Source organism: Mirounga leonina, unplaced genomic scaffold (assembly GCF_011800145.1).
Source record: "Mirounga leonina isolate KUSES-001 unplaced genomic scaffold, KU_Mleo_1.0 Mir_126, whole genome shotgun sequence".
Lineage (NCBI taxonomy): Eukaryota > Metazoa > Chordata > Mammalia > Carnivora > Phocidae > Mirounga > Mirounga leonina.
Window position 1 is genome coordinate 26204409 of NW_023270314.1, and position 72089 is coordinate 26276497.

Consider the following 72089-nt stretch of genomic DNA (forward strand, 5'->3'; position numbering starts at 1 on the left):
GGCTCTGGGGTCTTTTAAGAGTCTGGAGGTCCTATAATCGCAGGTGGGGGGCAAGGGACTGTCAGGAAAGTACCCTCTTATGTCATTCGGGAACCCTATTTTTTTAACCCAGACCCATGTAACCTGGGACCCATGTGACCCAAAGACGCAGCCCCGAGCAGCGGGCACTCCCGGTGCTGAGGCCCCATCCTCATGCTCGGCCTCGGGAGCAAACAACCGCATCCCACTCACTCTCTTCCCCGCACCGTTTTCTCCGTCTCCTCGACTCAGACATCTGTTCTCCACCCACTCCTTCATCACCACCCTCCCATCTCTCATCCTCCTCCCAGGTAACGTCGTCTGTCTGCAGCTCGCGCCCTGTCCCTGTGGCGGAGTCATGGGCCCTGGCGTCCATCCTCCCACACCTGCAGCTCTCCTGACACATGGCCCCCCTGCACCCAGGGGGCGGCTCCAGCCTGGGCACCCCCTCCCCCGGCTCCTGGGGCAGCGAGTTCCAGTCTGGGACACCTTCCGCTCTAAGTCCTATCACTGAGCCCAAATCGGCCTCCTTGGAAGAGAGGTTGTCCTGCTTGTGTCCTCTGAAGCTCGGTCAGAGAAGTCTCTGACGACAGCTTTTCTCTCAGACGTGTGACATTAGAGAGATGTTCCCTCCACCTGCGCACCCCGCCCCCTCCCGAGTCAGTGACTTTTGTTCCTTCAGGTCATCTCCCTGGTCTGCCCTTCGTCTGTCACGAGTGCCCTGGCCCTGGTCCGGAGCCTCCCCGCCTCGGGCCCAGAGCCCTTCCTCGCTGCCACAGGATGCAGTTCTCCACACCACAGCAAACATACATCTCCCTCCTGGTAGTGGCTCGGAGCCTATAGGAACTCCTCGCTCCTTATCCCGGGCATTTAAGGTCTTCTTTCCTGTGTGTCCAATTTTATGTGCAATTGCTTCCTTACACAAAACCTTTAACAGCAAGCAAACCAGCCAGATTCACCGTCTGCAGAACATTCCATCAGTACTCCTGCCTCTGGGACCCGGTCTACACCCTCTTCTTTCCCTCCTCCAATACTGTCTTGTCTTTGGAGGCCTCCCTGACTTCTGAGGCTCTGCGAGGGTGCCCTCCTACGTCCCACAGAATCCATGGTCCTCACCACTGTGCTTTACATATGCTGTCTGATTTTCTAGATGAGTCCAATCCTAGGTCCTCTGAGGACTCTTATTCCCACACAGCCTTCCTAGGACAATGACGAGATAAACCCAGCTGCCAGGGCTCCCCAGGCCTCTTCCCCGTTTTCTTTGACTGTCTCTCTCAAGGGCATGCTTTGGGCATCTCTGTTTTCCAGCAGCATCTGAAGAGGGCACGGTCCTCTCCTTGGGACCGGGTACACGGAAACCACAGCCCCCCTGCGCCAAATGTGGGGAGAGGGATGCAGTGAATTCCAACGAAACAATTTGACGGCCAACAGTTATTTACTCTGGTTCCCAACAGAGAGATCAGTTTAGGTTCTTCGCATCTTCACAATGCACCCTGAAGTGCTTCTTGTGAGGAAACTTTCCGGGGATTGCCCAGGAACGGTTACAGCTGCCCTTGGTCATTCATTTTAAAAAAAAAGCTTGTGTCCCTGGCCACAATTTAGGCACTCTTACTGGAACACTGAGTTCATTTTCTCAACTTCTGCTATTTATAAGCAATGTAACTGTTATGTTCTCTAATTTCCTATTTATCGAATGCTTTTATTTTTCAGTACGCCTTCTTACTTTTCTTTACTCGTGAACGTGTGTGTTTTAGATGCAGAGCCCATGGACAGGAGCCTTATGCACCTGGCAGAGTGCAAACTGAGGGCCAGGGCTCAAAATCAGTGCTAGAATCATATATCCCGAAGTTACTAGAAAACTTAACGATTTTGCCTGGAGAGTCGAGGCCTGGGCATTTTGTCTTTATCCACTGTGTCTATTAAGGAAATCAGGTGATTATAACTCATTCTGTGATTTCTGAGAGTGGGGAGAGGCACTGGGGACTATGGTAATAATAAAGACATGGCCATTACCCTTACGGGCTTAGGAACACCCTGGTCACTCTGCCTCTCCTCTCTGGACCTAGAGAGCATACACCCGAACAAGGACTGATAAATACCTTACACTGGGCAAGCACTCCAAAACCCCAAATGAAAGGCTCAGGTGGAAGCTGGGTTGGAGAACATGGCTTAGGCCAGGAAGCCCAAGTGAAGCCTCGTTCTTCCTAGAAGTTAATGCCAATAAAGACCCCAGACAAAGGTTACAGTGCTGGGACTCCTTTACGCTTGGCCCCAGGGCCCCATTCTACCACCTACTGCAGAGCCAAGGGTTGGAGGAGCAAGCGAAGGGAGGGCAGCTGCTGCGAGAGGGCATGGAGGGCACACGGGGCCTGCCTCCCCATGCTTGGAATTCATTTAGCCCTCCCCACTGGCCCTATAAAGTGGGTGGCGCTATCGCTGCCATTCTGCAGTGAAGAAACTGGGGCACAGACGAGACAGGTTGCCCAAGGTCACACAGCTGTCGAGGCAGAGCTGGGACTTGAACCCAGACAGGCTTGTTCCTGGTTTAGCTGTTATGAACACGGCTGCTTGCGAAGAGCCTCAGTCTCACCCCCTTAGCCTCCTGTCAGCAGCTCTGTGCCTCCCTCCGTCAGTGAGCCCTGGGCCAATGACACTGGGGAGTGTGCTTGGCTAAGGACATTTGGGGCAATGGCTGAAGAAGGGAGCAGTGCGCTAGCTTGCACTTTTTTCTTGCAAGTGTGTGCCTGTGTGTCCCTGTAATGAAACACAACCACAAGGTAAAAGGGGTGAATTTGTGGCCAGGTCTGTAACCTGGGGATCAACCTTTGGACATCACCAAGCTGTCCAGACACGTCAATCACTGTGTCTCTGGGGCCTTTGTCTCCTTCTCCGAGGGACTGACAAGTCACAGCTTCTGCTGAAGGAGCACCCCTTGACTGCCATACTTTTTAACTGCTTGCATTTCACGCTCTCCCTGTTGGCCCAGGCGCGGCTCCAGACCGAGAGGCCCCTGATCCAGAGGCCGGTCAGGGACCTACAGTGTGGCCCGCCAAGACACCAATTACATTCTCGATCTTGGGATTCTGGTTTTGGAAATGGTGAGGCAGTGAGGGTGAATGAATGTGGAGGTGGCTAAGGCTGTGACAGGTCAGGCTTTAACGCTGCAGAAGGGCTACTGCGTGGAAGGACATTTACACGGTCAAGGCTGAGGAGGAGCTGGCCGGGAGCGACTCAGACGCTGGAGAGCAGGGTCAGACCATGCGGATGCACCGTAGCAGGGAATGCTCAACCCTGCCTGAGTGTGAGAATCGTCCGGAGAGAAATTAACAACTATTAGTGCCCACACTTGTCGCCAGAGCCTCCATTTAATTGGTGTAGAGTAGGGACCAGGCACCAGTAGGTTCAAAATCTCAGATGAGTCTCCGGTCAAGGTGGGTGGAGAACCAATGACCTTCGGCGAGGTTCCCGCTGCTAGCAGGATCCTAATTCTGTACAAGTATTGGAGCTGGGCCCCAGCCCCGAGAATAAAGCCTCATTGGCCCAAGCTGAACGAGGTCATCCCATCCCTGTTTTCCCATCCTAGAGTCAGGGAGGTGGCTCAGTTCTGACCACTGATGTGACGGGGTCGGGGGGTGTCTCTGGGAATAATTTTCCCCTTTAAAAGAGAGAAGCTGGAGAAATGCCCTTCTCTCTTCCTGCATTTGGCTGATGTGATGCCTGGAGCTTCTGGAGCCATCTCGTGACGACTAGGAGGGGAAAACCCAGGGAGCTGCAGAGACTGTAACCAGAGTCCTGATGTGATGGCTGCTGAATTTACCCCCTCACCCAGGAACCCCTCCCTCCAGATTTCTCGTTCCTTACCTGTGTGCTCACTGCATGCCAGGTGCCATTCTAAGTACTTTCCATCTATTACTTAATGGGATCCTTCACAGCCCCGAGGCCAGTCCTCTGGACATGAGAGCGCTCAGTGCTCCCCGACATGAGAACCGGCCCGTGCCCTGCACCAGCGGCCTCCCCATCCACTACCCCGACTCAACGCAACTTAAGCATGTTTTTCTGAGACAAAGTGGCATATCGTGTATACTGTCAGGATATTTAAAAAATAGCCCAAAGATAGCAAAAGTCCTGAGAGCTAGTGAGTTCTAGGTCTACAGCCCAACTCGGCTTGGGCCCCTTGATAAAATATCCACACTGTGCTCCATGTTCAGGGTGCTTTTGGGTGATGCCTTTCTAGGAACTCCATGAGGCTTGCTGACTGCCTCTCCCCGTGCCCCTGCCTCTCCCCACCTCACCGGCCTCCCTACTCTTACTCCATTGCCTCCCTCTTCCCCTCTTCTCCAAGCTTCCAACAGATGGATTTGGGAAGAAGATAAATAGGGCACCCCTCTCCCCCCAAAACTCAAAACACTCCTGAGTGACAGCAATTTTTAAAATCTGGATTTTTTTTTTTAAAGGGAGGAATAACTTTTAAACAAATTTTATTTATCTTTAAGTAATCTCTACACCCAGCGTGGGGCTTGAACTCATGACCCCGAGATTAAGAGTCGCACGCTCTACCAACCAAGCCAGCCAGGTGCCCCTGAAATCCGGATTTCTAGGCAGCACAGAGTCCTTCAACATTAGCAGTTGCTCTCAACAGTCTGGTTGTTATCTCCAAAATGGGCTGTCTTTTCCCGCTGACCCGTCCGCCCACCCAAACAGACGTCTAGGCAGTCCCTTTCTTCGCCAAGGACTGTGCAGGATCTGCACCAGGGGGGTACACATGCCCCTGTCAAGGCACGCCCAGCAGGCAGCCCACCCTTTCTCCCAACTGTCTTCAGGACTCTCTTCTTCCACGTTCTGAAATTGGTCCGCATCGGCCCAGGCCCTTGGTTCAGGCTCAAAAAAATACCACAGGTGTGAAGAGTTTACACAGACTTTATTTTTCCCCCATTGAGCACAGGAAGGCCTGGGCAGAGGTGCCACAGTCGCCCGCCCTGGTTCACAGACGCAGACCGCAGGACTCGGGGGCAAGGGACAGGGTCCTATTCCTACCACAGATTGCTATGGGATTATCACAACACGTTTGTTCTTGGGTCTATTTACACCGTGGAGTGTGGAGAGGGTACATTTCTTACACTAAAAATATAGATTCTGGAATCTCTAAAACAAAAATATCTCTATCTCTACATGAGACCTACTAGAAAGAAGAGCATAGAAAACCAGGGGAAATGTACCAGCACCTCAAGCTGTCCCCTTCCGTGGGAAGGGTGTTCTGCTCTCCACCTGATGCCATTAGCTCCGGGCAGCCATATCTAACCAATCACACAGACAGACACGGATACACATGAGGAAGGCTTATCATCTTGGAGGAGTGAATATGGGAGACAGGAGTGGGGAGGATTTTGGCCTCTTTTGCAAAAGGAGTAATTGCACATTCAGTTTGGTACTTCTGTTTCCAACATCATTGCCTGTGTGAGAACCTGCCTGCTGGAGCCATTCACGATCCCGCTAAGAGAAGCCTAAGCTCTGCTGATGTCTGAGGGGCTTGGAAGAGTGCTGGGGTGGGGTGGGGGGTTTCTCTCTCTCAGGAAATATTAATGCCATCAGCTAGAAGAAGAAGTTCTGTGTTCTCCAATGCTGAAAGTGGGTTAGGTTTAAGACAAATGCTATCCCTTTTCTTTTCAGAAGGATCAGAAACCATTCCATTCCCTTTGAGCACAGAACCTCCTAAAGGAATTATGCCTATGGATGAATCATTCCACTTTCTGACTTTTCCTGTTGAAGAGATCCACATAACACTCCTTTCCTCTTTTCATGCTTCACGCAGTGATATGGTTTCTTCACACCTCTTTTGGTTATGAAAATTAGCCTCCTTTCCAGTAAAGAAGTGTTAACTGAGTCAACTGCCCATTCTCTACAATTAAGGTACGAGAACAAGGGCACCAAGGATCAAAAAGAATAGGTTTGGTAGAAAAACCACTCTGGTTTGCTTTTGGGGTGTCTTTTTCTGTTTACCCTGAAATATGGATGAGCTTGAGGGTTTGAGAATCCTTAGTCCCTCACACCAAGTAAGGAAAATAATCATAAAATTCCCTTTCCGAGGAGCCCCAGAACCGTCCAACCACCTCACCTCTCTCACCACCCCTGATTGGTGGTGGTTTTGAGGACCCCTGACCGAGAACGTCAGCCCTCCAAGGAGAACTTGAAAAACCAGGCAGAAAGGAGAAGAAAGGCTGCCAGAGAAAGTTGAGTCAGTAAAAGGGGCAGAACTTGGAGGATGCCTCATTTGGCCGGTCGGGGCCCACAGGAAGGATTTCTACGTCATGGAGGCCTGACAGCTGCAACCAAAAGAAAGTCAGGAAGGCTGAGAACATGCAGTGCAGGGTTCCTGAATGTCCTGCCAGGATGTGGCTTGGGAACCTGAGAAGTCCGAGGAAAATGCAGTGACAAACTAGAAAGACTGCTTAAAAGTCCTAGGAGGAGGTGCTAACACTCTTGCAGAAGAAGAAATTTAGAGAAGCTGATATAGTAGCAGAGAGAACAGAATGGATGGGACTTCTGATGCTAGTTAAAAGGAAAGTCAGGGGCCCTGGGGTCACACCTTCTCCTATGCTTCAGGAAAACATAGAGACTCAGAACATAGACAGTGAAGTTGATAGAGAAGAAGCAGGGAGAACAGCTGATTACTCCACTAAGAGGGAAGTCTAGAGAGCTGAGTAAGTAGAAAATTAAGTAAAACTGAGAATTGTCTTTTCTGGATGACCAGAAAGCACAGATTCCTAAAATCAGAGACCTCTTGAAGGTCACCATTGTCACAGCCTGAGATGTCAACCCCGCCTGAGACTTAGCATTTACCAGACTTTTATCAAACATTTATGACTAGTTTAAAAGCCAGTTACAACCCAGACAAAGAGAAAGAGCAGCTATTCACGCCACCTTTTGAAATAAATGGTTCACTACCTCTCTATCCCAAAGGCAAATTTATACGACTGAGGAGGTGGGGACAGGAGCTGTATGCGTAAAGACCAGATCTCCTGATGATCCCATCATCAGAAGTTGGAAATCATATATAGTCACAAAGAGCTAGCCTGCGTTTTATGCAACCAAACAGATTTGGCAAGTTCACAGCATATTGTTGGTCTTCCTTGTTCGCTCTAGACCAACCCTTCCCCTCAAAGTCATGAGCTAGGAAGTAACCCAACTACCCCACAACACCCGTTCTTACCACTAGAACCAAGATTTCACCTACCATCACTTTCTTAACCCCCTGGCCTCCCTCCCTTCCTACCTCAACACGACCAGCCCATCAGGGCACTGGCCTGCCAATACTCAAACCATTCCCGAAATCTCCCTTGTCATAAAAGAGGCGGACTGCCTCTCTGGCCCAAGCAAACTACCTGCCTTGCTTTCTACCCCTAAGTCAGTTTCTCCTTAACATTGAGTTTAAACACCTTTTCCTATAGACTAATCTGCCTATATTTGTCGTCAAGCTATTCTTATCAGAGAACTCTGAGAAACCCTAGATAGGAGAATGATCATATTTTTTTATGTCCCTCCAGCTTAGGTACACAAAGCTATTTAATAACAGCAAGGACATCTTATGGGCACACTTGCATTTGTCGATGAACATACATGCACACACACACAGACTCACCTCCACTCCAGTTCCCTACCCCAAACACTGCCCAGCCTGCCTCTGCCACCATGGCCACCATGGCCACCAGCCACAGACGTAAGCGAGGACGCATTCGGGTAGGACTGGGGTTGGGCGTTTGGTGGGAGTTGGGAAAAGAGAGACAATAAGAGTAGGGAATGGTTTCTACCACTGAGATGCAGCAGAAATGAGGCTGGCTATTGCTTGAGAAAGATGTAATGGCCTGAAAGGATTGGCAACAGTCTTCCAAAGTAACTAACGTTCCTAAGGCACAGGAACCTGGGAGGGTCTGGCTCCGGAAGGACTGGAGGTACACACATGGCCCTGTGACTGCCCTGCACACAGTTAACGAAGACAGGTTTTCTGCTCTCGAGAGGCCTAGCGTACACAAGGCATCGTGAGACATCGACCATTAGGAGAGAGGTTTTTTGAGTGATGCTGTCACCTAACTTGTTGTATGAAAGGCTTTCCCCCGCCACATTCCTTACAGCTGTGCTGAGGCTCGGGGAACAGGAGAAGCAGTCACCAACCTGCCCCCACAGGGGTGGCAGGAAAAGATAGGAGGGGCAGGAGGGAGGAGGAGAGTGGGAGTGCTCTCAGGGAACAAGGAAGATGAAGAAAGAGGCAAGCTCAAGGAAGTAGCCAGAGAGAGAAAGGGCAAGTCAGCAGGAGAGCTCTTCCTATTGACAGGTTGCCTTTTGATTTTTCTACATTAGGTAGGTAAATGGGTACAATCATTACATTTCTCCCAAAGTGATAAAAGGTGAAGCTTTGGCTTGCAGAGATTTTAATGCCCATATAGTTCAAAGATGCATGCCTGTTCCCGTCTGCACCATATAAAGGGAAGCCAAGGCTGTCCCTAAAACGGCCGTGTGAGCAGAAATCCGACAAACCAGGAACAATACCCACAATTCAAAGGGATATGATTTTGACGTTTGAAAGCAGCGTGGCGCCCGGCCCACAGGCAGTGGTATGGCCGCATGTAGCTGCCCGTTTACAGCCAGCATCCATTGAGTGGTTGGCGTCCATTCTGTACCAGTTGTTCAATAGTCTGAAAATCATCTGTGTATTAAAATAGGTGTGGTTCTGGGGGTGGGGAAATGTTCAAGAAATGCAGGATTCCTTCAATTTCAAAGGTCCTCAGAGTTAAGACTAGACTGCACAGATGTATTTTAAGAGTCGAAGGAATGCGAAATTCAACAAAGTTTTGTCACCAACTCTTCACCTATAAAAGGAGAGCATCCGTGGGAACATCCCACTGTACAAAGGTTTTCCGGGACGGAAAACTGATGTGATCCAATTCCCTGGGTACTGACACACTTACTTGTCACGTTCTGTTCACAAAAGAAGGGAAGACCTAGACACACTGGAGCCCAAACCCTTGATACTCATCACAAAGGAGAAGAGAAGAGAAAAACTATAAATACAGTTTTCAACCAAATAACAAAATTAATTTCACTACTTACAGTTCATTTCCCAGTGTGGCTTTTTACATCTGAGAGCCAAAACATTTGTCAACCAAAAGAAACTCATGATGATGGAGAAACCACATGGCTGAAGGTGGTTTTGGTCCATTGAGTTGATGATGGTTCACTACTAAGGCAGCTAAGGAGACATTATGTAAGCACTTGGATCTCTCCTGGAGTGGAATCGGAATGTATCCTCAAGAGACAGCAGCAAAACATGGATGTTTCCACAACACGGCCAATAAAAACACCTTATCTCCCTTTCTACTCACAAACAACTATTATCAAATCTTTCCCAGATGTCTAGAAAGTAGACACTATGACAAATCTTCGGGCTAGGAAGCCCTTCCTGGTGTCTAAACCAACTCCTTCCGGAGCTACTGAAGCTCATTCTCTTAGCCTGTCCTCAGTGAAACCAAGAGAAGCTGCTCATCCTCACTTACCATTACTGATTTTCCCCTGAGCTTTTTCCTGTGTGAGCTACACAACTCCAGTGTCCCTCGTGGCCCTGCCATCATCCAAGGTTCTCGCCAAGTTATGCGGGCTGCTATGCTAGCGAGCGATACAGACGCGCCTGGGGCAGAGGCATCTTCTGGCCGCGGTGGTGGGCCCTGTCAATGCCCAGGTCGCTGATCCTCCTAGTGGCAGACCCTCCCGACAGCCTCTGGGTCTGACCAGCCTCCCCCAGAGGAGGCATCAAACCAAGTCCTGCCTCACAGCCTGCAGATTCTACGGGACTGGAGAGCCTTCCCTTTTCTCTCTGCTCTCCTCCTACTCCCCCGCCCCATCCTTTAGGAAGAGGGAGCTCACTGAAGGAATCCTCAGTGGCAGAATGGATCCATATGGCTCTGCACGCCAGCAGAGAGTTTCAGAGAAAATGTCTGGAAGATGGGAAGCTGGGTCTTCACGGGTGGCAGTTCTGAAGAGAAAGAGAAAGGAAGAAGAGAAGTACCAACAAGAGGTGGTCTTCTGCTTCCACGTTCACATCTGGTGACTGGCTGCCGGTATGGGGATGGCTGGCTGCCCTCCAACGCACAGCACGGGTAACTGAATGCTTCGGCATGGCTTTGACATGACCGTGGACAGGGCCAGACTTGGTCTTGCTTTTTCTCTGAGAGACTCAACATCCTCTCTGTAACCAGAACTTCCCTGAGGCACCTCACGGCCCAAATCTTCCTTCCCAGCAAAGACTTTTAGTTGAAGAGACTGAATAAAAGTGTTACAATTAGACAAAAAGGGAACACATGATTCATTCCTGCTTTTAACACAATACTTTGAAGATGTCACCACAATTTGGATCTGGCTATATTTTAAGTTCATTTACAAGTAGACTAGTTCTCGACTAAAAATAACCATGTGCGTTATACATTTCGACAGCTGCCTGGATTTTCCTCTGAAGGAAACAAGATTCTTTATTTCACTCACATTCAGCACAGATTTATTTTAACCCATTCGATGAAGAAACAGCCTACCAATACCACCCACTGGTGACCGTGACTTTTCAAAGTACTTAGTACTTCAGCTTCTCCTCAGAACATTCTTGTAAGTGAGGCAGTTAGTCATTATTATTCCCATTTTACTGCTGAATAAACTGAGTCCCAGAAACAACGGCCTGCCAGGTTATACACGGAATGATGGCTAGACCAGTGCCCTAAATCCTAGCCTACTGCTTTTTTTTTTTTCCTTAACTAGAAAAGTTGCCTTTAATATAGACCTAAGATTTTGCCTTTAGTTAACTGACTTCTTAAATTAAAATGGTGTTGGGACTAAATTATTCAAGTGATTTGGGTGCATAGCCTACCTCAGTGAAGGCAAAGATGCCTCAAGTCCTTCCATTTTCTTCAGTAAGCTGATGAAAATTGATCTATCTATTGGCAAATGATATACAGAATTTTGTTTCCCAAATAAGAAAACTGTGATAATATTTCAAAATCTTTTCTTGGCAATAATTCTCATTATGGAATGAGTTAAATGTCTGTATCAATACTACCGACACTCTGCACATTTTAGCCACTTTCCAGTTTGTGCGGTTACAGTAACCAGGGAGATTTTGAAACGGGAACTTTTAATGGTTATTTTTTTCTTTCTTTTCTTTTCTTTTTTTTTGAGAGAGAGAGCACATGCACGAGTTGGGGGAGGGGCAGAGGGAGAGGAAGAGAGAGAATCTTAAACAGGCTCCATGCCCAGTGCAGAGCCCGACCTCAGGACCCTGAGATCATGACCTGAGCTGAAACCAAGAGTCGGACGCTTTCACCGACTGAGCCACCCAGGCGCCCCTGAAATGGAAACTTTTAGAAAGAGGATTAAGGTGACTAAATAAATGAAGTAAATTTACATCCCCAAATAATCCCATCCTGACTTTGGGGCTGTGTAAATGCAGTTCCAAACAGCACATCTGTTCAAAGAGTGAGAAAACATGTTTCCTTTTCTTAGGCTTCTAGCAATTCTCGTGGGGTTAGCAGCAGTCCCAGAAGTGGTATTTTTTAGATAACTCACTTTTGCAACTAAGATACATTTCCCTTTCGACATAATTGTTATTTTTAAAAGCCAGAAATAAATAAAAACCAACAATTATAGTTCTCTTTACCTCTTTTCCTTTGTAGTTCCAGAGTTCATACTGAGAGCTTTCCAGACTGTAGTTTTAGGCATTTCATCAGATATATTAATCTCAGAGGGGTCACATCTGAAATCAATGTTTAGGACAGTAAATGTAGGACATACAAACCTAAGACATATCTCAGTCTGTCACGATTGCCACGCCACCGGATGGGAGAGAGTAGGTCTGACGGAGCTCAGCTGACAGCTCTCAGCAGCACCAGGAGCCAGGTGGTTGGAACGTAGAGGGGCAGGGTAGCCCGCTCGGTGCTGCTGAGGACTGGGCAAGGGTACCAAGCGGAGGGCAGCTCTTCCCCCACAATCGTGCCCTCCTTCAAAGGGCCCCTCTGGGGGTGCCGAGGACAACTTGAGGAGCTACCACCTACTGAGTGTTCGCTGGTGCCAGGCTCACCATGTGCCCGGCAGTGTGCTAATAAGCATTCCTCATACGCTTTCTCACATACACGGCCAAAAGTTTTCCATTTGTAGTTTACAAGGGATTCTCACAATCTATGATCTTAACTATCAGATCAGAAATTATTCACATCCTCATTTTGAAAGCACGGGAACCAAAGCTCCCAGAGCTAAGTGATTAATCAAGGTCAGACGTCAGTAAGTGGAGAATCAAGGCCTTGAATCCAGTCCTTGGTCTCCCAGCACCCCGGAGGACTGGGAAATTTTCTACAAAGCGGACAGTCTCATTTTGAAAGGCCAGAAGAGGAGGCAGCATCCCAGTAGAGAGAGAACATTGCTCCTACTTTGCTGCCAGAGAATTCAGAGTCTATGGCTACTTCCTTCACGACTTGTAGAAAGCTTATTAAGGTCCAAAGGTTCCATTTCTTTGGGGTTAGTCACACACAAAAAGTCAAACTCATAAGAACAGACAGTAGAATGGTGGTTACCAGAGGCCGGGGAGTAGGGGAAAAGGGAAGATGTGGATCAAAGGGTACAAACTTGTAGTTATAAGATGATCACTGGCAGAAGTAAGGAATTTGGGGGACCCCAGCTTAGTTTCCCCTTGGCTCCTAGGACCCCAGATGCCATGAGTCAAACTGGAGGGGCTGCCTCCGCCCCTCACCAAAGGCTGGCCAAACATGTGAATTTCACGCCCCCCCAAGCTGAGAACTCTCTGGAAACAAAGGCCATATCCTATTCATCTCTGGAAAATGGCTAGAGGAAGGAGAGGAGCACTGACCTGAAGAATACAAAGACTAGGGTTTGACTCTTAAACTTTCTGCTTAGCAGCGTTGTGACCTTGGGCAAATTACCCCAAACCCTCCAAGCCTCAGTTTCCTCATTGTAAAAACATGGATAACGAGGCTTACATCAGAGAATTGTTGTGAAGATTAAAGGAGAATACGTAAGTCAAGCTTCTAGCACATTCCTAGCACAGAGAAGGCGCTCAGTACGTGGGCTCCCTTACCTCTGTTCTGGTGATTCCCAGCACCTGGTGTGATGCCTGGCACATAGCAGGTGCTCAGGAAACCATGAAAGGAAAAGGTACTTTCCCAGGTTGGAGCTGGGAGACTGAAATTTAGCTCTTTATACCAGCAGCTGCATGTGTGACCACCCCCCACCACAACGCCACATGTTTACAGAATAACCAAAACAGTGATTTGCCTGGTGTTTGGGGAGTTTTTTACCTGAAACTGTTGTTCTTTCCAGGACTACTTAGTAACTTCCTGCTCTCTAAGGGGAACTTGTCTCCCCCCATTTCTAACATTTTCTCAGCCTCCTGCAAGAGAAGACATTATTTTATCTTAGACCAAGTAAAACCATGAATCTACACCACCCATATTTCTCTTACCACAATTCCTACCTAATTTTGCTCACATTTATTTTGAAAGAGTATACTTCTGTTCTTTCATAGATTTAGCTCATTACCAAAAAAGACACAACCAGATCTTTGTACCTATGGAATAGTATTTTTTTAAAAGAAGAAAGAAAATGAATCTGAATAAACCTCTAGAGCCAACTACCAATTTACTAGAAATACAGGGGACAGAAGAACATGCTGTTAAATGACACCAAGGGACACAGTAAAATCTGAATGGCGGAAAATCCTACAGGTCACAAACCTAGTTTCTTCAACAAAAAGAAAAAAAAGATACAAAGGGCCCCCTAAAGAGATTTAAGAAACATATCAACCATTGTAATATATATAGGTCTTATTTGGATCCTGATTCAAATAGATTGTTAAAAAATTAATATAGCAATTGGGGAAATATGAATACTGACTGTTCTTTCTACCTTTGGGTATGTTTGAATATTCCATAACAAAATGTTTTTTAAAAAAATAATCCCATCGGGCGCCTGGGTGGCTCAGATGGTTAAGCGTCTGCCTTCGGCTCAGGTCATGATCCCAGGGTCCTGGGATCGAGTCCCACATCGGGCTCCCGGCTCAGCGGGGAGCCTGCTTCTCCCTCTGACCCTCTCCCCTCTCATGCTGTTTCTCTCTCGCTCACTCTCTAAAAAAAAAATAAATAAAATCTTTAAAAAAAAAAAGAATCCCATCAATTCAAAGAAAACCATTACAGAGGAAAAAATATGTACAAAGATGTTTAAAGTAGTATGATTAGTAATAAGTCCTAAAACAACTATAAATTTTAACAAAGGAAGTTTAAAGTAATTATGAGAAAAAATTATAGAATATTATGCAGTCATTAAAACAATAAATATGGTTGTTTATTATACAGACATATAGAAACATGAAAGTGTCTTATGAAATCAAGTTGAGGGGGGGAAATCAGAAAAAAATTACCTCCCCCCTAAATAAACAATTATTATAGTTACATGAAAACTATGTTAAGGACTTAGGGGCGCCTGGCTGGCTCAGTTGCTAAGCGTCTGCCTTCAGCTCAGGTCATGATCCCAGAGTCCTGGGATTTAGCCCCGCATCAGGCTCCCTGCTCCACGGGAAGCCTGCTTCTCCCTCTCCTGCTCCCCCTGCTTGTGTTCCCTCTCTGGCTGTCTCTCTGTGTCAAATAAATAAAATCTTTAAAAAAAGAAAAAAGAAAAATAATAAAAAGAAAAGAAAACTATGTTAAGAACTTAAAGAGAACATAAAGTAATGAACATAAATATTGGATGCTGATATGAAATTTTGGGGTGAAGTCTTCATTATTTTTCTTTCATTTAGTTTTCAAAATGACTTTATGAAGTAAAACATGTATTAACAAATACGTGTTTACTTTAGAAATTTTGGAAAATAAGGGGTATAATGTTTACTGCCCACCCCAAAATTAACATCCAAAGAGATGCTTTGATTCTCCTCCCAAAACTGCTTAATAAATAGCACAACCACTCATCCAATTGTTCACTCCAAAAATCTAAGACTTGTCCTTGATTCTTCTCTTTCACCTATGCTCATTATACATTAGCAAAACCTGTCAGCTCTCTCTTCAAAGGAAGTCCCAAATCCAACTGCTTCACCACCTCTCCCTTAGCCTCGGCCACCTTCACCTTTTGCCTGAGCCATTGCCACAGACTTCTAGCTAGTCTCCCGCTACCTCTCTTCCCTCCAGGCTCTTTGGCTTTCTCATGTTCTTTAACCACACCAAGCTCATTCCTGCTTCAAAACCTTTGCATCTGCTGTCCCCCTGGCCTGGAATGTTCCTACTCCCAGATATTCTCACGGCTTGCCCTCACTTTATTCAGATTTCAGATGAGATGTCTCCTTACAGTCATCCCTGATCACCCTAAATAAAGTAACTCCCTCACTCCTTATGTTCTTCTTCAAACATATCACTACCTAAAATTTTATATAAATCAGTAAATAAATGTATGTATGTATGTGTGTATGTATGTACGTACGTAAAGGCATACCTCAGAGATATTATGGGTTTGGTTCCAGACTACCACAATAAAGCAAGTCAAATGAATTTTTTGGCTTCCCAGTGCATATAAAAGTTATGTTTACACTATACTGTAGTCTATTTGGTGTCTAAAAACAATGTACATGCCTTAAGTAAAACATACTTTATTGCTAGAAAATGCTAACCATCACCTGAGCTTTCAATGAATCATAAACTCTAAACACAAATCACCATAACAAATATAATAATAATGAGAAAGCTTGAAATATTGCAAGAATTGCCAAAGGATGACACAAAGACACAAAGCAAGCAGATGCTGCTGGGAAAAGGGCGCTGACAGATTCACTTGACACAAGGGTGCCACAAACCTTCACTTTGTAAAGAACATAATATTTATGAAGTGCAATAAAGTGAAGCACAATAAAATGAGGTATGCCTCTGTGTGTCCACGCATGTGCACGCATGTGTATATATAATTTTTAAATTTTGTTTATAGAGTTTTGGGACACTTGAAAGCTTCACGTTTTATGTAGGGATTTCTATCAATCTTCTATTTAAAGTTTTCCTCCATTGCTTCTGTGATTATAATTGTTAAAATTCATTTAATAATAGAAAACAGACACATGTAATAGACTTGGGAGCCCAGAAATATGCCCAAGCATATATGGTCAACTGATATTCGAAAAGGGAGCCAAAAATACTCAGTAGAGAAAGGATATCCTCTTCAATAAATGTCGCTGGGAAAACTGGATATTCACGAGCAAAAGAATGAAAGTGGATCTCCATCTTACACCATTCACAAAAATCACCCCAAAATGTTATTAAAGACTTAAATGTAAAACCTGAAACACTAAAACTCCTAGAAGAAAATAGAGGGAAAAAGTCCTTTGACATTGTTCTTGGCAATGATTTTGTGGATATGACACCAAAAGCACAAGCAACAAAAGCAAAAATAAACAAGTGGACCAATATCAAACTAAAAAGCTTCTGTGCAACAAAAGAAATGAGCAACAAAATGAAAAGGGAAACCATGGAATGGGAGGAAACATCTGCAAACTACATCTCTGGTAAGGAGTTAATATCCAAAATATACAAGGGATCCATACAACTCAATGGCAATAATAATAATAGTAATAATAATAATAATCCAATTTAAAAATAGCCATTTTTCCAAAGAAGATATACAAATGGCTGGAAGGTACATGAAAGGGTGCTCAACATCACTAATAATAAGTGAAATTTAAATCGAAACCACAAAGAAATAACACCCCACACCTGTCAGAGTGGCTATTACCAAAAAGAGAAGAGGTAAGTACTGGCAAGGATGCGGAGAAAGGGGAACCCTCTTGCACTGTTGGTAGGAATGCAAACTGGTGCAGCCACTCTGGAAAACAGCATGGAGACTCCTCAAAAAGTTAAAAATAGAACTACTGTAAGATCCAGCATTTGCACTACTGGGTATATATCCAAAGGAAATGAAATTACTATCTCAAAGAGATCTCTATATCCCCATGTTCATTGCAGCATTAATTACAACAGCCAAACATGGAAATAACCTAAGTGTCTATCAGTGGATGAATGGACAAAGAAAAGGTAATATATATTGTGTATATATATGAATATCACTTGGCCATAAAAAAGAAGGAAATCCGAGGTGCCTGGGTGGCTCAGTTGGTTAAGCATCTGCCTTTGGCTCAGGTCATGATCTCAGGGTCCTGGGATCGAGCCCCGCATCGGGCTCTCTGCTCAGCAGGAAGGCTGCTTCTCCCTCTCCCACTCCCCCCTGCTTGTGTTCCCTCTCTCACTGTGTCTCTCTCTGTCAAATAAATAAATAAAATCTTAAAAAAAAAAAAAAAGAAGGAAATCCTGCCATTTGCAGCAACATGAATGAAACTTGAGGGCATTATGCTAAGTGAAATAAGTCAGACAGAGAAAGACGAATACTATGTGATCTCACTTATTTGTGGAACCTGAAAAAAAAACTGAAGTCACAGAAACAGAGAACAGATGCTGTTGCTGGGGGTGGGGGAAATGGGTGAAGGTGGTCAAAGGGTACAAACTTTCAGTTATAAGATGAATAAATTCTGGGGATGTAATGTACAGGATGGTGACTATAGTTAACAATGCTGTATCGTATATTTGAAAGTTGCTGAGAGAGTGATTTTAAAAGTTCTCACCACAAAAAAAAAAGTGACTATGTGAGGTGATGAATGTGTTAACAAACCCTATTGTGGTGATCATTTCACCATATATACATATAGCGAATCATTATGTTGTACACAGTGTTATATGTCAATTATATCTCAATAGAGCTGGGAAAGAAATAATACAAGATTTTAAAAATTCAAGATATTAGGGAAAAATATCATTTAAAATGCATTTCAAAGGACACTATTTCAGGCACTAACTGTATTTGGAAACACTTTCTGGCTCATTCATTTCTTGGTCTGATATTTTCATTTGTTACACATCCATTCTTGGCATGTATAGACCATTGATTGAGGATCCATTGTGTGGACAGCAGATGCCAAGCGCTGAGGAAAATGAGGAAGGACAGAAAGTCCTATGCAAGTTATCTGTGCATGGTGCCAACCACGACACCATCTGCAGTTAGGTACATAACAAATAATAGGTTTTGTATAGTTGTCAAATTAGGCCTTTTGGGAGAACATGAACCATGAGATCTGATAATAAAAGCAGAATCTATGTTCATATTCTAAGTATGAACCTGGTGAGTAGACTGTAGACAAACAAAGGGGAAAAAAACTGATTATTGGGACTACAAATAAAGGACAGATAAGGACAAGAATCCTTCATCCATTCTCGGCTAAGAACATCTTTGCAGTAGGAGCGCCTGGGTGGCTCAGTCGTTAAGCGTCTGCCTTCGGCTCAGGTCATGATCCCAGGGTCCTGGGATCGAGCCCCGCATCGGGCTCCTCGCTTGGCCGGAAGCCTGCTTCTCCCTCTCCCACCCCCCCTGCTTGTGTTCCCTCTCTCTCACTGTGTTTCTCTCTCTGTCAAATAAATAAATAAAATCTTTAAAAAAAAAAAAGAACATCTTTGGAGTAATCTTTCCAGCTCCTGAATATAACCCTTGGGATCCCAGACATGCTGCCTTCTCACGTGGCCCTTCCTATGTTCTGTAATTTGAGGTGGCCCCGAAGCGTACAGTTGGTGCAAGAACCATGACCTCTTCCTCCTTGGCCTTCTTTTTGGCATCATCCAACTTCTTCTTTTTACTTTCAGGCATGAGATCATCTAACCAGCTCAGCTCTCGTTTAGAGAAACAGAGATCCATGACTTTCCTGACAAAGACCAATGCCAAAACCTGAAGAAAAATAAAGAAAGGGAATTAAAGGAGTTCATGTCCTTCCTGGAGTTAAACACTATGGCATTTCAAGGAAAAGCAAACTCATAGTAATCATAATAGTTGCCTATTATGGAGTGTCCTCTTTGTACCAGATACAAAAGTGAGTGTTTTCTATGTAGTATTTTATTTAACTATCATCATAACAACCCTACAACTTAGAGAGCACCCAATTTAATGTCCTCATTGAAAAGAGACACCCCTCATCCTCAGAGGGCCCGAAGAGTTGCCTTTCCCTGTGGTGGGACCAGCAGGAAGGGCTGTAGGGCAGTCCTGGGGGAGAGAGGCTTTGCCAGAGCACAGCTATGGCGACCCCAGCCACACTCAGCCCAAGCATGCCTCACCATGGCAGGAAGGGACTCTGAAGGACCATCAGAATTCCTTCTGATCCTTCGCCTCGACATTTCCCCACAAAATCCTTGCTTCATGCCTGCATTGTGAATTGCTAGTGTTTTGTGTCTCTGCCCTCCGGACTGGCCTGACACTCCTTTTGTAAATGAGGAAACCGAGGCCCAGGGAGAGAAAGTAACTTGCCTAAAATCCGACAGCTAATTTCCTCAACTGTCCAAGGACAGGATGCCTCAACTGCTGCCCCACTTTTTTCCCATAAAAGGCCATTTTTGCCAAAGGGGGATTAATAATAACCCAGAATGACCGGCCTGGAGTGACTGGTGTTCACCAGCTACATCTGGTGGCTGGACAGGAATGAGGCAAATCAGGCTTCTTATGTTCAACCACGTTTCTCCTTCATGTCCACAACTACTCTCTCAATAAAGCCAAAATCAATAGTATCCCTTCCAAGGGGTTGTCAGGCATTTGCTGTTTCTTTAACCAAACAGTCAACCCCTGAATATAATACCCAAATGCAGAAACCTACATGAACTGACAAAAATTGAGAGATCCATCAGGAGGTACATGTGTAGGAGATGAGGGGAGAAGAGTCCCCCTCACCCCCATTTTCCTCACCCTTGAATATTCTCCCAGTAAGACAGAGTTCCAAAGTCCCGAAACAAGTACCAAACATTACCCCTATTGCCTTTTCTCTCTAGAGGCCCACGCTTTGGGTCATTTTCAAACAGCCCACAGAATGCTTCGCAGCCTCATGACCCCGGGTAAGCCAGAGAGGGGAAGGTAACAAGAGGAGAAGATGAGACCGTGAGGATGTCGGGTGGCAAGAATTTCATCCTCACCCTAGTGGCAGGAAACAGCTTGTCACCTGTGGTACCACACACAGTTCAGCTTCCCTAGTGTCTTTTCCAAAGCCTCTGCTTCAGCTCGAGAGGAGGTAAGGATGTCCCAATCACTTCTCAGTGCTGGGCCAACTTCTTCCTAAATTCCAGTGGCTTAAAACAGTGCATTTCCACCACTTCGGGCACATCTGATTGCAATGAATTCTAAACTGGAACTATGTTGCTCTGAAGTAATATGCAAATTATCAAATTATTGCAAACATGAAGAATCCTCTCCATGTCAGAGTCATGAGAGAGAGAGAAGAGAAGAGAAAGGGAGGGACGGAGGAAGACAGACTGATGGACTTGAAAGTAAAGATGGCAAGCTGCCCCACACATGCATCCACACCTCAAGGGCCCCAAATAATGCTGCTCCTGCAAAAGCCAACCAGAAAACTCGCCACCAATAAGGGATTCATATCCAGAATAGATGGAGAACTCCTAGAACTCAACAACAACAACAAAAACAAACAATCTGATTAAAAAATGGGCAAAGGACTTGAATAGACTTGTCTCCAAAGAAGATATACAAGTAGTCAATAAGCACATGAAAGGGCGCCTGGGTGGTTCAGTCGTTAAGCGTCTGCCTTCGGCTCAGGTCATGATCCCGGGGTCCTGGGATCGAGCCCCGCATCGGGCTCCCTGCTCAGGGAGAAGCCTGCTTCCCCCTCTCCCACTCCCCCTGCTTGTGTTCCCTCTCTCGCTGTGTCTCTGTCAAATAAATAAATAAAATCTTAAAAAAAAAATAAGGGGGCACCTGGGTGGCTCAGTCGTTAAGTGTCTGCCTTCGGCTCAGGTCATGATCCCGGGGTCCTGGGATCAAGCCCCGCATCGGGCTCTCTGCTCGGCCTGGAGCCTGCTTCTCCCTCTCCCACTCCCCCTGCTTGTGTTCCCTCTCTAGCTGTCTCTCTCTCTCTGTCAAATAAATAAAATAAAATCTTTAAAAAAAAAAATAAGCACATGAAAAGGGGCTCAACCTCACTAGTCATTAGGGAAATGCAAATCGAAACCACAATGAGATAGTACTTCACACACATTAGGATGGCTGATATCCAAAAATAACAAACAAAACTAAAACCCCCAAAGCAGAAAGTAAGTGTTGGCAAAGATGTGGACCAACTGGAACCCCATGTACTTATAAAATCGTGCTGCTGTTCCTCAAAAAATTAAAAATGGAATCACCATATGATCCAGGAATCCACTTTTAGGTATATACCACAAAGAAGTAAAAGTGGGAACACAAACAGATATTTGTACAATTCACGTTTATAGCAGCATTATTCACAATAGCCAAAAAGTGGGAGCAATCCAAGTGTCTGTCAATGAATGTACAGATAACCAAAAGGTGGTATGTATATATACATATATATATACAAATATACACACATACACACACACACACACAGAGGAATATTATTCAGCCTTTCACAGGGAAATTCTGACACATGTTACAACATGGAAGAACCCCTTGGAGACATTATGCTAATAAGTAAAATAAACCAGATACAAAAACACAAATATTTTATGGTTCCAGTCACATGGGGCACCTAAAGTAGTCAAGTTCATGGAGACCGAAAGTAGAATAGTGGTTGCTGGGGGGGAGGGGGGGGCGGCTGGGGAGTCATTGTTTAATGAGTTTCAGTTTTGCAAGATAAAATAGTTCTGGAAATGTATGCTGGCAATAGTTGTACCACAACGTAAATGTACTTAATGCCACTGAACTGTACCCTTACGAATGGTTAAGATGATACATCTTATGTTATGTATATTTCATCATGATTTTTAAAAATAAATAATAACGTTGTTAAACTCACCATCATTGGAAAGACAATGGCGGCTGGAGATGCCTTAATGACCCAGAGCAGGACAAGGCAGGTGAGCTGGATGAGGGTGAAGAGGTGCACTTTGCGCAGGGGCACGTGCCGAAGGTAGATAAAATCCGGCTGGTGCTTTGCAGGCATCCCAAAGAGCTTCAGACGGTCAAAGAACTGAAAGGAGAGAACTGGCATTTATTTTCAGGAGGTTTCTTTGAGTCAGAAGCCTTGTGAGGCCCATTCATGTCTCTTACATCACCCGCTTTGAAAGGTTACCTACCACTGGACAAAAATGGAAACTGAGGGCGCCTGGGTGGCTCAGTCGGTTCAGCATCTGCCTTCAGCCCAGGTCATGATCCCAGGGTCCTGGGATCGAGCCCACATCGGGCTCCTTGCTCAGTGGGGAGTCTGCTTCTCCCTCTGCCCCTCCCCCTGCTCATGCTCTCTCTTGCTATCTCTTTGTCTCTCAAATAAATAATAAAAAAAAACTCTTAAAAAAATGGAAACTGAGTCTCAAAGAGTATAGGTAATTTGGCTGAGGTTGGTATGTGACAGAGTCAAAATTTAAATCCATCTCTTTTTTTAAGATTTTATTTGTTTGAGAGAGAGAAAAACAGAGACAGAGAGAGCGAGCACGAGCAGAGGGGAGCAACAGGTAGAGGGAGAGGAGAAGCAGGCTCCCCGCTGAGCAGGGAGTCTGACATGGGGCTCGATCCCAGGACCCCAGGATCATGACCTGAGCCGAAAGCAGACACTTGACCAACTGAGCCACTGAGGTGCTCCTATTTTCTTTTTTTTTTTTTTAAGGTTTTTTTTTAAGTAATCTCTATACCCAGCACGGGGGTTGAATTCACAACTCTGAGACCAAGAGGCACATGCTCTATATACTGAGCCAGCCAGGTGTCCCTAAATCCATCTTTTCTAATTCTAGGTTCAAATTTCTTTCTTCTATCCCACACTGGCTCCTGAGAGATCTTTCTCAGGGAGTGTTGAAAATAAAATAAGCCAGTTCCATCTTTCTGCTTATCAAAACCAAATCTCTTACTTGTTCTTTGAGGGGTTTGAAGGTTTTCATTGATTATTTATAATAAAAAGATAAAAAAAAACCTTCATAACATTCTGGATATAGAACATATGATCATCCTGGGGCGCCTGGGTGGCTCAGTTGGTTAAGCGACTGCCTTCGGCTCAGGTCATGATCCTGGAGTCCCGGGATCGAGTCCCGCATCAGGCTCCCTGCTCAGCAGGGAGTCTGCTTCTCCCTCTCCCGCTCCCCCCTCTTGTGCTCTTTCTCTCTCTCTCTCTCTCAAATAAATAAATAAAATCTTTAAAAAAAAAAAAAAAGAACATATGATCATCCTTATATCATAAAAAGGAAAACAGGGGCGCCTGCGTGGCTCAGTCAGTTAGGCGTCTGCCTTCTGCTCAGGTCATGAACCCAGGGTCCTAGAATGGAGCCCCATGTCAGGATTCCTGCTCAGCAGGAAGTCTGCTTCTCCCTCTCCCTCTGCCGCTCCCCTACATTTGTGCTCTCTCTCTCTCTCTCTCACTCCCTCTCTCTCTCAGATAAAGAAATAAAATCTCTATAAATAAATAAATAAAATTAAAAATGAATAAAAAGGAAAACAGAGACCCAGAGGGATTCAGTAACCTGCCCAAGGTCACATTAAAACTCAGTGGGTAAGAATGACCGTTGGACATTCCATAAAAACAAAGAGGAACCAGCCACCAATAGAAGAAACTAAGTTATCGAATCATCTGGGGTGCCCACGTTATCTGTGGCCAGCTCCTGACTTTCTATGTTCAAATGACTCAGAGGAATGAGTTGACAGATGGGCAAAGGCAGAGCGTGACAGGAAGTAGTACCCGCTTACCTGGAGCGGCCCCCACTACTACCGGTCCCGTCTCCCTCGCTCACACTGCAGCCTTGGCCCGACAACTAGCGCGATCCGTGCGTGGAAGCCTAATATCTGTCTGTTACATAGCTAATGAATGACTGGCACCATGAATGACATCAAGCCAGGCCATCCTGAAAGTCTCTGTACCCTCATGCCAGCTTGACTGTCCAAATGACTTGCCCAATGCCCAAAGAAACGTCTCAAACAGCTTTAACCCGCAAACCTAGGAAAGGGGTTCTCAGGAACGGGTTTGTGTGTCCCTGGGAGAGCCCTCCCTCCCCAGTCAGGATGGATGAGCTCGCGGTGCAAAGCCGTTGCCCTAGCTGAACCATGCAATACCTGAATTCCTTGTAGTGAGGAAACTCCCATGTAGAGGAAAACTCCATAGAGTACTGGCATTGGGATAAACTGAAGACAAAAGGGCAAAAAGACCAGAAATTAAATTAGGTATCATAAACTTCTAAATCTCCAAGAAGGAAACAAAGTCCCCAAACCACTGATAAACATTGCATTAGTTTCTGCTACCTTTGCACGATTTAGAAGGAGAAGCAAAATCAGAAGCTGACAATGATGAAAAAAAAATCATTTTGTTCTGAAATGAAATGATTACACATAAGAGTAATCCGGCCCTGGTTAAATCGTAGGCCTCACATTTTACCCCTGCTCTTCCTCCTCCGTGGGCATGGGTGGACACACACACACACACATCCCCCTTTTACAGAACTGATACCTTTTAAAACTAATTACATAATCAATCATCTCAGGGATTTGGCGTGTTTTAACATGGACTAAGAAGTTTCCTTTCTGCTAACAAGAGCCTAAGGGAAAGGAATGGGGAGGTATCAGAGAGGGAATGATTTGGGTAGAAATACCAACATCATTAACTGCCCTTGAATATACATACACACCTATCACATCTCATTGGTAATCTTCAGGGCAACTCGATGAGGTAGGGAAATGAGGCCTGTGGAATGAAGGCAAGGGAAGTCTTATAGCTAAAGACTAAACTTGACTTGCTTTTATTCTGAAGCTAAAGAACAATCCCAAACATAATTCCTCTCAGAACTAGAAAATCCCCATTGGATTTTATGCTGTTTCAACTGCAGAGTGAGTAGACATCTCAGTTTGGTGCTAACCTTGCTTGTAGTACTGAATGACTTCCTGAAAGAAGACTTCTGAGCCAGTTCTAGGAAGGCCCAGTGATGCCCACTGGCCATGCCTTTGTGGTTACCTTCCTGGACGAGCAGCAACCTTTGGGTTCCTCCAAATGGCAGCTAGACCAGAGGTAGGAGTGGGGACCAGGCTGGGGACAGAGAGTAGAAGTGGGGGAGGGGGCATGAGGAGAGGTGGATTGGGTGGAAAGTAAGGGGCCAGGAAGATGGTTCCAAATCCTTTACCATTTCTCTCAACTGTCACCCTTAAATAGCACTCACAGTGCAAGCTGGGGTGGTTGAAGATTCACCAAAAGAAGGAGAAAGGAGGCAAGGGAGCCAAGTAATGGGGCTTGGCGATGCAGCCATAGAGCTTTCCTTTTCACCCCATTTTTCCCAGATGCAAAACTTACACCTACAAAACTAAATATTTTTTTCTCACATTCAAGGTATCTTCCATCTTTCCCAAAATCCTCTTTTAACCCCATGTCTCACACCAGTCACTGCCCATTTTCTGTTCCATTTCAGAAAAATCTCTTGGAAGAGCTGTCTGCCCACGATCTCTTTACTTCTCACCTATTTGCTCTTCACTTCCCTGTAATTCAACTTCAGCCCTATCATTCCACTGAATCTGTTCTTGTCGAGTCACGTTAGGCCCCCATGTTGCCAAATCCAATAGCTTGGTTTAGTCTTTATCTTTCTAGACAGATTCTAACCAATCCCTCTTTCTGGAAACATTCCCCTCACTTGGCTTCCCTGATACCACACCCTCCTGGTTTCCCTCCTACCTCTCTGGCAGCTCCTTCTGGGTCTCTGTTGCTATCTCCTCCTCTACCCAACTTCTAAATATTGGAGCTCCTTAGACTCTGCTCTTGCCTCTGGGCCTACTTCTCTTTTATATCTACCCTTCTCCCTGAGTGATCTTATCTACTCCCATGGCTGTACCACTAAGTGCTGTTGACTCCCACATTTATATTTTTAATCCAGAACCTTCCTCTAGCTTCTTCACACAGTTGCCTCCTGAATATCTCACCCAAAATCTGACCATAGCCCCACCACCTCTCACAAAATCACTTCCTCCTTCAAGCAGTCTTTTCCATCTTAAATGTCAGTACTCTCCACCCAGATGGTCAAATCAGAAACCTAGCAGGCATTTTGATTTTTCCATTTTCCACTCTCCATTCCACATCCAGTCAATCAGCAAGACTTTGGGTCTGCCTCCAAGATATACAGAAGTCATGCCTTTTCTCCATCCCTTCCCTACTCAAGTCACCAGCATCTCCCACTTATAATAGCCTCACTAGCAACACTGCTTCTATTTTTCCCAACCCTAAAAACTTATTCTCTAGACATTGGCAAGAGTGATCTTTTAAAAAATACTAAATGGAGGGGCACCTGGGTGGCTAGGTCAGTTGAGCGTCTGCCTTTGGCTCAGGTCATGTCATGGTCTCTAGGTCCTGGGATCAAGTCCCGCGTCAGGCTTCCTGCTTAGCAGGGAGTCTGCCTCTCTCTCTCTCTCAAATAATCCCTCTGCCCCTCCCCACTGCTTATTCTCTCTCTCTCTCAAATAATCTTTAAAAAAATAAGTAAAAATAAAAATATTAAATGCATCATGTCCCTTGCCTGAAAGTTAACCCTTCAAAGGTTAACTTTACCAGAGTCAACAAGGCCCTGCATGATCTGCCCCTACATGCTCTTCACTCTCATTTCACTATGCTCTTGCCTTGACTCAATACCCTTGAGCCACATGGCCCTCATACTTCTTAGAACACATATCACTCTTTCCCATCTCAGGGCCTGACTAGATTGCTATTCTCCCTTTCCCCATGCTGGCTCCCTCCATCCGTGGCATGGCTGCTCCATCTCATCTTAAACACCATCTCTGTAGAAGCCTTCTCTGACCACACTAACTAAAACAGCACTCCTTAATTCTCTAAGGCACCATAGAACACTATATATTTCCTTTTATCATTTTCATATTCTATAATTATCATGTTTGTTTCCTTTCTTTTTTTTTTACCCTTCCCTCCCCTCTCCTCTTTTTTCATTTTTTTTTTTTTTAAGTAGGCTCCATGCCCAGAGTGGAGCCCAACATGGGGCCTGAATCCAAGATCCCAAGCTGAAATCAAGAGTCAGAAGCTTAACCAACTAAGCCACCCAGGCGTCCCTCTTTTTTTTTTTAAGATTTTATTTTTGAGTAATCCCTACACCCAACATGGGGTTCGAAACCACAACCCCGAGATCAAGAGTCATATGCTCCACTGACTGAGCCAGCCAGGCGCCCCTCATGTTTGTTTTCTTAACTAACTTCCTTAACTACATCTTGTCTGTCTTGCTGTGCTTGAGTAAGCTCTTTCAGGGCAGGTATTTGTATGTGTATCTCTTTGGTGTATCACTGCATTCCCAGTACCTAACGGAATTCCTGACACAAATCAGGTATAAATATTTATCTAACGTGTGAATGAATGGTTACCTTTAATATGGCCGTCATGAAGACTGAGCAGCCCATCAGCACAAAGATCATAAGGCCTGTCACTCTCTGTTCTCGGATGCCCAAGAACTTGGGTTGTTCTCCAGGAGCAGAGCACTCGGATTCTAGTTTGAGGCTGTTCACGTGTGTGATGGACAGGACAGTTGCAGCCACAAACCAGGGCAGGCCCATGATGGAGCAGACACCCAGCATGATGGCCACCATCAGCAGGTCCAGGTGGTAACCACAACCTTTCTGTGGGGAAACAGAGTCTCCGTCACCACCCATGGGCTGGCTGTAGTGGGGCACAGAACAGTGAGCTAAGAGTCTCAGGCCCAAAGCAGGAAGGGGTATATGGGTAAGGAAGAAGGGGTCCAGGGATCCCAGATGAGTCTTCCAGCCCCTCCTGGTTTGGAGGGAACAGAGAAGGAAAACAAAAAAACACAAAACCTTAGCCTATCCTATACATGCCATATCCATTTTTTATTCAAGTGCCCCAGGATCTCACCCAGAGTCTCATACATTCAAAGATTCATCTTTTCTTGGCAGAGTAACCAGAGGCCAAGCCACATCTTGATCATCCTAGTGTCTAGATGGTAGACAATACAGGAGTTGGAGATAAATGGCTTCTTACAAACACTCCCAGATCCTTGACAAAATGGATTTGCCTACTCTATATAAGGAAAGAACAGAGATGAAGGCATGAAGCCTCTCACTAATAAATGTGCTGGAATCAACCCTATCTCCTTAGAATCCCTGCGCTCAAGGTTCAGTCTGGAAACCCCAGTAATGGACACCAATGGGAGAATATCTGACTCTCGGAAACAGTGGCCCAAGCCCTGAACTGAACCTCAGAAAGATAAGCCTGTGTAGGGACCACAAGGAATTTTGCCCACCCACCTTCCCCACAGGTTTGCAAGGACAGTAACGGAGTCCAAGCTCCCTTCACATCATTCCATCATGCTCTACTCTGGTTTCATCTCCAAACCAATCTTTGTCATTAATGGAGGGATTGGAAACCCCTGAAAACCCTTTATGAGCTCCTTCCATGACTGTTTTTATCCAGGTTCTATCGTTCCTGGTCTAAAGGGCTTACCCTAAAAACAAAACAAAACAAAACAAAACACAGTAACAGGCTGCCATTTGTCCTTCTAGGTCAGAACTTTTGTTACCTTGAGCTTGTGCTCCTTCCTGTTAATGATGACAGCTGTGATCTGCTGGTCCATGAATATTAAGATAGTGCAGAGAAGAGCCGGGATAACTGCAGCTATCACAGTCCACCAGGGATTGGGGCCAATGGGACTAATAATCCACCCTCGATCATCCCTTGTTGGCTACAGGGGAAAAAAACAAAGTTTTATTTTTGTATTTTAACTATAGTCATTAGGGCAAAATGGATCAAACTGAATCACAATATCCACATTAGTTTTATTCTTAAGTGAGAATCCTTTAAAAAAGAAAAAGTCACGGGCGCCTGGGTGGCTCGGTCGTTGAGCGTCTGCCTTCGGCTCAGGTCGTGATCCCAGGGTCCTGGGATCGAGTCCCACATCGGGCTCCCTGCTCGGCGGGAAGCCTGCTTCTCCCTCTCCCACTCCCCCTGCTTGTGTTCCTGCTCTCGCTATCTCTCTGTCAAATAAATAAATAAAATCTTTAAAAAAAAAAAAAGAAAGAAAAGAAAAAGTCACGTGAGGTGCCTGGGTGGCTCAGTCGGTTAAGCATCTGCCTTCAGTTCAGGTCATGGTCCCGGGGTCCTCAGATCGAGCCCCACTTTGGGCTCCCTACTCAGCAGGGAGTCTGCTTCTCCCTCTCCCTCTGCCTGACGCTCCCCCTGCTCGTGTTCTCTTTCTCACTGGCTTTCTCTCTCAAGTAAATAAAATCTTTTAAAAAAAAAGTCATGAAATAGAGCAACTCCTTAAGAAATCTATGACCTTGTTCCAAATTCCCTTTGAGTCAATTCTTGATTATCAACTTCCTGTGAAATATTCATTAATCCTTTACTTCTTCCCCTACTCTCCAAACCCACATACAGAGAAAGAAATTTATCTGAACGTTAGTCCAAGTAAAATAACAAAATCCGTTGTCAAAAAAGAATTTTAATACAATTATAACTGAGGCAAATATAAATAATTTTGACTATTCTCCTCCAGATTTTGGACTGCTCCCCTCCAGAAGCCATATAATGTATGTCTACAGCACAAAAAAAGGCAGAGTAGAGCCAGTTGCTTGGAATCTCATGGGCTTAGATTGTATTGGTCCAGGGATGAAGGCATGTGAAACAGGAGCCCAGGTACTAGAGACTTGAGAAAAGAGCTCAAGACTACTGAACTTGGGGGCTTGTTAGGTCTAGGACCCTCTCCAATACCCCTGTAAGACCACTACTGTTCATAAATCTTGTTTGAGTGTTAATGACATACCTAAACTCTCCTAGATCCTCAAACCCCTTCCAGGGTACTCTGGGGAAGAAACGCTCCCCTTGTTTGGCAAGTAGTAATGGAAGATAAAAGGCCAGGGATACAAAATGTCCCAGAATTAACCCAAACTCAATGAACAAAGCAAAGACTGTTATATCCAAAGTAGTTGGGTCCCTATTGGTCACAACTCTAGGATTCAAAGACTGATCAATAATGCCAACAAATCCCAAATTATGAATGGGTTAAGTTCTGAAAGTTTATAGAATCCATGTCTCCTTAGTAACAATGTTTTAAGTGATAGTTAAATTCTCAGGTCAACACAAGAATTTACTAAACTCTGACCTACATGGGGCGCCTGGGTGGCTCAGTTGATCAAGCGTCTGCCTTCAGCTCAGGTCACGGTCCCGGGGTCCTGAGATCAAGCTCCCTGCTTAGCAGGGAGTCTGTTTCTCCCTCTCCCCTCTGACCACCACCCCCTGCTCGTGCTCTCACTCCCTCGCACTCTCTCTCTCAAATGAATAAATTTTTTAAAATCTTAAAAAAAAAAACAAACCTCTGACTGACATTAACACACCAGTAATAGTACTGGCCTTTGGATTGGGTCTTAATCACCAGGGGCCATGTGACATAATAGGGAAGGAAAGAAGGAAGAAAATTTCTTCTCTGCTTCCTGAAAGCAAGGCCTGCCAATGAGCAACATTTTCCTTGACATTCTCCCATTTTCCCTTCTTATCTCTCTCCCACCTCCCAGAGGCCTTCTTCCCAGATGTCCCAGAAATTCAGTACCTTCTGACTATCTTAAGCCTACCCATCAGGGAACCTTTCCAAGGACTACTTAATGTTATCAAATTACTTATTTTTACACCAAATCCATTCCTCCTGGAGGGGTGACCTCAGCTAGGTATTAGAGAGAAAGCTGACTACACTCATTCAAAGGTGAGAATGACATATTCTCGGAGGAATTATATTTTTAAAGAGGGTGTTTTTTAATCCACAAATTTCTAACTGATGGCATTGCAGTGCATTTAACAAAATAAAATTAAAATTTTTCAGGCAATATGGAAAAAGATATTTTTAACCAGGCCTATTTCAGGGAGGGAGAGAAAAAGAAAGGGAAGACAAAGACGCACGGTACAGGGATGTTTATAAGCCAAGGACTGCCTTTATTCCCATCTTCCTTCTCCTCCCCAGACTCTCCTGCCTTCTCATTGTAGGATTCTTCTCAGGGCACTGAGGACACCCAGGCTTTCCCTCCCCTCTGCTCTTGTGGGGCCTGTGGAACCGAGCTCAGCTTCCTATCCTCTGTGTTACTCAGTGCCCCTCAAATGAAATAGATCTAGAGTCCCCCATATGATCATTTGTTTGACTTTTTTGTATACATTTTGGGCAAAAAAATTTTTTTATTTTTTTTATTAACATATAATGTATTATTTGTTTCAGGGGTACAGGTCTGTGATTCATCAGTCTTACACAATTCAAAGTGCTCACCATAGTACCTACCCTCCCTAATGTCCATCACCCAGCCACCCCATCCCTTCCTCTCCCCTCCACTCCAACAACCCTCAGTTCGTTTCCTGAGATTAAGAGTCTCTTATGGTTTGTCTCCCTCTCAGGTTTTGTCTTGTTTCATTTTTCCCTGCTTTCCCTTATGATCCTCTGTCTTGTTTCTCAAATTCCTCATATCAGTGAGATCATATGATACTTCTCTTTCTCTGACTTATTTCACTTAGCATAATACCCTCTAGTTCTACCACGTCGTTGCAAATGGCAAGATTTCATTTTTTTGATGGCTGCATAATATTCCATTGTATACATATACCACATCTTCTTTATCCATTCATCTGTTGATGGACATCTAGGCTCTTTCCATAGTTTGGCTATTGTGGACATTGCTGCTATAAACATTGGGGTGCATGTGCCCCTTCAGATCACTACATTTGTATCTTTGGGGTAAATATATTTTCAGCAATATATTACAGATTATAGAGAGTTACACAAAGAAACAATGAAATAGGGCTGAAGAGCTGTCCTGGTTACTCTGGCAGGAATGCTACACTGTGGGTGAGGCCCCCTGGCCCACTCACCTCTTCACACGGCAAGATCCTTGAGGACAGGGGCCAAGTCCTAATCCAGCTTCTTCATCCCTTCCAGTGCCCTCAGAGAGTTGATGCTCCATGAAAGAGCTGTTAACCATATTTGTTCCAGGGACCCCACATTTCTACCAAATGTGGTATGTATTTAAGTAAACATGTGCATTCCATTGTTTTAAATCATAACTTTTCATTCATTAAACCACTTTAGGGTTCTGTTCTCGGACTTTTCGGGCTTGAATTCAGCCAAGCCTGAAGAGTTTGCTCTTCTAAAAGGTAAGGAATGAGGAGCAAAGTTCAGACGGAGGGCACTGCAGAACACAGGATTCGGGTATGGTAAGGCCTTTGAGATTAACTTGGGAGCAGATTCTAGGAAACCATGTGAGAGCACCATGTGCCCTGAAAGTTGTTTACCTTGAACACACTGGGAACTTGAAGTTTTGGTGATGGGACTCCAATCAAAAAGTCAATGATCACCATTGTGAAGATAGTGAGGAAGACAGCAAAGTCACTCACCATGGAGCGTACCTGGCATGAGAAAGGATTGGAAAAGTGTTTTATTAGGTTAAATTCAGTAGAAAATAATTTAGTATTATAAAAGTTTTAAAAGTCCTTAGAAGCATGTTTTCATTTTATAATTGAATTAACGTAAGCATATTTCAACAACAGGAATATGTTAATATGTCCAAGTTAATACCCCAAAAGGGTGGATATGATGGGGGAGAAGGATCTATCCAACAAACTCTCATGTCACCACCCTGACTGTGAAGAGTTCTGTTCGGAGCACTCATGCCCAGGTGTAGGCAATAGTTCTGAGAACTTGGAATAAGATTTTCTGGGACCAGTCAAGGTCCATTTGTGCCAGCCAAGAACCTTGGCGGCAGCATCGACTCCTCTTCTCCCTCATGTCCAACACCTCATCTACCTGCACGTGAGTCCTGTTGGCTCCACCTTCAGAATCCATCCCGGATCTGAGTACCTGTCACCACCTATCCAGATCAAGTTCACCATCAGCTCTTGTCCCGGTAAGTACAGCAGACCCTTAACCTTACTCTGCCCTTGGGGAGCCTGGGTGGCTCAGTCAGTTAAGCGGCTGCCTTTGGCTCAGGTCACAACCCCGGAGTCCCAGGATTGAGCCCCGCATCAGGCTCCCCACTCAATGGGGAGTCTGCTTCTCATGCTCTCTCTCTCAAATAAATTTTAAAAAAATAAAAAAATAAAAACCTTGCTCTGCCCTTCTTGAAAGCTGCCAGACTGATCACTGAAAACAGAAGTTGGATAAGGTCACTACTCCATGAAAACCCTGAAATGGTGCCTCATTTCACTGAGATGAACACCCAAAAGGCCTTGGCCTCTGAGGCCCGCACAATGTAGTCATCACCTCCCTGAGCCCAGCTTCTAGGGCTTCTCCGCTTGCTCACTCTGCTCCAGTCACACAGACCACTGTCTTGTTTCTTACATGTTCCAGACTCACTCCCACCTCAGGGTCTCTGTGCTTGCTCAGAGACCTGGAATGCTTTTTCTCCAGGTAATGTCTCAGGTAGCTCCCTCACCCTCTTTATGTTCACGCATATATCACCTTCTCCTTGAGGTCATCTCCGATGACACCACCCTCCACTCCAGCACCTCCTCTACTCCTTTCCTGCTTCATTTTCTCTATAGCACTTCTCACCGTTTTGTGCCCCAGAGGGCTTTATAGTTTAGTGTAGCTTTTTTTTTTTTTTAAGATTTTATTTATTTATTCATGAGAGACAGAGAGAGAGAGAGGCAGAGGGAGAAGCAGGCTCCCAAGGAGCAGAGAGCCCGATGCGGGACTCGATCCCAGGACCCTGGGATCATGACTTGAGCCAAAGGCAGACGCTTAACCATCTGAGCCACCCAGGCGCCCTTAGTGTAGCTTTAATAAAATACAATGCCTCTAAAATGCCCAGTGCCTAACTTAATCTGAACTTCCAACAGAGATTGAACAAAATATATCTAAGCCAAAATATATCTTAACCTGACTTTGCTTTCCTTTGAAACCTGAGGTTTCCGGCTCCCTGAACCTGGTTTTATTAGTTTTCTTCTGAATGTTACACAAATTCTCTGCACCTGTACCTGCCCCCACCATCATGAGCCATTTTGGGCTCATCTGACCAGCCTGGGGTCCAGTGGCCCTCTCCCCTCTGAACTCCTATGGCCCTGACACCCAATTCTCTACTGCTCTACGCATATGGACCTGTATGTTTCATATGTTTCCCCTTCCTAGATGATGGCAGAAACCATATTCTAAACTTCCTTTGGGGCGCCTGGATGGCTCAGTCGGTTAAGTGTCTGCCTTTGGCTCAGGTCATGATCCCAGGGTCCTGGGATAGAGCCCCACATCAGGCTGCCTGCTCAGCAGGGAGTCTGCTTCTCCCTCTGCCCTTTCCCCCACTCCTGTGCTCGCTTTTTCTCTCAAATGAATAAATAAAATCTTTAAAAAAAAAAACAAACTTCTTTTAGGGGCGCCTGGGTGGCTCAGTTGTTAAGTGTCTGCCTTCAGCTCAGGTCATGATCCCAGGCTCCTGGGATCAAGCCCTGCGTTGGGCTCTCTGCTCAGCGGGAAGCCTGCTTCTCCCTCTCCCTCTGCTTGTGTTCCCTCTCTCACTGTGTCTCTCTCTATCAAACAAATAAATAAAATCTTTAAAAAAATAAAATAAAATAAAAATTAAAAAAAAAACTTCTTTCATATCCCTCCTAGCACTTAACCCAGGCCTGGGCAAATAGCTAGTAGAGAACCGCCACTTATTAACTATTTGTCCAGACCAGAAACAATGACCCAGAACTTATTTGATATATGTTTCCCTTAACTACCATGTAGTCTCACTGAAATCTAAGAATGTGTTTTAGTCATGCATGTGTGTACCGTAAATATCTAAGCAACTGAGCTCCCCACCCGTTCAGACTTCCTGCTCTGCAAATGCACCCTCAGTTACAGAAAAACCACCATTTCTCCTTATTTGAACTCCCTTTCAAAGTAAAAGTGGCCCCTTTTAGCCACTCTACACCCAGCCTCTAATTCTGCCCTGCTGAAACTGGTCACGATCAGACGGTGCCATCTGCATCAGGAAAGATCGCTGAGGCTTCAAACAGTCATGCAAACCAACTCAGGAGCATTTTGGCTGCTGCTGTCGAGGTGACTGGTGATTTCACAAGCTGCCACAAGAGCCATCCCTGGGAAGAGACTTTGGGGTCCCCTATGCATCCAAAGTGATCATACTAATTTACTATATCTAGGAGCAAGCTCTAGCTATTGTATGCTACATGTCCCAGCATTCTGGAAATGAAACTTAACAGCATTCTGGACATGAGAGTTAATAGCTTTTAGAGAACCACCTTAAACCACCTGACCTTTTTTTTTTTAAGTAATCTCTACCCCTAATGTGGCTAGAGTTGGTTAGCTATCTGACTCTTGATCTTAGCTCGGGTCTTGATCTCAGGGCTGTGAGTTCAAGCCCTCAGTTGGGCTCCACGCTGGGCGTGGAACCTAGTTAAAAAACAAAAAAAAGAGTCGCATGCTCTACTGAATGAGCCAGCAAGGCACCCATCACCTGGCACTTTTAAACAAAATTTTTAAGTATTAATGCCTCATCCCACACCACACATTGATGAAAGGTTGCCAGACACTGGAAGAAAAGAATGCCATAGTGTGGCTTACCGGGATATGTGGAGCTTGCCACCTGCCACTCCACCCAGCAGGCAGTGTGGAGGCTGAGAATCAACTCCGTTACATTAGAATTCTAACGCAAAAGTAACTTGTAAGCATGCTACCTACTCTGGTTGGGAAGTAGCGGCTTGTCTTAAATGTCTTTAAGGTGCTCGAGAGGATGAAGGTGGTGAAGAAGAGAATGCAGGACCAAAAGAGCACGTCAGGAGTATAGGGCCCATGATGGCCACACGCAGATCCCGTGAACTCTCCATGCATCTCCTGGCATTCCTGGAGGAGCAAGCATTCTGGGTGACAAGAGGCAGGCACAAGGGAATCGACAGCTCTGGCCTTCGAGGCCCACCGCTCACTGTCACCCGGCAGTGGCCGGGGGTGCGCGGGGAGCGCAGGCTGCCAGCCGCATCCGCCCGACCTCCACGCAGCATGGTGCTGCCGCTTACACGGGCCCCTTCCGAGCATGGCAATGACTTCTCATCCCTAGGCACTTTTGGAAATGAAGCCAGGATGGTCCCAAGCAAGCATGCAGTTCTGGGAGGGCCCCGGCAATGTATAGTGTCTATATGACAGAGCACTTCCCAGTCTGAATGTTCTCCAAGCCTCACCACATCTGCGTGTGCCCCCCGCCCTGCCTGGTGTCATGCCCACATATCCCTAGGGTAGGGTCACCGGGTAGGGGGTGTCTGGGAGAGAAGAGGAAAGCAATCTTCTTTTCCCTTTATATACAAGAGGACTTCTGAAGGGGTAGAAAGGGTCAGTAAGAATAGTTTAAATAAAAAAGAACTTTCTTTTTGAAAATGCCAGACCTTGCAGAAGGGTTACCGAGCTTCCCCCTGGCAGTCACAGTGCCATAGTGCAGCTCCCAGACTTACACTAACAGTCAGGTTGGCCCAGTGGACTTCTGTCGTCACGATATTGTGGTCCTTCCAGTACTGTAGGGTATGATTGTTGGGATTTTCTGGGAGAGTACACCTGCAGCTAAGGGGAAAAGGAAAAAGATTGCTGAAGAAAGCAGCCAAGTACTCCATTAAATACTTTTAGCCATGGGATGCCTGGGTGGCTCAGTTGGTTAAGTGTCTGCCTTCGGCCCAGGTCATGGTCCCAGGGTCCTGGGATCGAGTCCCACATCAGGGAGCCTGCTTCTCCCTCTACCTGCCACTCCCCCTGCTTGTGTGCATGCTCTCTCTCTGGCAAATAAATAAATAAAATCTTTAAATACTTTTAGCCATGACTGGGCTAAAGGCTCTGTCAGAGCCTGCCTTGTTGCTCCTTTGCCTGCTTCAGATCCCTGAAATTGGTCCTGTTGCTTGAGGCCCATGCGTAAGCCCAACCACACCCTTATTTTTCAGTCAGCCATTACTAAAGACAGACACAAATCAGCATGTGGGTCTTGAATTAAATTGTGCCGACAACCAAGCTCGGTGCCTCATGTGCCCAGAATGAGCCCTGGTGGTTTTCTGCTTAGTTTCTTTCTCTCAGGCCCTTCCCTTGAAATTCAATCTACAGAGCAAGGAGGACCTGATACCCTAGTCAGCTCTCAACAGTCTCCTCCAAGCCTGGCTATCTCCTTCTTGCTCCCTATATCCCGTCACATTCTTGCTCTAAAAATCAGAGTCTTGAGATGCTTGGGTGGCTCAGTTGGTTGAGTGTTTGCCTTCGGCTCAGATCATGATCCCAGGGTATGGGGCTCCTTGCTCAGTGAGGAGCCTGCTTCTCTCCCCCTGTCTGCCGCTCCCCCTGCTTGTGCTCTTTCTCTGTCAAATAAATAAATAAACTCTTTTAAAAAATAAAAATAAAAATCAGAGTCTCCTGGAATTGTGATGCAAGCTATTCACTGCATTATTCCTGGTAATATCCCACCACAATAGCCTCCTCTTTCATCTAACCAGACCAGACTTGTCCCACTGGCCACCATGTTACCTCCCAGTCCCAACATGCTTCATGCTTGAACTGGCTCCCAGTATACACAACTGCATAGCCATTCCCAGCAACTTTGTATCATCTGTAAATTTAATGGGCATGCCTTCTAACCATCTAGTATGACAAAATTAAAATACAAAAAGATCTCAACAGATTGTAATAGGAGGAAACCAACAAAATGAAAAGTAATTGGGAAAGTTATAAAGTCCTATATTTAGGTATAAAAAATCAATTCCAGGTGTGCCTAGATGGCGCAGTTGGTTGAACGTCAGACTCTTGGTTTCCGCTCAGGTTGTGATCTCGGGGTCATGGATCCGCACTCAGCACAGAGTCTGCTTGGGACTCTCTCCCTCTCCCTTTGCTCCCCCACCCCAACCCATGCTCTCTTTCTCTCTCTCTCTCCAAAATAAATAAATAAACCTTAAAAAAAATCAATTCCAAACTTGGAAGCAACGATGATGTCCTTTAGTCAGTGAATGGATGAGCTATAGAATACCTAGACAATGGACTATTATTCAGCACTAAAAAGAAACAAACTATCAAGGCATTAAAAGACATAAAAGACCTTTAAGGAGATAATACTATGTGAATAAAGCCAGTCTGAAAAGCCTATATACTGCATGATTACAACTATATGACATTGCGGAAAAGGCACAACTATGAAGATGCTGACAGCAGAGGACCTGCACATGTGTGGGAGCAGAGGGTAGATGGGAACTCTCTGCATCTTCTGCTCAATTTTGCTGTGAACCTAAACTGCTCTTAAAAATTCAGTTCCAGTGGCGCCTGGGTGGCTCAGTCAGTTAAGCGTCTGCCTTCAGCTCAGGTCGTGATCCCCAGGTCTTCAGATGGAGCCCCAGGTCGGGGAGGCGTCTGCTTCTCCCTCTCCCTCTGCCCTTCCCCCAACTTGCATTTTCTCTCTCCCTCCCACCCTCTCTCTCTCAAATAAATAAAATCTTTTAAAAAATTAATTAATTAAAAATTTTAAAAATCAGTTCAACACATACTAACATAAAATCATTTAAAGAGTTGGAGAGTTCTAGCTTCACAGCTCCAACAGTGGAATGCAACTAAGAAAAATACCATCTTGAGCTTTACTAACACAGAATTACAGTATCCTGACCCAAAGTCTACTCAATCCAGGGCTGGTTACTTTTGTCTGTCTTCTCCCACTGGGATATAAGCCTCGGGAAGGTAGATCCTTTGTCTGTCATGCCTTATGTTTTGAGGGCCTAAAACAGTGCCTGGCACATAGTAGATTCTCAACAAATATTTGTTAAATGAATATATGATTTTTTTTTAAGATTTTATTTGTTTATTTGACAGAGACACAGCGAAAGAGGGAACACAAGCAGGGGCAGTGGGAGAGGGAGAAGCAGGCCTCCTGCTGAGCAGAGATCATGACCTGAGCCAAAAGCAGACGCCCAACGACTGAGCCACCCAGGCACCCCTGAATATATGATTTTTAAAAAGGTCAAAGAATGAACCTTACCCCAATGCCCATCGGCAATCCACAAGGCTTTAAAAATCATACCCCCAATGGTTGTTATTTTGTAATAAAATAATTTCAAAATTCTAACAAATTTTTTATGAATTTGGAACTTCAAAAGGTTAATAAATGGATAAGCAAAATCTACAGAAGTGTATCTGTGGCTAGGTGACAGACACCTCCATGCAGTCTGCTCTCTCTGCTCAGTTTCAGGTTGAAATTGTTCGCTTCACAACCAGACCCTCCTCATCAGAAATGTACAGCCAGCAGGGAGGGAACTTGATGGATAGAGCTAAAGGTTGAGGGTCTTTTGTCATAATTTGGAGAATACTATTCCAGAGAAGAAATGTTTTATAGGACCAGACTCTCCTAGATGGTTGAAAACACAGCCAAATACTGGGTTTCATTTCCAGCTGATTCAAACTGTATTAAATACGTGAAGAAAACGGTCTCTTGGGTTGAAATCTAGGTAACTAAATAGATTATTAGATCGTTAGGAAACAAAGTAAGAGGCCCGTGGAACTCTCAGGAATTACTATTATATCTCTACCTAATGATTCCTAAGAGTAGCCTGTACATACTTTCAGAGAATCTTGTTAACATGGTCCAGGGACTCACAAATCCTTGCAAAAAGAAGTCCCTCCCAACAACTCACTTGAACACTCCCTGCTCCCTTTGCAGCCCATTTTTGTCTCATGCCTAAACCAAAGGCCATGCTCTGGAAAGCAGTTCTCATGTGCCCTGAGTTTCACTCTTAATCCATCCTCTCCATCATTACTCCTAACTGTTCTCCTCTGGGGCATGTCCCCCAAGTCTCCACATCCCCACCTGAGCCCTATTTCCCAGTGAGAGGGCCAAGACCCTTCCTTATTCCTTAACACAAGCTACAAGTACTGCCTGGTACACTGTATCCAGCCAATAAACTCAGGCCTTCTGCTCAATTAAAAAAAAAAAAGACAAGCAGAAAGCATACTTACTAATACAGGCTAAGGTGGTCCAGCTGGCTGTGCATGTGGATGGGGTAGGTCTCTGCCAGGTGAATCAGCTTTTCTATGGCTTCATAGATGAAAATAATGCAAATCAGGGAGGCAAACGCTTCTTCCGTGAAGCGGGTAATGTAACAGACAAGGGAACTGGCATCAGTTGCCACAAGGACAATACACAGGAAGGCGGTCCACAGTCCAATACAAGCTCGCAGGGAGAGGTATGAAAGAGCGTAGTCTCTGAAACAAGACCAAGGTTCATCAGAAAGTATGGATGGACGAATTACAAGACAAAGGGTCAGAAATGTGGTTAGTTCATCTCGTAGTACCCATTCAAGTATTGTGACCTAGTTTATCCCTAATTCTGACTGTCCTTCCCTCCTAAAGGTTGCCCAGGGACAGCTGTGACAAAAGATCTGCTCCGCAGTTGGTACTTGCCACAGCAAGGACGTGGGAAGCAGAGAAGGAAGGTATTGCCCCTCACCCATTTCTCCGTTACCGGCCAACGTGATTCAGATCTTATTCTTGCAGCTAGGAAAAAAGGAGCTCGCCCTTGTTCCACATGTTCCTACTCCTAATGCAAAATGAAGAAAAAATTTTATAGGAAAACTGGGAAACAAGGGCACTGCCAAGTCCCTACCATCACTAGCAACCAGAATATGAAGGGGGCATATTAGGCCAAATAAAAAATGGACTTGAAATAAAAATAGAGGAATCTGAATTAGCTAGGGAACTTTTTTTTTTTTTTAAAGATAAAAAGTGAAGACTTCAATGATGGCTGAGGGACATTAAGTCTTTAAGACTTTATTTTAGGTACGGTACTACCCGGGGGGCAGGACAACAGACCAAATGATGTTCTTCTTTCGGGTTTTACAATCCAGGGTAATATTTGCCTACTTATACTCGCCTAAGATCCTGGCATTCAATCCTAACCACACAATAACACATCCAGTTAGAGTTTCAGAAAACCAAATGTCTTACTTGCAGAATTTGAACAAAATCTTTTCAAATACAAGCACTGGCCCCGTACTTCCCAGGATGGTGAGAGCCTGTCCCGCAAACAAGGAGTAGGCAATCCCAGTCATGGAGGCTCCAAACAAGGATTCAATTGCACTCTGAGGGGGGAAAAGAAATCATCAGAGTCCACAGCCCATCTGTAACCAGTAATGTGGGCTTCTGTACATTCCTGACTTAGCCCTCTTGTGTGCCCCGACAAGCCATTTGCTTGTATTTCATCTTAGCAAGAGTGAAGAGTACACACTATCTAATACTCCTGTAAATGATACCACTTTGATCATTCAGGTGCCCAGATCCAACCACATATGATGCCTTAACTAAGTCCTGTTCTTCAGTGATTCAATTCAGTACTGAAATATACATAGAAAGCACAAGGATACCATTCACACTACGAGCCATCAGTCAGAGTCACCTTAAATATCAAAAGACATTGATGTATCATTTTCCGTCTTTTGAGCACCAGGTAATCCAACTGGGCAATCAACTACTGAAATTGATATCAAGCAGAAGAGAGTCTGTTCTAAAGGGAAAACTGTTGCTGTCTGGTATGAAGTCAGAAAACCACAGTAACTCAGTAGAAAGAATCCAATCTCCTCAGTCCTAGCCCAGGGGATTTTCCCCTCAGCGGACTTGGCAGGCAGCACAATATTTTAAGTCTTGTTTGGGGCCAAGAGAAGTGGTTAAAAGTCCTTACTATGCGCCCCTCAGTGGCTTCTCCGAGCAATCCCCCAAAGGTGATGACAGGTGACATGCAGGCACAGTACAGGAACAGAAAGGAGGCCAAACACTGTAAGCTGAGTGCATCCCGGTAGTCGCTCCAGTACCAGGGGGCCTTCCGCTTGATGTCCAATATCAAGCCCCCAAAGAGCCTGTGGAAACATGGCAGACAGGCCTCTGACATTGTCCCTCTTCTGTGAAAGTATCTTAACAGCACCCATTTGAAAAGCATTTCAAATGTGTTCTGTACTGAAGACATACTTCGCCTGTAATTTGACCCCAAGTACAAGAGCTCTCTCGGGGGTCTGGACAGATTCTATTTGCAGCTAAGGGCGTGAATTTGAATGATTATCCCAAGCACAAAAAGAATGAATTTGGGTGTGCATATTACCCATTCAATAAGAAGTTCCAAAAAAATTAATGTGAAATTAAGTAATAGCTTCAAACTTCAAATCCTGAGCTGTTAGGAGGAAATGTGCAAAACCAATTCAAGGTATTAAAGTTGTTAGTTTTAGTATAATATGTAGTTTAGATAAAAAGCCCCATCACATGCACTTCCCTACTCTGAACAGCTACCCACCTTCCTGTTGAGAAATTAGCATAATAATTCATTCATGCAGTTGACAAGTAGTAGCAGATACTTCCTGTCAGGCATTGTGCCAGATACTGGAGATGCAGCAGTGAGCAAGACAACACAGCTCTTCTCTCCGGGACCCGCAGTCCAGTGCAGGAGATAGGCAGTGTTGTGAGGGTGCCCCGGGCGGCATAGGACAGGGAGGGACATTTCCGCAGGGACTCAGAGAAAGGACCAGGAGTCAGCCAGATGAGGCAGAGGGGCTAGCACGGGCGCCACCTAGAGGCGAGAGCGCATGGCTGACGGAGATACGGCTGGAAGACCGTGTGAGGAGCCAATGCCAATAGAGGAGGATGGAGAAGCTGGAGAAGCCAAGTCCCGAAGAGTCTTGTAAACTGTTTTACAGAATTAGAACTTTATGCTAATGGCATGTCACATCACTGAAGGATTGTAAACAGGAGGACAACATAAACATGCATTCTGGAAGGATCACTCTGGCAGGGGTGTAATGAATGGAATGTGGGGTGAGACTGGAGGCAGTGGATTGGGATGAGGAGAAGTGGATGGACTCAAGGGCTTAATACGGAAGTAGAATCAACAGGACTTGGTGGCAGACTTTGGGGACCCTTCTCCACTTCCCAAGGATGAGACAGATCAAGAGCAAGATATCCCACACAAAGGAGGAGTAGTGTTCTCAAAGGGGGTCACTTTTTCTAAGAGTGGAGTCACTGCACCAGAGTGAAAGTTGGTAGGTGAGTCACAGAAAGAGTCACTCAGCATTCTACAGGACAAATGGCCTGGTCTCTTCTACAAATCAGTGGCACAGAAAAAAAAGGAAGGAGAGCTGTTATAGAATGGGATCATAATAACAAAATGCAATCCCTGATTGGATCCTATGTCAAACAAATGAACTCTAAAAGGATGTTGCTAAGACAATCACAAAAAGTTGAATATGAACTGAACATTAGACAATTTAAAGAATCAGTGTTAATTGTGTTAGATTTCTTAATGGCATGATAGTTGTTTTTTAAAATGTCCTCATCAAACAGAGATACATACTGAAGTAGTTACAGGTAAAATGACATGATACCGGTGATTTGGTTTTAAATAATCTAGAAAACATAAAAATAAAACAATTAAGTGGGGAGAAATAGATGAAACATAATTGGCAAAGTGTTAATCACTGTTGATGGGCACATGGGGGTTCATTATACCATTCTCTCTCCTGTCTTACATGTTTGAAATGTTCTATAATAAAAAGCTAAAGACAAAAAACGAGCTTCATGAAAGGAGGCTTGGCCAGCTCTTCCTCTCTGCCTGGGAGCCTGGAGGAGAACCAGGAGGCCTGGAACCTGGGTGCCAGGGGAGAAGGCCGAGCCAGCTCGCGTGCTCTCTCTCTCTCTCCATTTGAATGCCCTCCCTCCCCTAGCCAGGTGCAATGAGGGTGCAGGTGGACACAGGGCAGATACTGTTCTATCTTACCCATTTGCTCCTTTCCTCTGGTTTGGGTGGGTATAGTTGGGATTCACCATTCTTTAATTTACAGCAATAACCTCATAATCTGGGTCTTAGCTTAGGGAAGAGGGGCAAAGCTAGCTTTGTTTTTAGTCTGTCTGGCAAACCTAGCTTAGGTAAGGAGCTATCTATAGGGTCTAACCTAGAGTGTGAGAATTCCACCTCAGGGTTTGTAACCAAGGCTCCAATTTGTAGTAAAGTGTCACTATGTTTCACTTTCTCCTCTAGGTAAATAGGACCTTACAGGCAGTTGTGACTAGTCTAGGGCGCAATATGAGTGTTTCTGGGTCTTTACTAACACAGAATCTTGGTACCATGTGAATATCACCTCTTAATCATTGATGACCTTCCTCTGAAGGGTATTATTCTGGGAAAATAATCCCCTACTACAATAATGAGCCTCACCCCACTAGGCCACCAAAGACACTGCCATGATTGCTCAGCCCCCTGGATGCAGGAGGCACCTTCAGGGAGGAGTGTCTGTGAGTAACACAAAAGATTTATGTGAAATGGACTCATGGGACGCCAATAGAAAGGGAGGACATCTGTTTGTCTAGCAGTGATTAAAGGGGGAAGGAAGGGGCGCCTGGCTGGCTCAGTTGGTTAAGTGTCTGCCTTTGGCTCAGGTCATGATCCCAGGATCCTGGGACTCTTATCGATAATGTAACTATAAATTAATAAAATAATTTCTGAATACTGTTTACAGAGTCAGCCTTATATCTCACTCATGCATAAAAATCAGACCATAATTGCACATCTACCACAGACCAGGCATGGATGCTTCTCTTCACATTTGAGACTTCCTTTCCCTTTCAACACTATCCTTGATGTTCAAGTTTTTTGGGGGCAGGAGGCACACAGGGATATGAATTTAAGCTTGATGCAAGACAGGACTTACCCGTGTAGAGAGTCACTAGGCTCTGGAGCACTGACTTAGGGAGCCCTTCTCTGGAGGGCTTTAGGGACAGGACAGCCATCCTTTGTCTGGTGTGCTTTGAAAGAAACCTGTTTGAAGTGTGGGGGGGGGGGGATCATCGAGATAGCAGCTCCTGATTCTTTTTTTCATTAACCCTTCCCAAAAGCGGCATCCCCAATAAGGTACATAAATATACCTTGGAAAAACCCTTTCCAGAGTATCCTCCCTGTGGTGAAGCTTCTGGCCTAGGAACACTCTAGTCAGATTTTCCTCTTTGTTATGTATGGGAATGTGTCAGCATCACTGCTTGCATCGACATCAGGGAGGTCCAAGACGATGTCTTAGCCCTGGCATGGAGGGTCACGTAATACAGAACTCAGAGTACCGCTTTCCACCTGTCTCTTTCCCACCTTCTCAGAATCTACACTCCCCCATCTTCATATACCTCACCGTCCAACAAGTAGAACATCCCCTAAGTCTCCAAGTTTTGCCCCAGGCTATACAACACCGTATGCATAAAGCAGGTCTTTCACCTCAAAGAAATACAACTAATGGTGTGAAGAACTACAAAGCCCAGGCTGCTAATATATTTTTGGTCTGTGCAGTCCAGGCAGGTCCAGAAATTTCTAGGATGTCCATCTGCATGGGCAGGAAAACGTTCACTCTTCGAGAGTGATCTCAATACTTTGAGATTAGGAAAGGGGCAAGAGTGGGCATAGAATCATAATGTCTGATGCAGGCATTAAGTCAGCTTGTAGTAGTCACTACAAGGCTACAATGGGAGAAAGGCCATGTGTCTTGAGGTCTTCTACTAAGGGCTCTGAGGAAAACTTTAGGAGCTCAGGAAGAGGAAGTATCTCCTCACCAAGCCGACTTAGGCTCTGAGCCTAGATAACCCTTCCTTTCAGCCTTGTCAACTCATAACTTCCTGACAAGACATGAAGGAAGAGCTTCCTCACACCCTATGTGAATTTGTGAGTAAGGGTACTTTGATACTATGAGTAAGCATGTGATGATTCTGGCTGTATGAGATTCTCTTTTGGGATGTCAGGCACCATTGCTGAGAATCTATAATTGTTGAGATACGATCTAATGGTCTCCCAAACCCCCTGTGGAATTGATTATAAATGACCCCCTCAAAAGGCTTGAGATTCCAGTTTATTCTCATCTGACACAAAAAGAAACCTGAAATCTCTCTTCTGCATGGATGTCACTTGGAGGAAATCCTGTTGCTCTTATTTCCATTACCTTCGAACTCTAAGTCCTGGGGTGTGGACACCATTTATATTCAAAAGATAAATCACAAGTCTGAAATACTATCAAAGCCATACCCAAGACTCTTCCCCTAAAAAAAATACCACCTCTTCCAGGACAGTCTCAATCCTAGAACCTATTCTAAGGACAGATGGTTCCCTTGAACTGCTTCTAAATACCAGGCCTCCCACCCAATTCAGACCTCTCCCAACTTTAAAGAAAATGTTAAACTCACATTTGGAGGTTGCTCCCTCATTTCAGTGACCCCCTTCCATCAAAGGACTGTTCCTTTCCTCCATGATCGCTCCCCAGAACCCAATTATCTTTCCCCACCCTCAAATACCTTCCTCCAGCCAGGAAACACATTCCCCCCCTCTGGACACTGCTAGTTAAGTGCCTTTTCTCCTGCTTCTCAGTCTCCTTTCCTGGCTCCTCCCTGAATTTTCAAGAGTAGAAAAATAGATGACTGTCTAAAATTCTAAAAAAAAAACCCTGAGTTTCCACTGCGTAGAGTACTGAGGATAGAAAAGGAAAGCAACTTCAAGCAAAAAGGAAAAAAATAAGGTGAATGCAAGGAAGTAGAAGATGTAACAGAGCTTCTCTCCATGATCAGTGCCCTGTCCTGAGAATCTCCACTCTTCTTCAACACAAGCACAATTTACAGAGCCAGAACTATGGTCTCAACCTTCTCCCACAATCTGGGGGAAACCCTAGATGTCACTCCAACCCAAATCTGTATACCTAACCTCATCTATAGAGTCTTAGAAGGCTTTCCAAAGGAAGTGACACCTAAGCTGAGACAAAGGATAAGTGGCAGTTAGCCAGGAGATAAGGAAGGGGATGAGTGTTCAAATCAGGGAACAATGTGTGGAAAGGACTGGAGGGGAGACAGACTCTGGTAGGTGGTTTGAGGAACTTGAATGAATGAATACGATATCTGATATATTTGCAATACTTATTATAGTCAGTGGTTCCATTTGGAAAGTCATTCCCAGCCAATATACTACAGAGAAGAAGGCTGAAAGCAAAGAGTATGACTCATTCCTTTACACACCTTCAGCCCAGTAAGCAGTATGAGCTGTGAAGCATCCCCGAACTTACCGCCCGGTGCGCTGAAGTTCTGGCCCGCTGTGGCCCCCATGTGGTTCTGGTTCTATGTGGCAAACATTTCCATTTGGAACTCCGGGCATTTTCCTTTTCTCCTTTTAGCAAAGGACCCCAAAATTAGTAAAGTCAGCCATCTATTCTGTCCTTCCTGCTAACAGGGGGGAGTGGTAATGAGATAATCCAAAAGCAGCCCCCAAATAACCAAGTGTCTGTAGTTTTCAAATGCATTTAGTGACTTGGGGCAGTTTACTGATTTTCCTGAAAAACAACACCACCATATAATTTCTCCCCCTCTCTACTAGTACCTGACTCCTAACTTTGCCTTGTCCAGAAACACAAATATGGAGGCTTTGGCATCAGCTATGACCTAAGTTCCAGTTTCAAATCTCCCTCTGTGTAATCTTACTTTCCCTTAAAACTTTGAAGATAGTTTTATTTATTTAAAAAATTAAGGATAAAAATACCTACTTGGGGATGTTGCTGGCAAGGCTGAGCCAGGCTTGTTGGCTAGTGTACAAGAGCTCCTTTCCCACCTTTAACCTGGCCGAAGCATGGGCGACTCTACTTGCCCTCTCTCTCTGCAACTTGCTCTTTTCATTGCATGGCTTCATCCACAATCTACTCCCAAGAAAAGTCCTTCCCTCCCCTCTCTGCCATTCCACATCAAACCATCAAAAGCCACTTGAAATTTCTCTAGAGTAATCCTGACTGATCACATCACCTGAGCCAACCTATGTTACTGTATACTTATTTTTTATAACTGTTCTGTTCATTCTACGTGTCCCAAAAAGGGCCATGTCTTGATTTATTTAGTATATATCCACATGGTCTTTGCTTTGTCCATGGTGGGTACTCAGTAAGTGGCACTAAGCCACCATTGGCTAATGTGCATACATTACCTGGGAAGGGACATTTTTGGGTGGTTCAATTCTAATGGTGGGGTCCCACTCCCCCGGAGGCAAAACCGTGACCTGATCCAGGAACTCATCAATCCCCGCCAGGAGATCATCTCGCTCTTTCGCCTTATATGCCACATCATGAAAAATCTACAGGGGAGAAAAAGTCCTCAGGAAAGTTGAAAATAACTTTACTTAAAACAATCACCAATGAATATGGTGAAGGACAAATATAGCCTCATGATTTTTATCTCTGTCATGTGGATCTGAAATGTGGAAAACTTTAGCATTTAAAAAAATGCAAAGATAAAAGGATAAAAAACATAAACCTGAAAATGAGATGGGTCAAAAAGAACTAGCTATATGTGTGTTAGTACAAGAAAAGATAAGACTCTAACACTCTATCATGGCCATCGCTCCAAAGAATGGAACAAAAGGCAAAATGCATGGGAAAATTTCCAGATCATAATAGTCGGAAAAACTGGGTGGAATTACTAATGAAGGTCCCTCCATGAAATAAGTTTCCCAATCAAAGAGAAATGATAAAACACAACCCCCATCTGCCTCTACCTGCTATGACACATGCCTTAAAAACCTTACATTGCAGCTTACATGAGCAGTACATGCTTCACTAAGGTATGTGGTGGGGATTCAGCACCATGGCGGCCAAAATATCCGGTTGCCTTGGGACATTCATATTACAGTGCCTAAGCTCATACCCCTGACCCTTATGCAAACTGGTCTCGTTTACATGGAATAAGAGTGAGGTTTCTTTATGTAAATAGCTTTTATGCAGGTAATTAACCATCCTCTCTAGCAAACTGTCAGCCTTAGTATCTTTCTCTCTAGGTATCCTAATTGGCAATAATAATTTTCCCAGAAAAGGATTTCTCTGCACCCTTGTTTACTCAAAAAGGGAGAGATGACATAGGAAGAAATATCCCCAGAAGGTTTGGTCCTCCCACAAAAGGCATTCAGAGAAGTGACCTGAACTGCTTCCCAAAAGATAATTACCCAGAATGGTAATTACTTTATCTCCAACAAATAGCACAGGACCTGGCACAGAGTAAATACTCAATAAATATCTGTAGCATGAATGGAAAGCAGAAGTGATGCATACCTCATCAGTCATGATGGTAGCCATGGATCTGCCAATCTCATGGTACTGCTGACCTTTCCCTACTGGACCCAATAGGATAAACAAAAATCTGGCAACACATACAGAGGAAGAAATTATAAATTACGTCAGTAAACATAAAGAAGTGGCACCTTATTCCTCTCCAAACAATAAAACATTTCTCTTTCCTATTAAACAGAAATCACTGTTGTAACTTCAATAAAAGGAGACAGGCTAATGATGGAGCAGTAGAAGTTGCCTTGATCTAAGAGCTCCACTATGCATTGGAAGCTATTTGTAGGACATCAATACCTTTGCTCAGAGACATTTCCCTGGGACACGGCTCTGTAAAACTGGGAGACTAAGATTCAGGCTTCCCATCCTAACAAGTGATTAGCCCGTGATATGCTCTTTGGATGCTCTGCAATTCTCCATTCCCAAGCCTGTAAGTACTGTATAGTCACAGCCTTGCAAGTCTTAGAATCCTTCTGCATGGAGGTTAATCAAATATAACCCCAGTGAGAGTACTGCTGAATTTTAAATAGCATTCTCCAATTAATCCTAAATTTTGGCATTAGCTGGTTTCTTCCACCAGAGCTCACACAAATCTGTACTTGAGACAGCATGCACTGAGTTTTGTGGTCCTTGTCTTTACCTGGTTGGGATGGGCACTTCGGTCAGGCCCGAGAGAAGAACAGCTGGAGACAGCCTCACAAAGGCAACAATGGGGCGGTCCAGAGTATCCACCTCTCCAACCAGGACATTTGAGGCCTCTGCCCCAGTGGGAATTTTTTTCATGAAATGAAGATCCACCTGAAAGTCCAAAAGAATCCTCTGACAACCTAGGAGCATCACCTCAAACATCAATCACCCTCTCGTACCTTACATTCGTCTGTCATTTTATGATTTAACAAATGTTTTCTCACACTATTTCATGTAATCCTTATAATAGCTCTGTGAAGTGGATAAAACAGATCTCATCAGCCCCACTTTTTTATTTTAAAAAATGAAGCAGCTGAGACCCAGGGAGGTGAAGTTGACTTGCTCAATGGAGCTTTGAAGAGAGAGAATTTAAATCCCGGTGTTCTGATTTGAATTCCATTACACCACCCTTTCTCAGAGACTGTTTTTGAAGCTCTAGGTCACAGTTTTTCCATTTTAAAATACCTGAATGCTTTGTCAGAGGTTTCAGCTTTCCTAAATAAAACAGGGAGCCTTCCAGGCAGAGAAGTGCCATGACACCATGTGTGTGTTCTAGCTAGAGTCAAGGATAGACCAGGGCAGCCAGAGGCTGGAGGCGGGGAGATCGAGGCTTACGCCAGCAGCTGCAGGGAAGCACTGTTGCTGCAGCAGGCCCCGGGCACCCAAGTCACAGTCCCAAAGAAGAGTCTCAACCGCCATGTAGTTTTAGCAGACAGGAGCAAAAATATTGTTTCAGCAAAATCCTTGGAGGTAAGAAGGAGATGCTGAAGAGCAAGGGCCAAAAAAAAAAAAAAAAGGTGGAAAAATCAGGAGGTCTGTGTCAGTGAGGATTAGCAGGGGCTACTCTCAGTTCTAGCACGTTGAACCTGGTGGGCCCCATCTAGGCTGTAGTGGAAGGGAGAAGACCTGAGCAGAGGGGCCTCCTTTCCTGCAGAGGGGGTTCTGGTCTTAGACAGAGGCTGCAGAAATACCAAAGCTTACCCAGCTTCCAGCAACTGGACTCTCGGTTCCACTAGGGATGCGCTTAGGCCTCTAAGCCAAGTTCCCATGTCTGTGCTCACCTTGCTTAAATCCACGGGACTGTGTTCACAATTCACTCCATTTTTTACTTCAAGACTTGTAGTGGGAACAGACTGAGGAGACACAGTTTGACCTATTCAGAGAAAACAATTCCCTGAGTCTCTGCCCTAACCCCCTTTCGACACACCCTATCCATCACTGGTTGCTATGGCCATGTCTCCTGCAAAGCCCATATAGAGAAGAGGTTCAGATGACATGAAGCTAAGACCCCCACATACATATCTCCTTACCCACTAGTTAGTGGTAAAGGGAGGACAGAAGTCTTACTACTTCTGCACCTTCTTCTGAACATATTTGTGATCCTCTTTTCTTCCTCTATTAAGGTAGTAATTCTTAACCAGGAGTGCACATCAGAGACTCCTTTGGAAAACTTTTCAAATATGTAGATTCCCAGGCACATCCCCTGCACATTGTGATTCAGTGAATGTGGGGACAGGGAGACATATAGATTAGGCCCTGCCTGGCCACAGAAAAGGAAACCAAACAGCAGCTGAAATTCATTGAGTATTTATAACCCATCATGCACCTGGTTAAGGGATTTACATGGATTATCATATTGAAGTCTCACAATAAATTTATGGGGTGGATGCTATCATTACCCTTATTTCACAGAGGGGAAAAGTGAGACTTCAAGAGATTTAGGAGGTTGCCCAAGGTCACACACTTTGCAAGGAGTGAAGCCTGAATCTCAAACCTTGAAGTCTGACTCAAGAACCTACATTACTCTATTTTGCCTCCTTAATCTAAGATCTATCCGAGATCTATCTGAAGCATGTATCCCTAACGCCACAAGAGATGGATGGTCATCAGTCCCAGTCCCCCCATCTTGCCTGTGACCAGAGTACTGTGTGTAAGTGAGCGCGAAGCATATTAGACAAATACAGCCTGTACCCTCTAGTAACTTAGCATCTCCAACTAGTTCCTAAATGTCTAATTAATAAGAAGAGAAAACAGTCACTCCTAATAATCTTACCATTTTTATCCATCGAATGTGGATCAGACTGCTTCTTGCCAACCTCAGCAAAAGAGCGAACAATGGGAATGAGGTTATTTCTCTTTTTTTCATTCTGATGGTGATGCTTTTTGAGCAGGGCTTCTCGTACTTTAACCCTCATGCTGTCATTCAGGTCACTGAACAGTTCTTGCTGGTCCAGGATCAGGTCTGGAAAGCAGGCGCTAACATGAATACTCCAACTGACAGTCAATGAACTCAAAGAGGGCAGCGTCAGGTGGGGTGAGGGGTGAGGGGCACGGAGTAGGGGGAAGCAGTTCCATCAGGTACAACTTATGCTTCTGTGCCCAAAAGAGTTATCTGACGATAGCAACTGTGGCAAGTTACACTTGATTCGTGTGACAAATCATTATTAGAAACTATCGAGCACTTAATATGTGCCAGAACTGTACTGAGAACTTTACATAGATTATCCAATTGAATCCCAATAAAAATTCTGAGAAGTAGGTGGCACTGTAGCAATTTGTACAGATCAGGAAACTGAGGCCCAAACATTACAAAATTCCCCAAGATCTCACATCTAGGAAGTTGCAGGGATGGGATTCAAACCCAACACTGTCTGACTCCAAAGCCCACATTAATACCCACTTTGTTCTGTCATCTGCCAAAATTCCTCTATATTCCCTTCCTCCAAGATTTCAACATCGCTATGATTGTCAAGACGAACTAAAACTGTAGAACACTCCAAATGACAATTTGAAGGAGGAACCTACATGTATGATTAAGCTAACTAAGCACCCCAGACAATTGCCACCAAGCATTAACCTTTAACCTGCCAAGCCCAGCACAGTTGAGGGGGGAAAGAATTCCAATACCTGCTATTGAATATGAGTTCTAGAGCTAAAGGCCCACATTCTTTCCCACTTTTACCACTTTCTGTGTGATCCTGGGCAAGTTACATAACCTTTCCATACCTCAGTTTCCTCATCTGTAATATGGAGCTAATATCATCAACCATCCTCAAAGCTTGTTAAGGAAAATTAATGAGATAATAAATACAAAGTGCTGATTCACAGGTGATACTCGATCCAGTTTACCTAACCTTATCACTAACACGAATACATCAGGTACCTAACGTAAAGAACTATAACAGTTATACTTCAATCCTACATACCTATTCCCAAGCCTACCCAAAACTTCAACTTATTCTCAACCCCAACTCCATCCATGACTATCAAAGTACTAGAAGCAATAAATAAAGAAAATCCATTTTGAATATTCAAGCTGAAGATCCATGGTTTCTCTATCTTTAACCTTTATATTGATTGGTTCATTGCCCCCATATTGTAAACATGCTTCAAGACCCTACATCTTGAAAAGAAATTTAAAGTAAGAAAAAGAATGTTCACCCCAGGTCCCCCTTTATTTATAAACCTCTCTCTCTCACTCCTATCATTTAAAGTTCTCAAAGAAAAATTTCTCAGTCCCCTGCAATTTGGCTACCTCAATGAAATTGCTTCTGATAAAATCATCAATAACTTCCTAGTTGCTAAATCTGATGGATGTTTACCTTACCTCTCTGCAGCATTTAACACTGATGAGTTGAAACTCTCTCTCCTCTTAGCTTTTGTAATAATGGGTTGAATGGTACCCCCCTAAAAGATACATCTATGTACTAATCCCCCAGAACTTGTGACTGCGATCTTATTTGTAAAAAGTGTCTTTGCATATGTAAGTAAGCTAAGGATCTCAAGATAAAATCATCTTGGATGATACTGACAAATATTCTTACAAGAGTAGTACACAAATGAGAGGTCCGCATGAAGACAGAGGCAGATTGGAGTTAGGCATTCATGAGAAGGAACACCCAGAGCCACTAGAAGCTGAAGAAACAGGGAATAGCTCTCCCCTAGAGCCTTCAGAGGGGACACAGGATCTCATCAGAGCTGACCCCTCCCCTGCTTCCCCAAGTGATCCCAGAAAGGCAGAATAACTTGGATACTTGAAGAAAAGTTTGAAGAAATCTCTATTTAACCAGCCAAATGGACCCAAGCTGAGGGAATAACCCTCACATGCACCCAGGTGTTTCTCAAACGCCATTCTCAAAACATGGTAGCAACACTCAACCACGTCAGGAAATCCCATCAGACATCGCCCTTCACACCCTGCTGAAGCCATGGGAGGACTTTGGCTCAATTTCTTACATGTCTTCCCTAGCAGCCATGTTTAAAAATCTTTCCTTCACACCTTTTTCTCTTCACAATTCCCAGTTGCCCCTTTCTCTGATTATTACCAAGACATATCTCTGTGGTTGCACTTATTCGAATTGTCCCATGGCTATTTCCCCAACTTGAAGGTGAGTTTCTTGAGGGTAGGAATTGTATCTTATCTTTATTCCCCTGTCTTTAGCACATTATCAAGCATAAATAGATACAAATAAATGTGTGCTAAATGAACAGGCAAATGGAAGACTGAATACCCTATTGTTTGAATCCTATAAGAAGGCTGTGAAATAGGTAGTTTCTTAGTTTAAAACCCATCCCCCTCAGCTGAAGACATTGAGGTTGGGAAGGTTCAATGACTGACCTGAGGACACACAGCTACTTTATTCTTTCCTCCACACCACACTTCTTAACTTACACAAACATTCCTCTGTTTTCCCGCACCTAAACTTACCTGAAATTTCTTCTATGCTATTTGCACGCATATCCAGAAGGACTGTTCCATTAATAAGGCAGCTCCTTAGCTCAAAGAGACTGTGCAGTGAAAGGGTTGCCACATAAGGCTTGCTCCAGCGTTCACCCCCATCCTCAACATCCTCTTCAAACTTCAGCCACCTGAAAGCATTACAAACAACTGGATGCCAAAGGTAGAAAATGAGTAATTTTCACGAGAGAGAGTCTTTAATGTAAGCCACAATGAAAGATACCTGAATAATCATATTGAACATTATAATTTCATCTATACTTTCAGGGTACACTGATACGTGAAAAAAGCAGGTTATAAAACAGCGCAAAGTTAAGTACAGTTTGATCCCATTTCTATTTAAAGAAAATTTTAAAACTGCAAACACACATGTATAAGACACCAAATGGTGTCTTCCTCATTATCCTTGAGGTAGTAGATTTATACATAATTTTCATCTTCTTTTTGCTTATCTTTCTTTTCTGATTTCATATAAGGAGCACATATTACTTGTGCAATTAAAAAGATAGATCTAATCGATATCATTTGGATAGATTAACAAAATGGTAATATTTTTCTTTTTTAAAAAGTCTGTATGTGACATTTACAAGTTGGCAAAGACTAATTGCCTTTTCACTTGGTATCAGGGTGATTGGCTTGCCTAATCCTCTCCACCCATGGCAAACATTCAAGGATATAGCAAGGATCCAGGAAGAGCTGTTCCAGTGAAAGTTAGAGTCACACTTTGCTGGTTACCCACCTTGCCTTCTTCCCTGAAGCTCAGGCATGCTGGCTTTCTATCACCCATAAGGTTCACTGGTCAATTACTAGAGGAGCCCAGACATGGTTCTGGTTAATCTGAGGGCTCTTCTGGGGTTTGAGCCTCAGGCAAGCATTGTCACTCTACAGCTACCCCCAGGAAGCCTACCATCAGGCTAGCTATAATCCCACTGGTTTCCATGAGGTTGGGCTGTCCCATAGGACATCTCAAAAATTATGAAACATCTAGCGAATCAAAACCCAAATGAATTAAGACACTATAGTTCACCTTCAGAAAAGTCTTCACCTATCCTGTGTTCACCTACACTTGGTTGCTTGGGTCCAAACCAAGGTGGCCCCATCAGGCATCTTCTAAGCCAGACCTATAATATCAAGATAGCCCATGAGCAACTCTGGGCCCTAAATAAATGAAAGGACTACCTAATTGTTCTGTGTTTCTGTCACCAATCCCAGGATCAAGGTCAATTGGTATAGGTGTCACCAGAGACATCACAAAGAGGCCGAAATCAAGACTTCCCATAGAAGACTCTGGAACATCAGTCCCCATGTCAGTCATCACTTCTCCCATGAAGAAATAAAAGGCAAGCAGACCTGTCACTTGTCGAAAGGAACACGTTTGCCTACCCAAGCAAATCGTGACCCAGGATATTTTAGGGCCTTACCTAGCTGTCTCCTTCCACTCAGCATCTTCTCCCTCTTTCATACAGATCTCATCCAGCTCTGTGAACAGCTCATGAGGCACATGCTCTTCATCTTCCTCAGTGCCAAGAATGAACTGAACACGCTGAGATGGTGTGTCTAGAAAATCAACCACAGAGAAAGGTCTGCTCCCAGCCTCAACTTAGAACAGAAATAGCATTCTGCTATACTTAGCACATCTGGGGGCCTTATAACTTTAGGAACATAGAGAAAACAATCCTGAATGTCGAGCAAAAAGATTTCTTTATTTTCCTCCCCCCCCCCCCCAAAAAAAATTCCTCTTCTATGGAAGCAATTAGTGGGAGGAAAAAATTATGAACTAAGACCACTTAAAGAAAGCCCACAACAAACTGGAAATCAGATTAATCTGATCAAAAAGAATGGTTAATTTTCTGGCAAATGATTTCAGCCTACATGGTAATTGATTTGGGAAGCCCAAACTATGAGTTTTTCCAGAAAGATACTTTTGATTCTTAGAGGCATTCCTTCTTCTTGGAAGCAAGCCCTGAGAACTCTACAAAAGGGCTAGAGAATCAAGACCACCCACTTGATGTCCATCACACACATTCCCTCAGCCTCACCAAGGTCCCAGCCATGGATCTCCGCCCTGCCTCCCAAGAATGTTACCGTGGGCCAGGGCCTCTGGGCCTTCCTCCCCCTGGCTGGCTCCTTTGCCCCGCCCTCGCCTGCGGTGCTTCTGGCCATGCGTTCGGTGATGGCGGTGGCTCTGCCGGCCCAGGGGCATCCGCACCCCCACATACAGAGTTCTATGACCTAGAACGAAGCAGAAGGTCTGTGCAGAGAACGCCTTTATTTTTCATTTTATTTTATTTTATTTTAAAAGTTTTTATTGATTTTTAGTAATCTCTACATTCAATTTGGGGCTCAAACTCAGGATCCCGAGATCAAGAGTCTCATGTCATACTCTTCCGACTGAGCCAGCCAGGTACCCCAAAGAATGCCTTTAATAAAAGGAATCGAGCATATTTAAGAGAGAAAAAAATCATAGCTCTCTGGCCGGGTCACAACTCTGTAATGGCAAAACTTCAAAGACTAAAGACGTAGAGATCTTGGAGCTGACGCACTCCCTCCCCGCTGCACGTGGCTGCAAACCTCACAGGAGTGTTAAGATCAAAAGAAGTAATGTGCGTGAACTTGATTTGCAAACCATGAAGACCAGCAAGGATTCTAGTTGTTATTGCGACAATTTGAGCAATTGAAAAAAAGCAGTATGGTCACTGTGCCAACTGTAACAAGTCCTGGCAGGGAGGCAGTTTAGAGAAGTGGCTAAATGCTCAGGTCAACCTGTCCGGGTCCGAAACTTGACCTCACCATTCACTAACCATGTGACCTTGAACAAGTTAGCTAATCTCTCTCTGTCTTTAAAACATAATACCAAAAGCTTATTATTTAAACTCAGAGGGTTTTCATGAGCAGTACATAAGGTAATGTATGTAAAATCCTTAACACAATGCCCGGAATAACTTTTAGCAGCCACTGCATTCTAGGACCAGTTTCTGCTACTTTTCCTTCTGCACTGTAGAATACGCAATCTAGAATAGTAGTGAGAGACTAGTTACAAATCATAAGAAACATGAGTCTGGGGTTACAGGGAGAGATAGTAAATGTACAAGAAGAGGAAGAATGTGGGAAAATAAGTGATCCAAGAGTGTTCTGTCCAATTCCACTTTTTCTACTCATTTGTTCCTTCTAGAAGCCTTATTTCGTGCTGCTCATGACTGCCAGGCTTCTCTCTCACCTCCACCTGGCTTCCCTTGCCTTGCTGCCAGCCTGAAGCCCAGAATCAGTACCTTCGGGGCTGCTACCACCCTGATGCACAGAGCCTTAGTCTTCTCCCACTGCTGCCCAGTTCCTGCTGCTAGCGCTCTAGGTCTCGGGCTGACTCCCCACTTCTTCCACCATAGATGTGTTCCAGTCTTCGGTCACTGTCCTCAAATCCACAACCTGAGCCACACTTCCTCCCTCTGAGCAGGTGACCTCACTTCATATTTTACTAAGAAGACTTAGGCAGTCTCATGTGGCCTCCCTGCATCTCAGCCTGGCTTGCTTTCCTCCCCCAGCTGCCCCTCTTTGCCAGGCTAATGAGTATGGCTTCCCACGCCTCTGGAGTCCTCTTCCATCAGCTAGCCTCAGTCTCTCTTTTCCATCCATCCCTTCCACACTTTCTCTTGATTACAAATTTCTCTTACCTTTTTTTTTTTTTAAGTAAGCTCTAGGCCCAACGTGGGGCTCAAACTTATGACCCTGAGATCAAAGATTCACATGCTCTACCAACTGAGCCAGCCAGGTGCCCCACATCTCTCTTAAAAAGAAACTTTCCAATATAGTGCTCTAAGCTTCTACCTGTCCGTTCTCCTTCTCCATCAAACCACTTTCAAGAACAATCTACCCACCTAGCTTCTGTTCCTCACCATCTCCTTGTTCCATAGCCTCTGCATGTGGCTACTTCCCACTGAAAGTGTCCTCATTAGGAACCACTTAGTCACCAAATCTCTATCATCTTACGTCTCTCAGTTCAACTCCAAAGCCTTTCCTCAGAGCCCACCAAGTGCCAGGCAGTGTCCAAATCCCTGGACTACTTCCTCCCATTGGTGGTCCAGGGTCCCTTAGCTCCTATACCCCTGCCCTCCCTTGGTCATCTACACTCCTCTGACTTGGCTTCTCCATCCCTTCCACAATCCACCAAAGGAAAGCTCCCAGGGTTTTGGTCCTGGGCCCTTCTCTTTTTTTATTGGTATCTACTCTCATGATTTGAAAGTTTACTTCTACAAATGACCCCCAAATCTTTATCTACAGTGATTCAACATCTCCCAAAGCAAAGTCATCATCCTCCATCTCAGATCCAGTTCATACCCATTTCTTTCATGTTTCTGTTCATGGCATCACCATTCTCTCAACTTTCCAGGCCTGAAAACTCAGAGTTACCTTAGATTTCCACCTCTCCCAATGCCCCTCAGTGCTACATCCTACAGATTAGCGATGTCAAGGATTTCTCTCCCCTCACTTTGACAATAGCAAGAGCTTCTTTCCTGCCTCCCACACCAGCTCAGTCCTACAAACGAATCCTCCTGAAGCACTGCTCTGATCACAGCTCACGTCTGTGCAGTCAGGACCCTTCATGCTCCAGCATGCTCAGGCCTCAGCCTCCTTTCTAGTCTTTTCTTTGCTAGGACAAATTGCACATTCAATAGGAAAATTAAGGGGAGGGCCTCTAAAAGGACTGAGCACTCAGCTCGAGCAAGACTGAAGTGGAAATCTCACACGGGCTCACACCAATTAAACATTCGGGTGCAGAGGGAAATCTGGAGATGTACACCTTCTGCGTCCACCCCAGCAACTCTGTCTCCTCCCCACAGCCTCAGCTGCTGCACCCACCATCATCTCACGTTCTTTCCTCTACATGAACCAACCCGCCATTCCACAAATGTGCCAGTGCCTTCCAGACACGGACTTGGCTAGCTCCCACAAGATTCATGGCAACGCACATTCCTTCTTGGTATGATCTCTGATCTCCCCAATCAAATATGCTGCCTTCCTACCTCTAAATCCTCAGAGCCCTTGGCTAGCTTTCTCTTACGTACTTATTTTATGCCTTGCACTAGAATTAATACCTCCCACTACTCATCTGCAAGCTTCTCAAGGTCCCAGGCCATTTCTCTTGGAATCCCTCACATAACAAAGCACAGTGTTTTACATATAGTCGTTGTTCCACAAATGTTCAGAAAATGGAACATCCCCTAAGAGCCTCCCTCAGGAACATAACCCCTTCGAACCTCCTCAGGAGTCTACAATCTGACCTAAGGGAAACTGTAGCTAAAATGATTAGAGGCAACATCTGAGTGATGAGGAGAGACCATGAGAAGAGCATTCCAGGACAAGGCAAGATCAATGCATAGGCTTTACAGTGGGAATGTGCGTGTTCCAAAGCAAAAGGGCGGCCAGTGGGGCCAGAGCAAAGTAAAAGAGGAAAGAAGAGGAGGGGGGAAAGGTCAAAAAGACAGGCAGGGGCAGATCATGAAGAACCCATGGACAGTGAAAAGCATAATTAGATCCCACAGAACCACTTCAACTGGCCCCTAGAATAGAGACCTAGGTGTTGTAAAATCAGTGGTTCTAGGTAGAGCTTAGACTTAGGTGAAGAAAAGCCTCACCAAGGGGTGACTTTCCGTCCTTCAATAGAGCCATGAGCTTCCTCTTCCCAACAAATCCTCCAGAGGGTTATTGGCCAGGCTAGGACCTCTACTTCTTCTTAAGTACATTTCAAATACTTCCACTGGGCTTTTGTTGGTATATTGCTAATATTATGTAATTTTAAGTATATCCTAAATAGAAATTGAGGGGTAGTGATTAAGTATTAGAACCTGTGTTGTTAGATCTCATCTTCTTAATTTGCTCGCTGTCACTATTAAAGTAAAACAAGGAGTTTGAACCAAATGACTTCTCACATCTAGTCCAGGTTCTATGTACAAACTTAGGAAAGGCTCAGGAAAGGTCATTCTTTGGAGAAGACAAGACGGTTGGATTGTTCCCACTATTCTTACTTATTGCTGCAAAAAGGGACTATAGCAGGGGCTCAATAAATATTTGTTGAGTGAATTTTGTATGATTTTGCCTGATATCTAAAATTCCCACTAGGCAAGTTTGAGGATAATGGGGAAGACATCCTTCAGGAGCCTCTGTAGGAAGTAAGGTAAAGCTTAAATCTTAGGGAAGGAAGACTCTTTTACTTTAAGAATTTTTTTGGTCCAATCAGTTCTCCCAAACACTAACCAACCACAGTGCCTGCCTTTTGAAAATGTTGAAGACAGGCAGAAATGAAAACAAGCGCCAGCAGGGGTCAGAGCTAAGAAGGATCAAAGTGGCTGTCAGAAAATTAGACCTGTTTCTAAGCTGAGGACTCTGAAGCAGGGACTTGGATTTTCTGAGTGAAATCAGCAGAAAAGATGACAAACAAATGGGCACCAGAAAACGAATATGGCATCAATAAAATCTAGTCCATTTAACTGGATTGTGGCAGTCTGTGACTTCACTAAACTCATCCTGTGGTCACTTAGCTGCTCTCCCACCCGAAGTCTTCTTCCCCCTCATCTACTTACCAACTCACCCGGACTCCGCCTTCTCCCCATCTAATTCCCCATTCTTTCTTTCCAGTCATTGTCAAACCTATGCTTTGGGAGCTATCTGTGTGCAAATACAAGTATTCATTCAGTAAAATTTAATGGGAGAGATGTAACGTTAGTATATATTTTTAAAAATAAGTAAGTATACACATACGGGGAGCAACCATTAGTGAATTGGGGCTGAATCTTGTGGAGCAGGACAGAAATCACAGCTGTGACCTACCTTGCAGACGGAGACTGGGCCTACCGACATAGAGTGCATGTCATAAACACTGTTTACCCAGCACACACGCAGAACTCACTAGCACATACTGAAAATTATTCCACCCCCCTGGGCTACAGGTCCAACTCAAAGTCAGTAACTGGAGGGGGGAATCTAACATGCGGAGCAGATGCAAGCCTTTTTTTTTATAACTTAAAAATAGGATCAAAAGGCTCTTACCTCTGTTAAAAACTTATTAGAAGGCACTAAACCTAGTCCAGGATTTTTAAGTCTAATAGTTAATCAGGAATAATGATCTGCCAGAAAAAATGGAAAAAAAACAGTTCTGTAACTAAAGCAACTGTTCCATGTCCTTCTGGGAGCAGGAGAGTCCACTGAAGCACATCACGGACTATTGCTCTTTGTGAGTTTATCTTTGGAAATCTGTTCTAATACTTGCTTTGGACTCCTCTCATACATAAAAAGAAGCAATGTCATGGTTTACTGCACCTTCTCCTACTGATGGAATTAACTTACACAAAAAGACCCACGTTTACAAAAGTCTGTAACAAATGTCCAGAGACTAAATCTCTGAAGTAGTTCTGAAAGGGGGGATGGGTTATGTTATGTGGAGCAGAGGGTATGGAATAAAGGGGAAGGAAGACCCAGAGATTTATCCACAGCTACAGAACCCTGTATCATGGCATACACTTTGAATCAGAATATAATCTACTTCTGTCTTCTATCAAAGTGGGACTGACTTTATTTCATGCCTTCAAGAAATGACACTACCCTAGATGCAGCCTGAGTCCTAGGGCCTCCCTCACAGTGAGTCAGGGTAGAGCCCCCAGCATGACCAAGCCTACAGCAAATCCCAACTCCCTCTTCTCTTCTCCGGTGCTGCTCTAGAACCACATCAGGCCTGAGAAGTGGGCACCATTTGCCCTCCATGTGCCAAATGTGCTTTATTTAAAAAGTGCTAACCTAAATAAGATGCTGGTTTTCAAAAAGCTCTCTGTATAAAGGACCACTTCCCAAGACACTGTCCCCTACAGAGGACATCATGTATAGCTTTCTTTTATAGCAAAATGGTGAGGGCATGAAGAATAGATGATGTCATCTTGAAAAGATGCTCCGACTGCCAATTGCTCAGCTGACCTCTGTGGATGGAACCCAGTCCTCAGGATCCGAGTTTGCCCGGGTTTATGATTCTACTCCCAAGCAGACAAGAGTGTTCATAGGTGGTTACCTCCTTGCTGAGGGCAAAGGTCTAGTGGGCCCAGACAACTAAACCGAGAACAACAGTGTCCTCAGGGTGCAGTAAGAGAATAGAGAGGCAACAGGATTATCAGGGCAGAAGGAGGGGTAGGGCAACATGATATTCATATGATGTTTATATCATATACAAATGTTTATGTGATGGAGCCAGAAGTTGAGGTTGGGTGGTTAATGCCGAGGACTGTCCTCCCTTGCAGGCAGTGTAGTTGAATAGAAAGAGCAGAATTCCATCCCAGTCTCACCTGCTGTTAGGCTAAATGACCCTATTTCTCCACATGTAAAATACGGATGATACCTACCGCCTGGGCTGCTGGGAAGATGAAAAAGACAACTTGTCCATTACAAAAAAAAAAAAAAAGACAACTTGTCTGAAATGCCTAATCCAATGCCTAACGCACAGAGGGCAGTCAACAAATGTTAGCCTCCCCACCTCCACACCCTTTCCTTCTCCACTTTCTCCCAGTTGCCGAAACCCACACTGGCTCTTCTTGCATCTGGTCAGAATAACTTGGAAAACTTGACCTTGATATATCCAAACTCCGCTGACCTCCAGAAGCCACCCACATAAGTTCTCATGGTAACAGACCCAGAGGCTGAGTCAACCTCTACAGCTTTCACTCTCCCCAACCAAAGGACAAGTTTTCTCTGAAGATTATACAACTTTGATGAAAAAAACGTCATGGGAACAAGTAGTACAGAGAGAACATTTTACATGCTGTCTCGTCATTAGAAAGGTGCTGTATCATAGCCTTCAACATTGCAGGGGATGTTGCAGAGATTTCACAAAGGCTTCTGAGCCAAATGTGGGTTCTCATTAAAGCTATACTGGACACGAGCCTTTCTCTCATAAAACTGAGCATCACCACTTATCAGGAAACCACCCTACAAAGAAAGGAAAGCAGAAGGACACCACCAACAGTCATGTGGGGACCCAGGGGTGGGACAGGGGAAAAAGAAAGTTAAGGGAACCTAGACAAAGCAGATCAATAAGAATGACTCTTCTCTCCCTTCCACTTTAGCTGGGTGGGTTTTTTTTCGGGGAGGGGGTTGGTTTTTTGTTGTTGTTTAAAGATTTTATTTATTTGTCAGAGAGAGAGACAGTGAGAGAGGGAACAGAAGCAGGGGGAGTGGGAGAGGGAGAAGCAGCCTTCCTGCAGAGCTGGGAGCCCAATGCAGGGCTCGATCCCAGGACCCTGGGATCATGACCTGAGCCGAAGGCAGATGCTTAACGACTGAGCCACCCAGGCGCCCCTAGCTGGGTGTTTTTTAAATACAACTCTGTGCTATGAATTCTTAAAGAATATGTTACAGGGGTGTATGTTTTCTCTTGTCTTGTTTAGATGAAAACACCAGGCAGAAATGGGTATAATTAGAATGGAAGAGCAAATATTGGAGATGGGGCAAACTGAATAATATAACCAAACAACTGAATAATATAACCAAACTAAATTTTAAAAATTATTTGTATTTTATTTTCTTTTAAAATTGTGTATATATTTACATTTATATTTGTAGGCAGTTGCCAAGAATTGACAAACTGATCTGAGTACTTTACATTCTCAAGGAATAGATCATTTATTAATATTTATTTTGGACTTCACAGTGCTCAGAGCACTGTCTCACATGTTAGTGGATCCTAATAGTAAGGTATTAATATCCCTAGTTTTTTAATTGAATTATAATTAATATCAATGCTGTGTTCAGTTCAGGTGTACAACATGATTATTTAACAATTCTATGCATTACTCAGTGCTCATCATGGTAAGTGTACTCACATCTGTCACCAAACAACATTATTACGATATTATTGACTCTATTCCCTATGCTGTACTTTTCATCTCCATGACTTATTTATTTTATAACTGGAAGTTTGTACCTCTTAATCCCCTTTATCCATTTCACCCATTTCCCCCCCACCTCTCTCCCCTCTGGCAACCACCAGTTTGTTCTCTGTATTAATATCCCTACTTTTATTTAACAGATGAGGACATAGAGCCTAAGGGAAATGAAGTGACTTTACCCCCACTAGGTCTTGCAGCTAGTGAGAAAGAATTAGAGGACTTAAACCCAAGCCTCCTGATGGCAAAGCTCTCCTCCCACACCAGGCTGCCTCTCATTAATTCTCCCCGCCCCCCAACACACACACAAAACTACAATTCTTACCTTCCAACTCCTCTTTCTCATAGTGAATGTTGAGAACTGTACTGGTCCCACCCTGATCCACCACAGCCTCTTCATCTGGTCTCTGTTGAAACAAAAAGAAGTAGCCATAGTAATATGCATACATTCATTCAAACATTCATTTAAGTCCCACCTATATGCCCGACCCTTTTTGCAACCCTTGGGGGAGAAAGCACGATGGTTTACATATGTTTTTCATTTGAACCTCACAATAACTTTGAGACACAAACGTGACAGCCATTCTCTTTCTCATTTTATAAAAGAGCAGCCTGAGAGTCAGAGAAAATGAAGTAATTATTGGTCAAGGGCACAAATGTGGTAAAAGGCAGAGGTGGGACTGAACTCAGGTCTTGTGACTACAGATCTCATGCCTTTTCCAACTCCCCACTCCACCTGTACAAGTGGATAATAGCCCTGCATTTTGTAAGTGGTGTCAACCACATCATTTCATTTATTGTAAATTGGTCTCCTTGACCTCTCTACAGTGTTTGAGCCTCTTGTCCTTGAAATTCTCCATCCTGCTTCTCTGATCAAGTCTCCTCCCTCTCAACCCAAGGCTCAGCTTCTTCCTCTAACCATAATTCCCAAGCAGGAGCACTCTACCTTTTGTTTCCCTCCCTTGAGTCTTACAATCTCAACAGTACCCTGAAACTGTTGACTCAGTATTTGACAAACCACTGGGATGTTGACCACAAGATCCACAGGACTAAAACCAAACTAATCTTTCCAAAACTAGCACCCTGTGCTCATTTACTTACACTCATCCATGGCACCATTGTTTCTTAGTCCACATTTGAAATTTCAAATGTACTGACTTATCCATTCCATGTATACCGAGTGTCTATTATATGTCTTCAGGGAAATTGTTTTCTCCCTTTTCTTATCAAGTCCTCCTTTGCAATTTTTCTTGAATCCACTCTCATGTCTCATCTACTCTAGGCCACACTCTCCAGCCCTTTAGGTCATACTGGACATGTTTTCAGTTCTGGAACCACACTTACTTTCTTCCTTGAGTGTTTCTCCCTCCCTGAACTATAAGTTTCTCCCTGCTATCCTCACCTCCACCACCAACAGCCAATACTTATTCATCATCCCGCAGATCTCAGCCTCCATGCACTTCCTTGAAAGGCTTCCCTGACTACCTCTCATCTGAACTAAGCTAGGTCCCCCCATTAATATGCCTTCACAGCACACTGTACTTCTCCTTCGTAATGAAATGTCTCTGCTCAAGGGAGGGACCCTGTGTGTCTTCCTCACCACTGTTTCCCCAGCATCCTACACAGACTTTTCACATAGTAGGTACTCAATAACTCTTTGGTAAAATAATGAATATAATGGCACCTACCTTATCAAGACCCTGAATTATTTCAAAACAAATCTGAACTGATTTTCCTGCCAATCTATTTCTCTTATCAAATCTGCAGCTCCAGCCAACTTCACTGATCCCATGGGCATTGTGCACGTTCCCACTTTCATGCCTTTGCTCACATGTCCTGTCGTCTAATGTGCCCCATCCCCAACTCTCTGCCAAGTCCAGACTATCTTCTAGATCCTGCTCAAATTTCCAGCTTACTGTCCTAATTTTACTCTTTTCCTTTCCAGTTATCATCCATGTCCCCAAATAAGGTAACCCTGAACTGCATTTTCCTAATGAGAAGATTCAAGAACATTTTTTTTAAAGATTTTATTTATTTGAGAGAGAAAGAGAAAGAGAGCGAGCACAAACAGGGGGAGCGGCAGGCAGAGGGAGAGGGAGAAGCAGGCTCCCCACTGAGCAGGGAGCCCAACGACCCCAATGTCATGGGGCTCTATCCCAGGACCCCAGGATCATGACCGGAGCTGAAGGCAGATGCTCAACCGACTGAGCCACCCAGGCACCGCTCAGAAAAGTTTTTGAGGACAACTTGAATAAACCAATTTTTAGGGAAGTAGATGAAAGTCAAATGTCTATCTATCTATCTATCTATCTATCAATGCTATTCTTTTTTCTATTCAAGTATATTTCTGCTATTTCTTTTTTTTACTCAAGTATAATTAACATATGTGTTAAATTAGTTTCAAGCGTATAATATAATGATTCAACACTTCCATACATACTCAGTGCTCATCAAGGTAAGTATATTCTTAATTTCCTTTCTCTTTTTCACCCATCCCCCTGGCAACTACCAATTTGTTCTCTGTATTTAAGAGGCTGGGGTTTTGTGGTACCTGGGTGGCTCAGTCGGTTAAGCAGCTGCCTTCAGCTCAGGTCATGTTCCCAGAATCCCATATATATGTACATATATATGTAAAAGAAAAAGTGTTGGAACATAAGCATCTGCTTATACTTAAAAGCAGACAAAGGAAGACTAAGCCATGAACATTTTTTTTTAATAGTTACCTATAGAGGAGTTAGGAGACAAGGACAGAACACCAGAATTCTTTGAATATACCTGATTTTACAAATATCTTACATAATTTTAAAACAAAACTAAAAATTTTAAAAGCAAGTCCCAGAAATGAAAAACAAAAGGAAAACAAAGGTCAAATTGATGGCATAACTATTCCAAGAGAAATTATTCCACGTAACTTTAAGATATAATAAATTGACTGAACATCCTTAGTGGCATACACCCTAAAGACAAAAAGAGTTTAAGAAGATCTTTTTTTTTTTTTAAGATTTTATTTATTTATTTGACAGAGAGAGAGAGAGCAAGAGCAGGAACACAAGCAGCGGGAGTGGGAGAGGGAGAGCAGGCTTCCCGCCGAGGAGGGAACCCGATGTGGGACTCGATCCCAGGACCCTGGGATCATGACCTGAGCCGAAGGCAGATGCTCAACCAACTGAGCCACCCAGGAGCCCAAGTTTAAGAAGATCTTAAACTGCTTTTTAGTTATCTATTGGTGGTAGTGTTGGTGCTATCACTCTGAGACAGTTGTCCATTGTGAGATAAACAAATGAGTGATTATGTAAACTTGTTCTGTCATTCTCAATGTCATTGAGAACTGGCATTCTCAGCAGGGGTAAGAGGAAATACAGTCTTAAGATAGAAGTTAAGTAAAAACCATGTAGTCCTGAATTTGAATCGGATGTATCAACAAGAACATATATTTTTATCTTTTAATATTTTTAAATTTATAAATTTACATTTTCTAGCTCTGTCCACTCAAAAGTCCTAGAAAAAAATGAACAGCCAGAAGCAATGAGTATCCTTAGCACCTAGATTGTGGTCTCTTAAAGTATCATTTTCTACTAAAAGCTACCCACAGACAACTAGGATGGTGTCAAAAGGACTCAGGAGTCAACTTAAAGAGATCCCTTGCTTTTTAGGACAATTTGAGCATCAGTAAGAGTAATAACTATAACAGATTAACTATATCAAATATGTTAAAATCCATGAGTTCACAATGTCACTCTAAAAATTAATTGGTCACCATTGGAGGATCATGCTAACAAACCAACTCATTATTTTGAAAACTGTTAAAAATTTATCTTGGCTTTCCTATATAAATTGTACCATAGAGTGATATCATAGAAGAGATGAAAGAAGTTTCTTATTATAGAAAAGAATAAATGAAAAAGGAATGTTAGAATTAGGATATCACCATTTTGCAATCCCTAATAGATTACATTGATTTTCAATAGCCGCTAACATCACAAAGAGAGAAAACCAGACATTACATGTCTCCTAATGGGGGGCCATATCACCTGACCCATTAGGTAATCTTAACAAATAAATTGTCCCTGAATCTAACCAAGCCTCTAAATCCAAATACCAATTTACTGGAAATACAGTGAAGCACAATTCCATGGAAAAACAGCAGCATGAGAATACAATCAACAAAATCCAGACTGTGGGAAACTATAGAACAAAGCCTCTCCCTCCCCCTACCCCTTTTTTAAAATAAATAATTGCAAGAAGAGAAAGACGGAAACAGAGACAGGGAGAGAAGAAGGTGAAAGCAGTAGTTTAAAAGAGACAACAAACAAATCTCAATGTGTGGACTTTATTTGAATCCTGATTCAAACAAACCAAAATAATATTTTTAGTTATTTTTTAAAATAATTTTTTGAGACAATTGGAAATTTGAATATTTGACTAGATCTTTTATCATATTAAAGAAATTGCTATTTTTTCTTTAGGTGATACTATGCTCATTTTCTAAAGAATTCTTATCTTTTTTGTTTTTGTTTTTGTTTTTTTTGAATTCTTATCCTTTTTTTTTTGTATGGGATTGTTGAATCACTATCTTACACGCCTGAACTAATATAACACTGTATGTTAACTGTGCTGAAATTAAAATAAAATAAAATTTTAAATTAAAAAAAGAATTCTTATCTTTTAGTGATACACACAGAAATATTTACAGATAAAACTGAAAGATTACAGATATGGAAAATAATATATTAACTTAGAAATACTACTTTTTTCACATTTTATAATTATTTAAGAATATTCAAAATCTTCAAATACACCTTTAACATCAATGTAAAGACTCATATAAAGTAAAGGAATAACTTTTAGGCAGAAAAACTTGCTTTTACTTTAGATTTGTTATTCATTTATCTAGCTCATCTTTTCGATCATGGATTTCCGGATGGCAACAGCCACAATTTGTCATCTTTATGCTCGTAGAGCCCAATACAGTAGCTTACCACTGTGAGTACTTTGCATTCTTGTAAGTCCCAGAAGGGGAGGTGCTGTGCCTATGTTCACCACTATGTACCTAGCAGCTAGTATAATGTCCAGTATGTGGTAAGTATCCAAAACCTGTGATGAATAAATATTTATTACGGTTCTGAACTCTTTATCATATGATCATTATATTTTCCCATAAAACTTCATATATATATGAATAACTTTTCATGTCGGCCTCCCCACAGGTTTATAATATCCAAAGGACAGGGACCAATTAGTTATAATGTTTAGCACTGTCCACAGATCCCTGGCACAGCATAGAACACAGCAGGAATCTGGAGGAAGGGGGCAGGGGAGATGGCGGGATAATTGATTTTATGATTCTAAGAACCATGAAAACAAAATATGGAGAGCAAGGTCAAACATCTGAAATATTCAGGTTGAAAAATCAACCTGTTCCCTTAATTTAGATTAGTTAACCACAGCCTAAACTCACTGAATAATTGTTCATCCACTTTCTTTGTCTTGCCAAAGAAAACAGAGCCACTGTCAAACGCCATTAGCCAAAGCCTTTGAAATGTCAGGCTTGGATGTGAATGTGCGGACCTCGTGTGGATCCCTGTTCAAATAAACCAACTATTTAAAAAATTATAAGGCACTCACATCAACTTAAACAACTAAATGGATATTTATTAAGGAGTTATTGTTAATTTTAAAAAATAGTAATATTGTGATTTGGTAGTTATGTCATTTAAAAAACTTCTTAATCTTTAGTGATACATACTGAAGTGTTTACTGATGAAATGATATGATGTCTGGGATTTGGAGAATGGGCGGGGACATAATGAAACAGAATAGATATGTGTTCATTGTTGAAGCCAGGTCATGCGTACATGACGAGTCACTTTTACAAGTCTTTCTACTTTGTTCTTTTTTTTTTTTTTTTAAGATTTTATTTATTTATTTGACAGAGAGAGAGTTAGCAAGAGCAGGAACACAAGCAGAGGGAGTGGGAGAGGGAGAAACAGGCTTCCCATGGAGCAGGGAGCCCGATGGGGGGCTCGATCCCAGGACCCTGGGATCATGACCTGAGCCGAAGGCAGACGCTTAACGACTGAGCCATACAGGTGCCCCTAGTCTTTCTACTTTGTTATCTGCTTGAAATGTTCCATAAATTTCAAGTATATACAAAGTGTTTAAAATCATAAAAAATGAAAAGAATATCAAGTCTCATTTGCCTGTGCTTGTTGCAGATTCCTCACCAGCTGGCTGTTATATTTCCTCTGATACCATCATTATTTCTGGCAGAGAGGATTTCTTATCCATAGATTTCTAGGGTTCCCATGAATGGGCTTCAGGATTATGTGTGAGTACACATTTTTCTTGAGAAGGTCCGTAACTTTCATCAGATTCTCAGGGAAGCTTGTGACTCAGAAAAGATTGGAATCATGAGAACCACGTTACTTAAGTTTAGGAGATAAAGGAAAGAAAGGAGGGAGGGAAAGAAGAGTGAACTAGAGAAAAGGTGGTGTTTCTAAGTCTCCTCTTTTCTGTACTTCCTCCTAGCTCACAATGACCCGCTATGTAAATGTGAATTGATTTGGGTGCCTACCTCAAGGACTAGAGAAGATTAAAAGAACTGAGGAGGTTAAAAACACATTAAAACACTGAAATTACAAGGCACATCTTGTTATGAGTCTTGAAAAATGAATGAATTGTACCTGAGTAGCAGACCAGATTCTAACTTACAGTTAATGGACAAATGAAAAGGCAGGGGCAGGGCTGAGCCTTGCACAATGGCTCCAGCTCCTGGAAGCAGCCCCCAGAGGCTGCAGGGGAGGGGGAAGGCAGCAGACAGTGGAGCCCACCTTGAGCCCTCTCCCTGACTCATGCCCCCTGCTGCGCCACTCTGGACCTGTGGGGTGGTGGACCTGCCAAACTCAACTCCGCCTCCTTTCCTGCAGTTAGTCTCAGACTTTTCACCTCCAAAGACCCCTTTCATCTTTTTTCCTAAGGATCCAGTGTTTTCAGAGATTGTGTACACCCATCCACCCTCCTATCCTCACCCCCAACAAAAAAGAGTCAAGCATTTACTGAGTTCTGATACATTTAACCATTTTTTTTTTAAAGATTTATTTATTTGCGAGAGAGAGAATGAGAGACAGAGAGCAGGAGAGGGAGGAGGGTCAGAGGGAGAAGCAGACTCCCTGCCGAGGAGGGAGCCCGATGCGGGACTCAATCCCAGGACTCCAGGATCATGACCTGAGCCAAAGGCAGTCGCTTAACCGACTGAGCCACCCAGGCGCCCCACATTTAACCATTTTTAAAACAACAAATATAGGGCGCCTGGGTGGCTCAGTTGGTTAAGCGACTGCCTTCGGCTCAGGTCATGATCCTGGAGTCCCGGGATCGAGTCCCGCATCGGGCTCCCTGCTCGGCAGGGAGTCTGCTTCTCCCTCTCCCACTCCCCCTGCTTGTGTTCCCTCTCTCGCTGTGTCTTTCTCTGTCAAATAAATAAATAAAATCTTAAAAATATATATATATATAGAAGTGACTTCCAGGGTTTCTAATCAGCAAAGTAAGTTGATACAGTGAGTTTTGGAACAAATATTTACTGAGC

General features: G+C 44.0%; 1 protein-coding gene across 1 annotated transcript; it reads right to left on the minus strand.

Moving 5' to 3' along the window:
• Positions 1–9537: 9537 nt before the first annotated feature.
• Positions 9538–56808, minus strand: SLC4A8 (solute carrier family 4 member 8). Its single transcript, XM_035002639.1, has 23 exons — positions 56676–56808; positions 56012–56147; positions 54561–54721; positions 51906–52094; positions 50914–51005; positions 49806–49963; positions 49154–49241; positions 48037–48183; positions 47132–47232; positions 41749–41923; positions 41019–41152; positions 40032–40277; positions 36518–36623; positions 35757–35918; positions 32375–32488; positions 28632–28793; positions 27463–27714; positions 24178–24246; positions 21941–22114; positions 18721–18858; positions 13359–13450; positions 11708–11803; positions 9538–10326 (listed from the first exon to the last, which is right to left on the minus strand). The coding sequence occupies exons 1-23, from the start codon at positions 56791–56793 to the stop codon at positions 10314–10316; spliced, it is 3123 nt and encodes a 1040-aa protein (XP_034858530.1). The 5' UTR covers positions 56794–56808; the 3' UTR covers positions 9538–10313.
• Positions 56809–72089: the final 15281 nt, after the last annotated feature.

Excerpts from the sequence above, each read along its gene's own strand:
- SLC4A8 (XM_035002639.1), bottom strand. The coding sequence starts at position 56,793 with ATGCCCCTGGGCCGGCAGAGCCACCGCCATCACCGAACGCATGGCCAG. Across the intron at positions 41,153-41,748 it reads AAGCCACTGAGGGGCGCATA|AGTGCAATTGAATCCTTGTT; the intron begins GTAAGGACTTTT and ends TTCCCCCCTCAG. Across the intron at positions 36,624-40,031 it reads GACCACCTTAGCCTGTATTA|CTGCAGGTGTACTCTCCCAG; the intron begins GTAAGTATGCTT and ends TTTTCCCCTTAG.